The 71838-nt window shown below is 42.9% G+C and overlaps 4 protein-coding genes across 9 annotated transcripts in view; all 4 read right to left on the bottom strand.

The window, feature by feature from the left end:
• stk40 (serine/threonine kinase 40) overlaps window positions 1-12008 on the bottom strand; it is a 23999-nt gene extending 11991 nt beyond the window's left edge. The window contains exons 1-6 of one of the 2 annotated variants that reach the window (XM_042108243.1): window positions 11772-12008; window positions 7349-7473; window positions 6172-6257; window positions 5304-5447; window positions 2788-3015; window positions 1644-1696 (exon numbers count right to left, since the gene is read on the bottom strand). In XM_042108243.1, the coding sequence (XP_041964177.1) occupies window positions 1644-1696; window positions 2788-3015; window positions 5304-5447; window positions 6172-6257; window positions 7349-7466 (629 nt within the window). In that variant the 5' untranslated portion in view covers window positions 7467-7473; window positions 11772-12008. Of the gene's footprint in view, window positions 1-1643; window positions 1697-2787; window positions 3016-5303; window positions 5448-6171; window positions 6258-7348; window positions 7474-7633; window positions 7973-11771 lie in introns of those variants that run through there. The other variant, XM_042108244.1, reaches the window with a different exon arrangement.
• Window positions 12009-15011: 3003 nt separating this feature from the next.
• On the bottom strand, window positions 15012-21063 carry oscp1b (organic solute carrier partner 1b). 3 transcript variants are annotated; one of them, XM_042107144.1, is made up of 11 exons: window positions 20722-21063; window positions 19915-19950; window positions 19257-19411; window positions 18593-18760; window positions 18310-18390; window positions 17979-18082; window positions 17156-17284; window positions 16926-16995; window positions 16682-16821; window positions 16490-16553; window positions 15012-16148 (listed from the first exon to the last, which is right to left on the bottom strand). In XM_042107144.1, exons 1-11 carry the CDS (start codon window positions 20831-20833, stop codon window positions 16029-16031), a joined length of 1179 nt encoding a protein of 392 aa, XP_041963078.1. In that variant the 5' UTR covers window positions 20834-21063; the 3' UTR covers window positions 15012-16028. The 3 variants fall into 3 exon arrangements, with proteins under 3 accessions (XP_041963078.1, XP_041963079.1, XP_041963080.1); XM_042107145.1 differs by having other exon boundaries at window positions 19915-19947; XM_042107146.1 differs by lacking the exon at window positions 19915-19950 and having other exon boundaries at window positions 20722-21057.
• Window positions 21064-24271: 3208 nt separating this feature from the next.
• On the bottom strand, window positions 24272-27741 carry mrps15 (mitochondrial ribosomal protein S15). Its single transcript, XM_042107147.1, has 8 exons — window positions 27446-27741; window positions 26442-26504; window positions 26264-26339; window positions 26013-26061; window positions 25685-25769; window positions 25420-25478; window positions 24868-25059; window positions 24272-24672 (listed from the first exon to the last, which is right to left on the bottom strand). Exons 1-8 carry the CDS (start codon window positions 27615-27617, stop codon window positions 24541-24543), a joined length of 828 nt encoding a protein of 275 aa, XP_041963081.1. The 5' UTR covers window positions 27618-27741; the 3' UTR covers window positions 24272-24540.
• Window positions 27742-32653: 4912 nt separating this feature from the next.
• On the bottom strand, window positions 32654-47787 carry csf3r (colony stimulating factor 3 receptor (granulocyte)). 3 transcript variants are annotated; one of them, XM_042107884.1, is made up of 17 exons: window positions 47594-47787; window positions 43662-43824; window positions 43315-43404; window positions 42426-42722; window positions 42045-42180; window positions 41648-41808; window positions 41173-41339; window positions 40567-40717; window positions 36852-36928; window positions 36181-36379; window positions 35366-35554; window positions 35153-35254; window positions 34705-34848; window positions 34403-34540; window positions 34176-34272; window positions 33854-33935; window positions 32654-33587 (listed from the first exon to the last, which is right to left on the bottom strand). In XM_042107884.1, the coding sequence occupies exons 3-17, from the start codon at window positions 43382-43384 to the stop codon at window positions 33096-33098; spliced, it is 2502 nt and encodes an 833-aa protein (XP_041963818.1). In that variant the 5' UTR covers window positions 43385-43404; window positions 43662-43824; window positions 47594-47787; the 3' UTR covers window positions 32654-33095. The 3 variants fall into 3 exon arrangements, with proteins under 3 accessions (XP_041963818.1, XP_041963819.1, XP_041963821.1); XM_042107885.1 differs by having other exon boundaries at window positions 43788-43824; XM_042107887.1 differs by lacking the exon at window positions 43662-43824.
• Window positions 47788-71838: the final 24051 nt, after the last annotated feature.

The raw sequence follows: 71838 nt of genomic DNA, 5'->3' as shown, positions 1-71838 counted from the left end.
TGTGTGTGTGTGAGTCAGCACTGAGTTATGAGCTGGCTTGGCAGCCGCTGCCCTGTCTTCAGCTGGGACAGACTGTTCCCCTCTTCTGCTCGGAGCACAGAGTCTGTGTCTACTTGAGCAACACAAACAGGACGTGTGTGAGTAGCGAGTAGAGAGAGTGTGTGCTGTGTTTGTGCATCATGTCCAATCAACTCACTGAAAAGGTGTCCAGCAGTTTCACATGTCAATAATGCGGATGAGACCGGGGGAGGTGAAAATAAGATGAGAAAGAATGAACACACACACACACACACACACACACAGTAGAGGTGTGTGTGTGTGTGTGAGTTACTGCTCACGGATGAAGTAGAATTATGTGCAAATGGGTGCAAGCTCATACATGTGTGTGTGTGGTCATTTAAAACTAGAGTATTTACCACAACTCATGAATGTGCCATTCCATTCCTTAGGATACAGCTGCAGCAATGAAACACACCTGTGTGTGTGTGTGTGTGTGTGTGTGTGTGTGTGTGTGTGTGTGTGTGTGTGTGTGTCCGCTCATCACATCACTGTCACAAAGAGAGGGTGACAAGTGCTGATACGCTCTAGATGCAAGATACCCGGGCAATGCTTTGCAAACAATCGATTGTGGTTGACTTCGGCTACCTCAAGACAGGCACCAAAACTTACATTGCTGATAAGCAAGCATATGCAACCCCACACATGCATGGGACAGAACAAGAAAGACCTCTTAAGTTAAAACAGGATCGCACTTCTGCATGCTGTCTATCATTGCAATGTTTTTTTTGACACAAGTTTGCACTACAAGCCAATGCGTCCACTGGATGTCTGTGGGGTCACTGTGCTGAGAGAAGCTCATTGCACAGAAATCCTATGGAAGCACACACATGCATTTGTGCATATCGAGATGTGATATGAGATCGAGATATGACTGACGGCACCACACTGCGCTCGCAGGCGAACTGCTGCTCCTACTGACAACCAGATACAAGCCAAACAGAAAATCCCAAAGGCAAGAGCATGCGTCTCATCCAGCACAAAAACAACAAAGTCGCTTCAGACCTCAAGCTTCACTCTAGGGCTTAGCAACTGTAAACACTTCTGTATTTGGCACCTCTTGCATTAGTTATGTGAGGCTATGAAAGAGAAGCCAAGTGTAGAATTAAAACTCTGTCAGGCACAGTGGAAGCAGAGGGGTGTGTGTGTGTGTGAGAGACATATGGTGCTCAGGGAGAGGAGGGCTTTACGGATGAGGAGTGTGCTCTCCTCGCCTTGCCTGGCTGATGAGGAGCACGCGCTGACCTGAAGTTCACCACATCACACCACAGCCCCGCTTACTACAGTCCACACCCCCTCCCAAAACAAAAAAAGAACAAAGTAGACACGTTGCTGTTTGGCTGCCTTCCCAACTCCTAGCAGTGTAGTGCTCCCACCACAGCGTATGAGTCACACAGGGCTGGAGAGGGGGGTGGTCTGCAGAGTGCAGACGCCCTCAACCAACCAACCAGCCTGCCTGCCTGCCTGCCTGCCAGTCAGTCAGTCTGTCTGTGGGGCTCCAGCAAAGGGAAACAAGACTTCAGTCTCTAGCTGACAGGGCCCCAAGAGGATGATGGGAAAGGAGGGCGGAGACACTGGGTTCTTACCTCTTGTTCAGCACCATGTTGCCCAGCTTCAGGTCACGATGCACGATGTTCTTCTGCACAGAGACAAGAGAATGAGACATTTTACTGGGCAGTTCTAAAACATGACCTCACTTATTCTATTGCTGTAGCCTTGTAGCTTAAATGTTAAAATGCTTTAATGTTAATAGCTTAAATTCTATTGCTTTAAGTCGTTTTGGATAAACACATCTGCCAAATGAATAAATGAAAATGCAGGGTTCCCATAAATGTAAAATTCCATTACTTGTCCCTGACAACAAAACCTGAATTTCCATATAATGAATGGTACGATATACCAGCAAATGATTTTAGAGCAGCCGCGTAGCGTTTAAGTATCTTTTACTTTTTTAGAGCGGGAGATGAATAAATGGGCATTGAATAAACAAAGTTGGTCTACTCAAGCAATCAGTAAAGCTAATAACCAGATATAAACCAATTTTGAGTGGAAATATATTTGTATTAATATTGGCAAGTAAGTTTTAAACTGCTGCTCAAAATTCCCTGATATATAGGACTTTGCACCACAAATGATAAAATTCTGACTTTGATATTCCAGAAATTCCATGACCCGTGGGAACCCTGTAAATTACTTCAGTTTAGGGCAGAGCAAAAAAAAAAAAAAAATCCGCTGACCAAAAGGGTTACTATGAACTGGACAGCAGGAACTTTCAGTTCACAAAGCAAGCTTTCACAAAGACGTTTTCCAACAATGGAATAAGAAAAAGGGGAAGACGGCCTTGTGATGGAAAAAATCGTACATCTGAGCAGAAACGAAAGAGAATCTCAAACTTCAGTGGAAGCTGAAGTTCCATAGTAACACACTCATAGACTCATCAAAGCAGACTCAGCAGTACTGTGGTGTCTGTACCTTGTGCAGGGCCTCCACCATGCCCACATGCATATACACGCGCGCACACACACACACACACACACACACACCACACACACACAGCTGTGGTGTCCGTACCTTGTGTCCACCATGCCCACGTGCATACACACGTGCATATACACGCGCACACACACACACAAAGCTGTGGTGTCCGCACCTTGTGCAGGGCGTCCACCATGCCCACGTGCGTACGCACACACACACAAACACGCACAGATCTGTGCTGCACACACACACCTTGTGCAGGGCCTCAACCACGCGCACCACATCGTAGAAGATGACGATGGCCTCGCGCTCGCTCAGCCGCTTCTCCTTGATGACGTAGTGCTGTAGGTTGATGAGCTCGGCCGTCTTGTCGCTGAAGTCGTGCGCGCACAGGCAGTCTAGCACCAGGCAGATGCGCTTCTTCATGCGCCGCACGCGGCTGGCCTCGCCTCCATCCTCCACCATCTCGTACGCCCGGTCCTGCACAGGGCATTAGAGAGAGACGAGGCCGCTCATCACATCACAGTTACAAAGAAGAAAGGGGGACAGTGCCCTGCTGGTGGCAACAGCTCATATGCTCTGTACATACATGTGATGCAATGCAAACAAAGAAAGGTGGTTAGAACAGGATCGCACTTGTGGACATCATGTGGACAGAAAGATGAGGAGAGGGAGACAAAAAGAGAGATGGATAGAGAGAGAGACAAAAAGAGAGGTGGAGAGAGAGAGAAAGAGAAGTGAAGGAAGCAATTAAACAAAAAGGTGAGAAAAGGAAGCAGAGAGATTGTGAAGAGTGTGAAACAAAGAGAAAATAAAGAAATAATGGAGGCAGATTAATAACGCTAATTATAAGTCAGGGAAGCTAAAATAAAAGCATGAGTGACACGGGTGGGGGGGGGGGGGGGGGCTGGGGGCTTCTGTGAAAAACAATTTAAACAGCACAAAATGAGAAGTGAGCACAGATTAGTTTCACACCAACTCTAGTGATAAGATCATTGGCTTTGTTTGAAAACTACAGCCTGGCCAAATTGCAGCCCCAAGGACAAAAATGCGTACCGTTGATAATTCCCCTACCTCTGTATTCAGACTTTCCAGGCTGCTATCTCACTATCTGCATCACAAAGCCACTGTAATTGGCCTATTCTGTAGAGTCGGTGAAACAGAGAAGGGGGGGGGGGGGGGGCTATTATCATTTCTATCAACGAGGGAGAATATGGAGGCTGGACCTGAATAAAAGCTACTCTCCTGCAGTCATCCGAGAACAAGGGGACATAACAGCCAAGCATTGATCTCTCTAAGCTAAGAATGAATTGTGTGTGTGTGTGTGTGTGTGTGTGTGGTTATCGGGGAAGACTGAGCCAGAGTATCCTGGGAGAGCTGGGCTATAATTAAACCAGCTCGGCCTCCCAGCCTCCCTGACTAAGAGAGCCCACAATAAACCCGATCGATAGGGCGTCTGGGAGGGAGTGGACCTCAGCACCACTGCACGGCCGTGCAGAGCCAGAAGAGAGAGAGGGGCAGAGAGAAATGATCACAACAAGAGAGAAAAAGGCTACACACATGATCACAAAGGATGCAGAGAGAAAATGCAGGCCCAAAAAAATGAAGGTCCATAGCAGTGAGTCACTGTGTCCACGAGCAACAACAAAACAAAAGTCAATTTGAGTGAATGAGAGTGAGTGAGTGAGCTGCTTGCCCTCTGTTTTTCCATCAGACAATTACTGGACGAGAACAAAAAAGCACACAGACAGGGATTACTTACGGGCAGATGTGAGCGGTTTAGCGATAGGTGGCGTGTGTGTGTGTGTGTGTGTTTGCTTGGCAAACTGCAGATGGACTGCATCCAGTTTGTCCTCAGGTGTTCATAACACAGCAGCACAATGATGTATGTGTGTACCTGAAGACACTGCACTTTTGTAATCCGCCCATTTTTTTTGGATGTAGTTTCAAGAGGAGCCTGTCATGCTGGTGCCGCACATACTTTATTGGGATGTAATGGCTACCGGTTTAAGGGTAAATCCAATGACTTTCCTGATGCTACCGATTCAAGTTTGGGGTAAAGTAAATAAACTCTGAAAGGATGCATCAGTAGATAAATCAAATTTGTAGTATACAATAGTGTTTTGTTTTGGTGAAAGTTGCAGACACACACGTTACACATTATGGGTGCTCCAGAACACCCCCCCCCCCCCCCTCACCTCAACTGCGAGATACAGAGTTGCAGCAGTATGTAATGTTTGAGTGTCGAGAAAAACGCTATATAAATGTAATGTGTTGTTGTTGTTGTAATGAGCAGCAGTTAAACCTATGCACAAGTCACGGTGCTTCAGTCCCCAGCTCCCCTCTTGCCACTAGACACTATACTACATGAATGGTATTCTGTTGAGTTCTAATTTTGTTGCTACTGTACCATGGAGGACAGGCCAATTAGGAGTTCTGTCTATCATTGGTGGCAGGCTAGGAACATTTTCCCAATACCGCAATGCTAGCGATCTCTGTGGGGATTTTGGTCAGTATAATCGTGATGTTCATTTTCATACTGTAAAAGTATACTTAATTATAACATATTTGACAAAGGGCCTGGGTGGCATATAGAGCAAATCTAGGGTTTAAAAGCAGTAGTGTCATTTATGTCACCCTGTTTATACCAGGTTACCACTGTTTTACACTGCTTGTAGTGTGTTTATACACCCTGTTTATACAGGTTACCACTGTTTTACACTGCTTGTAGTGTGTGTGTGTGTGTGTTCTGTGTGTAAAAACCATACCTGAAATAGGCCGTGATGGTGCACCACTCCATCCTGGTTGTGCAGCAGGGACAGCAGCGAGTATTCAGTGTGCAGCAGCATCTTGCCCTGCCGCTCCTCCTGTGTCTCTCCTGCCCCATCCACACGCTCCTCCAGCGTCAGGATCTGCACAGCAGGTCAAAGGTCACGCTCACAACACGGATTCACATATTGGAAAGGGTGACTTTAAATGCACACCCTTACTTTTTACATTCATTAACACAGCACTACGCAGTCCTGTTCAAAATGTGCTTTAACCCACTATCAATACATCACCAGCACATAACCTCCAGAGAAACTCTGCCAAAACAGACCCATAAAGAGCGAGTCGTTTCCCCTCTGGCCCCTCTGTGTACACACACTGCCAGGAAGACTGTGTGGACAGTGTGGTGTGGGGCTGTCTGTCCACACAGGAGTGCAAGGGCCTTGTCTGTCTGCGCCGTGGGGCACGGGGAGGTCAAGAGTTCGGCGTGTGGCACTGACGACAGGCCTGCGATGAAGCCATTATTTAATAGCCCCCGTAAACCAGACTGTGTGCCGCATTTGGTGCATGTGTGTAGTGGTGTGCACACACACACACAGCTCCGGCCTGGCCCTGGTACAGGAGCCGTAAAAAAGGTCAGAATCAAAGACATTTGCACAGGAGGGGAGGTCAAAGGTTCAGTCCGGAGGCAGAGACAGTAGTGGCTTTTGTTTGTTAGATGATGTCCTGTTCCATCTGCCCACACACACACACACACACACACACACACACACACACACACGAATGACTAGGGGAGCCAAGAACAGGGGGAGAGTAGCAAGGAAATGCGCACGGACACACAAAAACACACACACACTAATCACTCACTTTGAGTTGATAGAAGTCATCTGTTCCGTCCTTCCTGGCCAAACACTGGACTATGCTGGGCACAGGCGAGTTCCCCAGTCGCGGTCCTGAAGAAGAGAGAGAGAGTCAGACACATTTTCAATTACACAAAGCTGTGCTTTATGCAAAAGTGGATCACATGTACATTTGAACTGGATGCATATCTATTCCTAAAACACAACAACAATGGAAAATAGGAAACACAGGACGCCTATAAGCTACTTTAAGCCATAATTGCATTTCTTGACTATTTGCATTAGCATTTGAAGCGTGTTGTTCCTCACTTATTGCATTGAAAAGTAAATGCAATGTAACACACTTCAGGTAGACAGTCTCACTTTAATAGTGTTGAGCACAAGCAAAATAACTGCCAAACAGAAGTAGCGGTTCCTTTTGAAATCCCCAATACAATTAGATACTGACATTTCAAAAATGGCTTAGAGCCTGTGAGAGCCTCTTAGCTTAGATAGACTCTTACAGCAGCTATAAGTGCAACCTGAGAGACAACGGGAGGATTAGACAAGCATTATTTAAACTGAAGTAAATGGGGTGACGCCGAGAACAGAGTAGAGTGCAATTAATGCAAACAGATGTGCCGGCGTTCCCCGGGTCTGAAGAAAAGGACAGCTGCCCAAGCAAAAGGTGGTTAAATGGGGCATAATCCTCTGCAATGCCTCCCCACCCACCCATCAGTGGCCCTTATCACAACAATAGCCGTCGACACAGCAAGCTGACGAAAGTCGCGCCTTTACTTGCTGCGGGAGGGTGCAACTAAGTACTTTAGCCTAACCGTTTGCACAACTGTCTTGAGGGGGAATTTAAGGAGAGCGGGTCCTCCCAAAAAAAAAAAAAAAAAAAAAAAAAAAAAAAAAAAGACATACCACTATCCTTTTCCCAGTTTTGCAGCGCACTTACAACCAAAGTCACGGAGATCAGGAAGAAATTCTTTACATTCTTTTCTCAGGCACACAGAAGCCCCCCTTCTTTCATCTTTTCTTCCCCCTTTCCTGTACGCACTGACCGAGACATTAGGAGAGCGCTTTCTTGCGCAAGACTCCCCTACCGCCCCTTCACTTACTCACACTTTCTTACACACACACACACACACACACACTATAAGGAGCGTATAAGCAAAAGGAAAAATGCCTGCTTTTCTTACCCAGGACAAACGGGCCGGCTCTCTTGGCGTTACTGCCTGATATGCCCGTGCACAGTAACTTGCTGGCCCGCCCGGACGATTCCCCTGCTCCCCTCTCTGAAGCACGGCGCTTGGACATCGTGGAACTGCGGCAGGCAGAAAAACAATAAGGCTGTTAGACACAGGAGCAAAGAGCATTAGGTAAAGTACTGCTAGCACAGTATAAACCAACACAGACAATAATCTGCATGCAGGCGCACACACAAACAAACACACACTCACACAACAAGCACACACAATAAGCACCGTGGTGGTGTAAATCCTGTCCAGCAAACTGCACTCAAACAGAAACAAGCCCTTGTGAATGGAACTCTGGACTGTCCACAGCGGATGGAGAGCACAGAAGTCTGCGGAGAACAGCAACCTTCTTGCTGTGTGTGTGTGGCTGGTAGCAGAGCGTGAGCGTGAGCAGGAGCAGGCTGAGTAACCCCGTCCACTTCACACAGCCCCACCAGCACCACCGGCACCACTGGCAACGGCAGGCTGACTCATAGGCAAGATGATACAGATAGGGGGAGGGAGAAAAGAATGGAGTGAGTTGAGTGTGTGTGTGTGTGTGTGTGAAAAGGGGAGGGGTGGTACTCATGACCTGGCCCCTCCTTCCCCTCCTTAAGCAAAACACACACACACACACACAAACACCCACCACCTCAATTTGCTAACGGCAGACCGTTAAAGGGGTCAATCGTCGGCAGCTCATGAAGATGAGGCCATGTCAGCTGAGGGTCCTGCTGATGACACTAGGGCTGAGAAATTCGGCACACACACACACACACACACACACACACAATGGCATCGACTGTAGCCAGCAGCTAGGGCACCCATGAAAAACATCAAAAGTCAGAGAAAAGCAGGCTGGAATTACCCCCAGATGGCACAGGGGCATGGATGTAAAGCATGGTCACATCCACCAAAATAGACAGCTTACTTCTTGGTTTGGCTCTCGGCTCCTATACATTTATTTTCCCCCCTCTTCTCTCCTCTGCAATCCTTGTGCTTTTAATCTGCTGAGCCGTATCTACTGAGAAATCAGCATTTAATCTGGCTGAAGCATGACTGTCACTTCCTCTCCCTTTCTCATAAGCGGATATTTGTGGTTCCTATTTTCTCCCTCATTTTTTTGGATGGGGGGGGGGGGGGGGTCTGCACACAACATCAACTTTCATTTCGTGTAAGTGTAAGCACGTGGCTTTGGTGCAGCAGGACTGGGGAAAGCAGAAGAAAAGATCCCCTGCACCAGCGCTGGTCGGGGCTTGAGAGGGATGTGTTTTGAGTAGCTGGTGGCTTCCTCTAATGTGATGAAACTCTCTCAGCTTCCCGTGACGGGATGCCGAGTCCCGCTGGCGGCGGTGAATCACGCTCAGCCCAGAGGTTCTCTCCAGTTACGACGTGTCATGAATATCAGATACCAGAGGATGACACCAAATGTGCACATGCGTGCGCGCGCGCGCACACGCACACAAACGATCATGCAAAACACCTCTTGAAATGCCCATATTTGAAAGAGACAAAAAAGCAGTTTGAGAGACCCAAGCACTGCTAGGCAACTACCCTCCTCAGTGAGCACAAAATGGTTCAATGTATCCTACAACCAAACAAACAAGAGCACGATAGAGAGAGGCTCTCTGTTGCTGCAGAGGTTTACATTCTCTCAAAAAGTCACGTAGATGTTATATATTTTAGGTGAAAGCTTTCACAACATGTCTGGACATTTTGTTATCAGTTTGCCATCGTCGCCACCTACAGATTCAAATTGTGACAGGTTGAGTTTACACCGTCAGTTGACACTTGCCACACAAGCGCCCGTAGCATGTGTATCTTCCCGGGCATTCACACATTACATACACACACACACGGGTACTAAGGACAGTCATTGGCAATCCCTCTGCCTGAGACACAGAGTGAGAGTGAGCGCGAGCAGAACATTCTGCCAGGTCAGGCAACAGTTGGCAACCATTAAGCATGAATCATCCTCTTTGAAAATGACTGTTCAGTGTCCAGACAGACGACAGCGTGACAGACTGTGACTGAGTATCGTGATTGTCACAGAGCCGAGCGCTGTGTGCCCGGTGCAGCCTCCACAATTGTGCCACCACTGATCTGCCTTCACTGGCTACTTGAGAATCAAGGCCACTCGCCTGGACAGGCCGTCCTCAGGCTGCCATGTGAGAATGGCAGTGACTAGGGAATAGACAGCCTTCTGTACAACAAAGCTGGTGTTCATTCATAAATACAACACTGGCCAGGACTGCCAGGACTTGGGATTGAGTGTGTACGTGTGTGTGGGGGGTGTCTTGGATCCCATTTCAAGGTCATGTGCTTGGCAGCACGCTTTGTTATCTTTTAACCTCTGACTGCAACTGTGCTTCAAAGTCATTGTTGAGAAATTGCTGAACAAATCTTTTTTAGTTGCTTATGGGGGCTCTTCAGGTGACTAGCCTAAACAGTAATGTCTGAAGAAAAAAAAACGGGGAAAAAATAGGCCTATCCCTCACATCAAACGGTATCATGCATAACATCACTGCAAAGACTAACATCAAGGGGAAGGACTGAGGGGGAGACAGAGAAAGCAGAGGCACACCTAGTCTGATGCATATTATCTAAGACAAGAGTGGAGGCACGCTCCTCTCCCTCGCCAGCACGCAGTTCTGAAAATAGCCCAGTACACTGAGCCGGGAGACACCATAGGCGGCATGAGATCCACCCACTATCTGGTTTAACAGCCATCGCCAGCACTCGCTCTACCTCGGCGAGGTATCCAAACCACGCGTCTGCTAGCTCACTGGGTTCAATTACCCGTACTGGAAGACAATGTTCCTGAAGGAAGAACCAAGAGAAAAAAGACCACAGACTACGGTGATCAATCAACACCACTGTGTAAACACGAGCACGTGGACTAGCCGATGGTAGAACAAAGTTCCCCAAAAATATATTGTGGCACTTATGCTGTTGCAAAAAGAAACATTACCATTAACGATACTAGGGAGAGAATGGTTGATATTAACCACAAACACTGAATGGCAAGTCAGGAGGAGTACTTAGCTGGTTAACATTATGATATCTAGCGACTGAACGGCAGAGTGCTGCATGGAGACAAAAGACAATGCCACAAAGTAACGTTAGCGTAGGGTGTGGAAACTCGGATGTTTCCCAAGGGCTGGTAACCAATATTCTACGAAAAGACAACTAGATTTTCAACCGGATGCATAGTAATGTTATTTAACACGACAGATTAACACTAAGGTCTACATTTACTCAAATTGGCTCACGTTTGCCTAATTGCAAACTCAGGCAACTCCAGTGGCATCTTTCTCCTTGCCATCATAGTTGCCTCGAATGACTGACTTGCAACTGAATAAGCTTCAAAATGCTGCGTGCATCACCAATTAGCTGCTAAAATGAGGATGCCTGTAACGTTGTTCGGACGGATAGGTCGATCAAACCGTCCAAATAATATGTGCAAAGTCAACCTTATAACTTTTAGCTTGTGGCTACACTGCAGATATAATATTCGTTTCAGAGAAGAAAACACAGAAGCATTCAAGTCGGACACCAACCGATGAGATAATGTCAGATGAAGGTCCACAGATGCCTGATTCCTTGGCATTTTCCGATAACGTTAACTGACCGTTAGCACAACTAATTTCACCGACGGTAACGTTAACGTTATGCATTCAGTTATGACTCACGGCAAAAGCAGCTACGGCGGTTAATGCATCGTAATGTATAGGGACAATTCAGACACATTTAAAGCAGCGCATATCACGCAAACCTCGAGTTATATTAAGTTAACGTTACAAACCAGAAACAATTGGTTCAAGACGTTCGTAGACATGTCCTTCTCAACAAGACTAGGCAAAATTAGCTGGCTAGTTAGCTATCGCTAGCTACTAACATTAGAGCCAGGGCTTCTAACAACGCTAACTCGCACTAGCCAGACACCAAACGAAGGCTGCACACACAACCACAAGACCACAATACACAACACAAGCACATAGAACGGTGACATCCGAGTTGCGACAGAAACAGTTTGCTTTATGCAAAATGCTAACATATGCCTACTAAATTCTAAGGTGGTTGATAACTTCGACATATGTAGTTATCCTTACCAGCGACAACTGGCTAGCCTCTGCTAACGTTAGCAGGACTGGTAGACAACTCAGACGCTGAGTTGAACAATATCGCCTATTTACATAGCACGAGAAGTAACAAGGGCAGCGCTGAGGTTGAAAAATATACCTTTCGCATAGTATTATCACACGTGTATATCAACTCATCTGGGTCTTTAAACAAAGTAATATAGCTGACTGGCTAGTGATGTCGCCACCAAACTCGGTTCAAATCTCAGATGAGTCGACTGAAGGGCTCTTTAACAACAACTTACCTCGAGGTAAAACCGCCGAGAAAATCGTACGTGCTCTACAACCGGAGCATTTTTACACTCACAAACTCTTCAGATTCAATATAAACGAATGTTTTCAAAACAAAAGCCTGGGTACTCCGCAAATTTGAAGTTGTTTTACTACGGAATAGTGCAGCCAGGAAAAGCCTTCTATCGACGGCTCTGATCACATCTTTCCATAGCAGCACCACCTGACAACGGAAATGACGCACATTGAATGAATGACAGGATTGCTCAGCCAATAAAACAACCACCACAGTCAATTACCATTCAGCAATCTATCATATCTACCCTGCTCTGAAACAAGACTATCCCGAGCCCACTGATGAAGTAAAGTTACATTAATATTTAATGTATCGTGCTGAATGGGGGCGGGGTATTTGCTTACAACAGGATCATTGACAACTGCATCCAAAATGATGACTCAGTGAGTTGGCCTACAATGGCCAATATATCCCTATTCATAATTTTCTTCAATGAGGTTGGTGCATTCATAAAAGACGCTCAACGTTCAGAGACAAGTGCAGAACTGGATGATTCTAACCAACTAGAAATAAAGGAAGTTAAATCGAGTAAATGTTATAGACATTATAGGGTTATAGGCCTACAGTGACGTCAAATTTGGCTAAATTTGACCGATGAGAATATTATGGAGAAAATCCAACATGTCATGGATCACACAGTCCCTACTGTGCCGCTCTGTTTTACAGTTAGGCCTATTAATCACACTGCATTCTTGGCTGACATTGTCTGAGGCAGTTCACACAGTTCACTATCCGTTTTCAGTGTGATCCATATTTAGCCCACCTTTGCATAATCAACAGTCCCACCCACCCCTCTAAGTCTGAGACCAGTGGGAAGGTGCGGGGCCAACTAATCAAACAGAGAGGACCATTTAAAGGGCAGCACCTGAGGTTGGACTCTGTAGCTTTCCTGCTCTGACTCAGCTCAGCTCTTGCCCTCAGCCACATGAAACATTTATGACAGCCTGTGGCTTATCGGCCAGCCCACTCCTTTAGAGGTGTGGAAACTCTGATTCATTCTGTGTATGCCCACGGGCAATGGAGAAAATATTTTAAAAGAACGGCAGGAGAGCGAGAGAGAGAGTGAGAAGTGCACCAACAGACAACAGTTAATCTGTACATGGGTGTGTTTCCTTTTGTCTGTTTAATGATTGACTTTAAATGCAACATGCCGAGATGTTCCAGTGATTTAAGCTTACTTAATTTAGCTGCAATGATTTATTTAGTGGATGTCTGATTCTAATGTTGAACAGAAACTAAAAACACACAGTTTGTGCCAGTTTGCTTGATATACCAGAAGTCTTAAATGTGTTTCAGGCTAAGAACCCCGGGACCTCCAAAATACATATTGTGTAAAACAACATTGCTCATTAATATAAGCCATTTTTTGTCATTGTTTGAAGATCTCTGCTTTAAAAAAATGCTCCAACTGCCCATTTAAATTAATTCCATTGAGATTAATTGCTTTATTATTCCTTTATGGCTAAACTCCCAAGTCGTTGTTTTATTTTTAATGTCATGCAGCCTACTTGTGGTAGAATCGTGTGGCTGTGTAAATGAGGATGTTTGTTTTTGTGGTGAAATAATTTCATTGTTGAAGTATTCAACCTACACATATACTCACAAACCATATAACTGCCATCTGACATAGCTGCATGGGCTAATTGTATGTGTTTGTCGTGCATGTCTGGGTTTCATGCCTTCTGGGAGATAGTGACTGCTTATTCCCCATGTTAGTCCTAGCCAGGATGAGTGTCGAGAATGTTTCTTCATTTTGAGATATCCCACCCCCACACTCACTCAGAGCGGTGTCTCAGCATGTTTTGATTGTTGTATTTTAGTTATTCTAAGTGTGTGTGTGTGTGTGTGTGTGTGTGTGTGTGTGTGTGTGTGAAGGTATGAGTGTGCGTGATTGTGGGTGGAGTGTAAGGGTGTATAGAGACAAGCCCAGACTCTGATATTTTCTTTTTGACTTGCCTTTCCATTTGTTGTATCCATGCAAAACAGGTGCTGTTGCTATGGGGATCCTCTGAGAAATGCCATGATGTCAGCCGAATGAGTGGCTGAGGAAAAGGTAAAACAGTAAATGACACAAAAGGAACCAGACTAAATGTTGTACGGGTCAACAAATTATAATGGTTAGTCTAGACAAATCATGTGGTTTGACGAACTTGGCTATCCCAACAATCACTGACAGTACAATGAATTGTGAATTTGCATCTGCAGCACCTACATGCCAACTTTGGTGTATGGCTGACCATGCGTCTTGAAAAGGGGGTTGAGAGATTTGATAAGTGATATTTATTTTCTCATGGGGTGCACTGGGGCAGAGGTGTACTGAGTTGAAACATTTCCATGCATATAAATACTCTTCCAAGTCGGTCCATGCAACAAGTATATTCTAATATTGTTTTTAATGTACCGTATATGTACATAATATAATATTGTTTTTAATGTAGACTTCAATGCTGACTCACTGAGTGTCAGTGGCATGAAACTAAGAGCTGACCTTTTCACCTGGTTGAATTACTATTTACAAACAAACAAAAAAGAACATAAGGCTATGTGATAAGTACAATCTTGTATCATTTTTCAACAGCCATGCCTGTCTTAAAATAGTTAAAATGAGGTAGATGTTTTTTTTCCCCCAGCATGAATGTTTGGAGTGATGTCGCTAGCATGAGATCAAGCAGCTCACTAAGGTACAGATGTAGGCGTTATCTCCCCCAGATTCACAAATGAATACATGTCTTTCAATATTGCTTGCTTGAAACACAGTCATTCAACTGCCAAACATGTCTTGGCTGTGTGGGATGCAGCTCTGGCTCTGAGTGGGTGGTGGGACATTGTGACAAAGACTTAGTAGTCCTGGTTTATCGGTCACTGACTGTACCGTACAGTAGGTTATGGGAAATTCACTACGAGCATTTTCATGTCAAATCAACAAGGTCAAAATGTTCCATTTAGAATTTGTGAAAGGTTAAATTTAAAATTCAGAGGTAGGTTGAGATAATCTTGCACTAAACACAAACATGTGACTTCATAACAGCCAAGTTCAGAGAATTTTTATTCACACTACTTTTGGGGAAAAACTAATGAAAAAAAGAAAGACAGAATATTGTTTTCATAAACATATGGTCTATTTCACAGAAAGAATAAAAACACAGATGCAATGAAATGCGTCAATAAATAACCACAATAAGTTCAAAAATGTATTCACAAAATTGTATGTAATTGGGGCCTTATTGGCGTCTACATTATTATCAAATTCATTACAGTGGTGAGTCAGTAAAATGTTTTAAACCATGGACTAGGCAACATTTCTTAAAATTTGACCATTTAAAGTTTTGTGACCAACTGACAATAACATTCAGTTCATACATATATTTTTGGATATACAACTTTGAAACACAATGACAAGTGCACTTAGGTTTTCTGTCTTCACTCTCTTGACACATTAACAATTGCCTGGGCTTTTACGGCAGGTGCTGGATCAACGAGCTGAAAACCTCTCAAACAACTAACATGCACAGCATGTGCAACTCTTATGTTAACAACTGAAACCATGAGTAATTGAAATGAGGATTCTGAAAGTGTTTAACCAAACTGAACATGATAACCTTACAGCAATGACAGAAACTAAGCCTGGGGACTAGTATTTGGTTAACACATTGGTTATAGAACACCAGCATTTCAATTACACATGATTTACCATTGCAAAATGACTGTAGATGAAGTATGCCCCCTGGTGGTATGGAAAAGCAATGCAACCTTAAGCTGTTGTAAAGCACTTCCTGGTGCTGATGAAACACAGTGTGGCACCAACTGTTCGGGAAAGCTTTGGGGCCCATGAAGGAGCAACACCAAGAAATGCTGTAAGGTGATTCTAGTCGCGGCCATACACACACACACACACACACACACAATACACTGAAGCAAACAATTTGCCCTCTGCCCGAAAGGTAAACTATTGCAGCAGATTTTTGATGACCCAAAATACCTTGATGAGCCAAAACCTGAGTCGTCCTCCCATCACACCTCCACTCTATAAACACACACAATGGAGGTTGTGCCTTGTGTGGGGCACATACGGGTCCACACTAGCTGTGAGGCAAAGGTACTCAGTCTACTCAATGCCTTGTCCACAGCATGACACCATGACTGTGCCTAACCTGCTTAGCCTTAGCCTTGAGGACCGCTACAGACCCACCCTGCATCACAGGCCGTCCATCATGGCCAGCAGGTCATCTCCTTTGCTGCTGGAGGTAGGGGCGGGATCTCCAGATTCACCAAACTCCCCCATGATTTTGGCCAGCTCGGCATTGGCCTGTTTGTCCTGAAACACATGGCATGTGGCCAATGAGAAACAGAGCTTCTAGTGTTCATCTTGTGATCATTACACTTGTGGTCATGCTGTTAGCTTAACCTATCCCAGATTCACCAGTCCAGCTCTTCCAGTCAATAAAACAAATTATCCTGTTTAGAAGAAACATCTATAAGTGGCTCCACTCTAAACACAGATTATTCTACTACCTATGGTCTGTCTGCTATTCCATTTCAAATTAGACAGTAGCCTCACTGTGTACCTCTAATTCCTGCCTAATTCCAGAAATTAAATTGTGTCTGTCCAGGAGAATAATGTTTATATTAGTGTAATATCATATTACTTTATCTTACCTTGGTTGCTTGGATATTTATAACTTCATATGACAGCTCATCCGGTCTTGATATTAAAGCTTCTCTGTGATCAAGAAGAAAGACAAGAGATACAGGCAAATGATGGCAGTCACACAATTGGTTTTAGAGATATGTTCTCATGGAGCACCACTTTGAAAGCAGATTAGATGGCCAGATAGAAAAAAAACTCACTCCTCTTCTTCATCTGTGGCAAATAGGTTCACACGGAACCCTGAGTCTGTGCTGGTAGGCGTCTGCATCTCCAAGCCCCCCATCAGCTTTGCAAGCAGATTTAGTTCTTCTTTTGCAAGAGGGTTGGGTGCAGTATTCACCTAAAATGTATTGAAAAAAATAGTTTGAAAGCATTAGAATAAACCCATTCCTATATAAAAACAATGTCACAAATGACACCCATTTACATGCAAACTCATTTCACCTTGGTGTGCTGTGCAGAGTTCTTTGATGTCCCTGACATGTGGGTCTCCACAGGACGACTCACGCTATACCTAAAGGGCAACATAAACACTTAAACTCAAATCATGTCTAAATAATAACATACATTTGTCAGTGCATTAACTGTTCTCATTTCAGTTCATATCATTAGCTGTTGGTATTCATGATACTGCCATTTGTAATGAACTTTATGGACCGGTGAGTGAGGCTTACATGTTTGTGCCCAACTTGATTACCCTCTCGCCAAACATTTCAAACGAGCCCTCACGGAGAGCACTGGTATAGTTCCCACCATTGGAGAACTGAAGTCTCTTAAGCTCCTCGCCAGAGCAACTGAACTGCCTGAAACATCAGAGAGACAGGCAAACAGAGAAACACAAACATATACTTTTTACAACATTTTCAGGCTCAATTCACAATATACAGATATACTGCTGGGTTATCCAAAGCCTATTTTAACACAGAATGCACTTCAGACTCGTTAAGTCCAATATGCTGTAAGACCCATTTTTAGGTAAAATCGGTAACATCTGACGATCTACATGACAACCAAAGCACTATTTTTGTTTTCATTTTCAGACTACAAACTCTATTGTTCATGAACCATTGCTCCGTGACATATTAATGTTTCAAGCCATTTCAGCATGACCACACACAATCCTATCACAATTAGAGCTATGCTAAAAGTAGACCCAGCTAAAATTAGATGGCTGTAACATCCAACAGTCTCTTCGCTAATGCAATTAACTCTCAAAAGGGTTTGTCTACAGTAAGTGAACTAGACAGAAACGGACAGAGATAAGAAAGAGCAAGGAGTGAGGCCAAAAATGGAGGAAGCCAAGGCTTAGAGAGGTTGACTCTGGAATATAATTTACAACAGGTTGAAGTCAGATAAGACAGCTCCAACTAACAACTGTGCATGACTCAATACTTCAAGCTTCACAACAACATCAAAATGGCGATTCAGAAAGTTACATTTCATTAAGAGAACCCCAGCTAGATCAGATAATGTTTAACTAGTGGTGTGTTGTCGCACCTCATCTGTCCAGGAACCTGTGTTCCACATGGCACTGGACCAGACGTCGGGAGCACAAAACGCCCATTGGAATTCTGTACTTTGTCTTTCAGGAATATGGACACCTAGAACAGGTAAAAACAACAAAATCAATCAATCAATCAATCAATCATTTAAAGAGAAATACAAAAATAACACACCCCCTGGTTGCTACAGCTGTTGCTCAATGATGGTTAGTTACCCAACTAAGTGGTTTCCCAATCTCGTTGCATGAACTTCCCATTTCCATTTATTTCACATAACCTTCACCCCTAGCCCATCCAGCTGAGACAGCAAGCATAACATGACTCACTCGTATGTGCATGTCTTGGAAGAATATGAGGAGGGTCTGCCTGATCAGTTGCAACTCCCCAGCTGACAGTGGGGTATATATCTGTGAATGTAACCAAGAATACGGTTAATACATTATTCCTGTGACTTCATTCCATGTGATTTCTGGTTTAGACTCTGCTGTAACATACCAAAAACTCCAAAAAACATGAGAATTAAATGAACCTGTCCACTCTGTAAGAAGCTTTCGGGTGGATGCTGTGACCACATGCTGTGCTGTGGCCTGTGCAGTGGATGTGACCCACCTCTATGAGCTGGCGAAACGTCTCGTCCACCTGGCTGAGGATGCTGGGTGTGTCTCTCACAAAGTCTTTGATGGCGTCCATATGGTTGAAGGAGACCAGCAAGATGTCCTTTGGTCGTGGACAGAGCAGGACCTGATACTTGAAAGCCATGGTCATCAAGTCATAGAGCTGGCAGGACAGAGGCACATAGGACAATAAAGACATAAAAACAAAAGTTACATTTTACTTTTTCGATGTATGATGTAATAAATCCTGACATTTTGTAAGTATGCTTAAAACTATAGTGTAGGATTCAAGAAAGGTTCAAGGCCATCTATTAGCATGAATAATACAACATTCAGAATGATGTTTAGTATTCAGTATGATGTTTACAACGAGTGTATAGCCTAATCACCTGAGAAATGCTGACACAATACGTCAGTCAACATAACCACACACCAGAGGGTGCCATTTGGCTAAATGTTGGCCAAATAACCACCTCAAAGGAATCATATTGTATAGTAGGCCTACTAACATCAATAAATTACAGGCATTCAGAATAACAGTTGCCATTTATTTTACGTTTTGGTGAAAATGTCCAGATATAATTCAATCCAAATTTCTTATCACCTTGTGTTTCCTTGTTCAATTACCCACCATATAGCACATATAGACATTGATGTACCTTGTCCATGCTGGCTTGGTTGAGCCTCATGATTGAGGCATGGGCCAGTCGGTCAAAAACAGTTCTCAAGGCCTTCTTGGAGTATAGCTCCTGTGGCTTGAACAGCTCCTCCAGGAACTTCTTATTGAACATGGTAGTGATGATGTCATTCATTACTGCCACATCACAGGACACAGAGGATACAGAACAAGCACATCACAATGTGGGATGGAGGTTCACTGGGAGGTTTGGGTGTTTGGTCATAAGCGAAGTGAATATAGAGGCAGTAAGACGACTGACCATTAGTGACCAATCTTCTACACTGAAATATAGCACTCCCTCAGGCAGACAAGTGAAGCCCTAAACAGTCTTCAAGCATATGCCCCAGGCAACAATGACAACAATAACCAGCTCGACGCGAGTCTTCCAATGGTGCACATTCTGAGTAGTACAGGCTCTGACACGTATTGTGAGCAAAAACCTGAGCCAGACTAGGCCTACATTGGCAGCCAGCATGTGGATTTGCAGCGTAGCCTACTTAGATTGATAGAACTAGTTTGGCATATGAAGGGGGAGCACACCAGCGAGACTAAAAACCCCTCATTTTCTGTTGATGTAACACCCAGCGAGAAACTGCAGCCTATGCAGCCTACCATCGGTGAAGCAAGGACATGTTTACCTTGTCTTCTGTCCTCCTCTAGCCATGCATCAGCTACTAGGTAAATATAAATAATAAAGATCAGATGTAACAACAGTTGATATTAACTTCAGAGTAAGGTTAATGACTGGTCTTCCGAGAGAAATCACACTGCAATAAGCATGTCTCTTGCTAAAGCAAACTACGATAAGTTGTTAATAAGATGGTTATACATATTAACATTAACGGTACTCCTTGGTCTGTGGCAGGCAATAATGACGTTGCATGGATAAATTAGCCCATGCACTTCTTATTTAAAAGTACTAAGGTCAAGCTATTGGCCATCTAAATATTTTCAGTTTCCTTACTAAAAAATATGCTCACTTGAATAGTTAGCAGACAGTTATCTGAGGTTAACGCAAGACAAAGATTAAACGTCTGTCTGGGAGACATTACTGGCTAGTAGTGATTTAGCATGACTGTTACCGTTACCGTTACCGTTAGTTTGACAGACTGCATCTGTCAAAGATCAAACAACAAGATCTGCTGTAAATAACTTGCTTGTCGTTATGACATTAACATAACTTATCTAGCCAGAGCTATTCTGTGACCATGAGACGTAGCATAAAGCTTTCATTTGGCCCTGGCTGACACAACAGCTTTATACCGCCAGCGCAATGCAATATAAGGTATAAAATCGTTTGTGGTAACCTGTTGCTATGGCTTATGCTTCGTGGATCAGTGTACAACTGTCGTATCTGAATGGCTGGTTTTCTCGTCCTAACGTTACTGTTACCATAGTCTACAAGCTACTAGCTAATTGCATTGCTAGGACCTAGCTAATGTTACCTTTCTTGGCTTTGTCGGCTGGGATATTCTGAGCTCGTAGGCGTTGATCCAGGATGTAAAGCATTTCTCCACCGAGATTAATGAAGAGAAGAGGTAGTGTTCTCGAAGACATGTTGGATGTTCACGCTGAAGCAACCCTTCAGTTTTATAATTTACTCTAATAACTTGATTGTGGCAACACAACAGACAGAGCCTGGATTCTTTTTGCTGTTTGGGATAAAGCGTCTGAAAGCTTTCACTTGGTTGCCAGGTCACGACGAGCAAGAACCAATCATCGAGGGCCTTACTAAAAGATCTGCTCAAATGTTTACACGGTTTGACCATAGACGACTGTATATATAGTCTATGGGTTTGACTTTGACCACCAGCTCTACTTAATGCCCATCAGTTCAGTTGTGAGGGATCAGAATGAGGTGGACTGGGAAAAGGTTAAGACATACAATATGTTTTTCTTTCATGATTTATTGAAAATTGACAAATATAAACACATAGGTCTTTAAGAACTAACAAAGGATGCAAGACATACATGTGCGTATTAGAGGTGTGTACGTGTGGGAGGGAAACTGAGATATAACATTGTTGCGAAATGTAACAGACCAGTGTTGCTGCAATATAGGCTACGAGTCTGTGTGTGTGTCAGGAAATGTCTCCATTTCTGAAGCGAATCTCTCTGGCCATCCTGCACGTCTCACACCATCCACAAAAGGTCGTCATCAAAGCGTCATTGCACAGTGTACCCTGAAAGAACATAAGAGATGTGTGTCAGTAAGGCCTACATATTGGCCTTAAACGCAAGTGGTACATATTCTCAACTGCATACATCCTGTTATTTAAATTGTCTAGGTAAATCACTGTCTGTCCTTGGCAGAATCTGTTGTTGTTTCCTCAAAGAGAGGTGAGTCATCACATCGTTGATGACAATTTTCTAATGTTGCACAATAATTTGAAACTCTGAATTCTGTCAGTTTAGTATCCCCTTCACAAACACACACAGACTGTTCTGTTTTACTCAGATAAGAGAGGGTTTTAAACTTCTGCCAACCAGTTGTCAGATCACAAATGTTAATATAAAATGATGTAGCCTACTTGGATGCCATATGTAAGCCTCATGTGGGTCCTCATCGATGCCATTCCTCCAGGAACACATGCTAAACATGGATTCTCTCCATATTTGTTTACAGCATAACATCCCAATGCAAGGGGGCAGATACAACCCAAGGCACCTAAAGTGGATACCAGTGCAAACATCAAAATTCAGTGTCAGATTACCATCAATTGCTTCAATCAAATACAATCAAACAGTTGCAACTGTTCAGTCAGTGAAGTCAAACCTTTTAAAGCACCCAGTTACAGGGTATCTACATTTTATTAGAAAGATTTGAGAAACAACCACAGAAGTTGCAGTAGTTTCTGCAGTTGGGGTTTGCAAGATTTAAGATCATGTAATGAAAATGTATAAAAATGCTTTAAATGAAACCAAGATGCTTAGGCCTACTAACACTGACAACGCTCACAAACAACAAACACGGAAATGCTTTGATAGTAATCAAGCAACTGAGGGTGCGTGGGGCATAATCTTCTCACATCTAAATATTTGAGGTTAGCTATCAGCTGCTGCACAGCAAAGTGTTGCTTGTTTCATGCAAAGTGTTGCTGGTAGCAAAAGGTGTGAAAATACACAGTGGGTGTCAGAGGGCTACTTACAGACCAGCAGATCACTGCAGCAGGAGCACAGTCCAGAGCTCCAGTCTCCAGTCTGAACATTAGTACCGTAGGACCCTGCTCCCGGTTGGTTGGTGACCACAGGGTTTGACATGACAAATAATGTGTCGATTTACAGGGGAACAAGCCTGGCAATAATACATTGTTTGTTTTAATTGTTGTGATCTTGAGCAGATCCAGACCTTCTCCCCTCCACCCCATGTCAACACAATCAGCTGAGAACATAATCAGTTTACATTGGTAACTAGATAGTAAAAAATTATACACGTTGAGTTGGGTAAGCTACATTCACATTCCAAACTTGTTATATTTGACATTTAATTATAGCTCACTTTAAAAGGTCTATACACATGAGGCTTTTGCTTGTTGACATTCATAGTGCAAAATAATACTTGTAAACTTGGTAAAGGGTGTATTCCATTTGGTTTGCAGAAGGCACATGTGTCTGACAGTTTATCCTACCTACTGTTGCAATGTAGGCTATTCTTAACATGTTGAAATCTATAAACAATAATAACGATAACTTTGATATTACTTACTAGCTAATCTAAACAATAAATGTCCTATATTAACGTTTGAAAAAGCCTAAAACGAGGGACAAGAGAAAAGGAAACGTTGTCTGCCTTACCTCTCGTGGTGTTCTGATGGTGGTGAACTGTACCTCAAAGTAGAAAAGGAAGTGACACGACTACGCAGTGCTCTGCAACATTTCCGATGAGCATTCTACACTTAGTCACCGGAGGTAGTTCGCATCAAAGCTGAGCACACTCCCAGAGCTGCTTAACACGATATTATAGAGATATGTGTACAACTCTTCACCAGAGTAGGCCACCCTGACCTAGGTTCCTCGCCTAGTGATGTCAATTACGGCTTATCTTTTTAAGGCTTCAGCTTATTTTAATTCAAGTGAATCAGGTTGCAATAGTAAGAAATTAGATTGTATCTTTAGGACTAGGTTATTGGTGCAGTTTAAATAGTTTGTCTTGGTATGTCAGTATTGATATGAATTGATGGGATAGTGCAGTATTGCATCAATTCAACCAATTGTTTAAAAATGTCCCCACTTCAGACTCTCTAGTATTATTTATTTATTATTTTTTTATCTGGTGGAAGATGAATCCATATAATGGTGAAATCCCAAAGAGGATCAAGTCAACCATTTCAAAGTATTTAGATAACTGATGAATTACCAGCTGGGAACCAGCCACAGTGGTCATTTTTGCAGTTAGGATTTGTACATTTGTGTAGTCAGAATATATTAAAAAATATTTAAATGTAAGATGAGACCCTTTATCCTGACCCTATACTTTTCTAAAGTGATCATGAAAGGGTGTGGTTTGTGTGAAATGCTCTTCATGCAAAGTATTGCTAATAGCAAAATGTCACACAGTGATGTGTCACTCTTCATTAACCCAGCAGAAGAAGCGCAGCCCACAAGTGCATTCTCCATTGCTGAGCACAACTTCAAATCTTTTAACATTTCCAACATTCCCACAATCCATCGAGACCAAATTCATTCCGGAACAAACTCAGATCTAAACATACTGTAGACTGACCAAACTCTCACTGTGGAATATTTCGCTTGAAATAACATTACATAGGTCAGCCTACACACGAGGCAATTCACCAAACCTCATTGGAAACTATAGTCCCATAGTTCTAACCAATTAGCTGACACTGGACAAACTAATAGTCAGTGTGCACTGACATTCGCTTTTGATTTTGAGATAGCAGAAATGGCAACATCAGTAAAGTGGGTCTAAACTGGAAATGAAAGGTTTTCTTTTATGGTGTCGTGAGAAGAGACAAGCAATTTACAAAGAGAAGATGTATTATGTGATCTTTTATTTCATGTAATCATGACATAAATGACTGATTTTGTTCACACATCAGACATATAACCATGAATTTGATTTCTATTGTCTAAAGTTTAGACAAAGCTTCTCTGTGTGTATATATGTAAGACTGAGAGGAACTGAGGTTGACCATAGCATTTCAATTTCAGTTAGCCCCATATGAAAAGTCCATCTGAGATCTGAAACTGGCGAGTGTACAACATGAAAACGGAGCCAGAGGATCAGGCCGTGTTCCTTTACCCTAACTGCTGTGCGCTGCTGCCCCATGGGTTTCTGTGGAGGTGGCCTCAGCTGTCTCAGAGCTGAGTGGCATCACTGCTAGCTTGGCTTTGGCTTTCTGTGCTGCTTTCTGTTTCTGCACCTCTTTGAAGACCTAAGAGGAAGAGACACACAGACATCGGTGGGGCAACCGTGATGCATCAAATCCAAGGCGACTGCATTACCGTGACCGCAGATACATCAAAGCAACAGTCATTTGAAAACCATACAGCCATTCAAGGTTTTGTTACTGATAAAGCCTGTGTGTTTCCCAGAAATACAGATAAGGGTGAACCACTGTGTCTGCTACCTTAATGCAGAGGGCTTTCTTGGCCTGCCAGCGTCGCGTAGCACGCCGGTGGTACTCAGGAGGGAAGGTGTAGGTGATGCCCAGCTGCTTGCAGACATGCTCAAACGTGTCGTAGTGCGTCCTCCTCAGGAACTTCAGCTTTTTCTTCCGCCGGTCAATGCTCATCAACATCCTTCTCTTGTTGGCTTTGTCCTGACAGAACAAGAGTCAGTGTCACTGAACTGTGTTGCAGTGATTCCAAATACACTAAGTGCCAGAGCATCACAAACGTTTTGCATGATGTACACTTTCTAAAACAAAAAATCAGCCCCTTGCTTGTTTTATTTGTTTACTGGCCCATGAAAATATAAATGATTTATTTTTATTGATTGATTTATTTAGGAAAACCCTGTTAGTTTTTAAATGATGATCACCTTCATATAATTTCACTTATTACTAACTTGTCTTACATATATTTCCGTCAGGAACACTGTATATTGTATAAGAACCAGTAATGAGGCAATAGGTATACATCTCAGATCGGAAGGATGCACATCACTATGTATGTCATACCTTTGGGTGCTTAAGCAAGTGGTCTTGAAAGTTGCGGATGCGAGCTGTCAATATAGCCACTGCAACACATAAAAGGAATGAAGACCATTAGCCAACACTGGACACTAACATCAATGCATAATTTTATTTAATAAAATAAGTCAACTTGGGTGTGTTATTTATTTCAAAGATATAACATTTTGCATATACTAAAATGTATGTGCCCTACAGAAGATCTGCCACAAACAACATTTTGGCAATGGATCAGAAGAGTGGAGAGACCTACCCTTGACTTCAGTGGATGTGCGGTCATTTTTATCTCTCTGAACCTTAGCTATAAGCTCTTCCTGCTTAACTCGCAGCTTTTCACTCTGATAAGAGGCAACAGATAGACCTAGTTAGTAATGCATTGACGCAAAGTAACAAAAAAAAAAACTGTCAGAGAACTAGGTAAAGAAAAGGGCATTTAAGGGTATTCAAAAAGGTTATAACAACTGCACTCCTAAGCATAGCACATCTAGTGCAAGGACAACACAAGGTCATTCTACATGCACACAGAATACTGTCTCTCAACTGTGAAACTCAGTTATTAGGTGTATGTGTGTCACACATACATGACTTGCCAGCTCCAAGGAAAGAAGTCTCTTAACAATACCGTCAGTCCTAAAGAGAGAGGTCAACATGGAGTTTAAATACTACATTATTACACACCGCCAACAAAAAGGGAAAATACTGCAAAAAATACTACCCCCACCCCCCACACACACAAACACAGGAAGTGATTTCGACATTTGCAGCACACTGACACTCATCTGACTTAATCAGGAAACTAAAGTAAAGCTACTGTGTGTCAGAAACCACCTACGTTTGAGCAAGAGGAACCGATGTGTACTCTAGCTTGAGCATAGATGGAGGCAGGTCACTCAACTGGCTTGGGATTTCTATTGTGGGTTAGAGTTGGGATGTTAACATAGACGTCAAGTTCAATAGACATGTCAAACAGAGAATTTGAGCGAGTTCAGCACAATAGACGCTCACTGTACCTTGTTTTTTTCTTGCGGCTCTGGCATACTGTCTTACTGGCTGGCTGTTGAGGTTCTCATTACCTGGTGCACATGAAAACACAAAGTTACTACTAATATGTGAGGGGAAAAAAACAAAGTACACCTTTAAGTACTTTGAGTAAATGTTTAAACTATTATGCCTACATAAAGACTTTTAGTCACCTTATGGTGTCCATTTAATCTGGCCCTTGGCCCCCTACAAGAGGCCCTGGCGTAAAAAAAACAGCATGCGAGGGAGGAGGAAATGTGTGCCCACATCCTTTCCACACGTCCACTCAGTACACAACCTTTCACCATACGTCACCCACCTCCTGTCAGGACCGCAGGTTACGCATGTCCCATTTTAACTACGATCCACATACTTAATGTGACAGCAATACAGTCATTGTGTGACAGTGACACAATGTCCATATCCATGTTTAGAATGTACAATTATTATTGTTAAAATAGGAAAAAGTATATTTCTGGACCACCAGCATTTTTACATCCACTGCAATTGCGAGTGCTTTTAGTGAGTGATCTGTTTCCTGGTGTAACATGGTGGAAAGCACTTTTTCCCCGCTAACTTTAGTTTTTAAATTAATACATATATAGGGCATAGGGTCAAATGATGATGAAATCATGAAATACACTTTAGGTATTATCAGAGCCAGCTCTGGGTATAAAACCAGAGGGCCCCCTGCTGGTCAGTATAGGAAATGCATTATCGTCCATGCTATGTCCGCCTCTGTTATGTCAGAACACATTTCTTCAAAAACTATTCGGCTATTATTAACGTGCCACATCTATTACAGTGTCAGGTAATAACGGCAACGCGATGTTAGCCTTTTAAACTACTACCTGGCTGCTGCCCAGTGACATTTAGCCTAGGTCTAATGTTATGTTCGCGAATGTACCTTAACAATACAACACGTAGTTGAAACAATCCTTATCGTCTGATCATCACAGTACAGCCAAATAAGTGAACGTAACTAATATCTTACTTTTCGTATTGCATATGTTAGACGCACTCCAGTGACTTAATAATCGGGGAGCCACCGTGGCGCAAGGAACGTGTTGTGGTCCTACTGATGTGATGATCCGCTTCAAATTTATAACCGCATTCCACTTTTTCAAAGCATGGGATGTTGATGAGAACACATTCCTAAGAGACATCTTTTTAACAGTACTATATTGAGTACTCCTGTTAAAAATCCCTTTAACTGTGCGTTGAACGACACGATTTCTTGATGACAAGCATTTGTCCCCTGCCTACATGGTCGACGCCATTTTGTTTAGTCCAAACCAATCTGACAAGTTAACGCACACAATCAAGGCAAGAATAATCAAGTATCGATGCGCAACAGAAAAAAAAGGGGGGTCATATTGGAGGGGTCGCGAAATGATTTGCAGTCTGGATTAAAGACATTTTTCTAAAGGTTTTTAGATATGTGATATTATGTAAGGGATAATGTATAGAACGCCGGTCATTATGGGGAAAATAAGTCCCGACAGAGCGAACCGGATCGACCCCGACGCGCCAGCGTCATTATTGGGGAAACTAGATTATATGAAAATATGAAAATATGACAGCCGCCCAGTCCGGCACATTTTTTCCACAAAAATAAGTCACACTTGGAAAATTGTGTTCATTTCCTCCTTTGTTCCTGCTTAGCTTCAGTAATTCAGCAAAGTCAGGGTATCTGCTAGTGGGCTGCTGGCTAAAAACAAAAGGTGAAAGGCATATATGATTCTAACTGTCTCACTGAATTGCATTATGCACAATCAATTCTCACTGGTATCTGCTAGACAACAAGTACCAAAACATGATTAGTTCATAGATTTCACATGTAAAATACATTTTATATAACCCCACCCCCATCTTGCCTGTTCATAATTTTGAGAAATTGTTGAATTGTGTGCATTTGTGCGTGTACGTGTTTATGTGTGTATGCGTGCGTGCATGTGCTTGTGGATGTACCTGTGTGTGTACATGTGCATGCATGCGTACATCTACTATGTGTGTATGTGGCATACGTATGATTACTGTAAATGTATGTGTGTGAATATCTGTTTATGCACATGTGTGCATATGGAATTGGTTAACATGACCCCTGGAGGCAAACATATGCAAAAAATTGGTCATCCTAGGCCCTACGGTTCTCAAGATATTCACAGAAAACTCTGTTGGTGTACGGTCACTAAATCTACACATAAATTATTTTATTGTATGGCCCCCCATGAACGGAATTCCACAAAATTGGCGTGCATTCAGAGGGTGTCATAATGATCCTACACTTCCAATTTCATGCAGTTTTGACCATGTTAGGTCACAGATACCTGCGATTACAACACCTCATTTTTACTTTTTTGTTTTTAACTAGGTGGCGCTATACATGAAATGAGTGGTTATGGAATGGGTTGACATGGCCCCTTAAGATCAACATACAAAAAAAGGTGGTCCTCCTAAACCCTACGGTTCTCGAGATATTCACAGAAAACCCTGTCTGCCCTGTGTCTGCCCTACCCTCCTACACACACACACACACACACACACACACACACAAACATAAACATGTACACGCACACATGCACACAAGAATTTCTCAGAATTATGAACAGGCAAGATGGGGGTGGGGTTGTATAAAATTAATTTTACATGTGAAATCTATGAACTAATCATGTTTTGGTACTTGTTGTCTAGCAGATACCAGTGAGAATTGAGTGTGGATAATGCAATTTAGTGAGACAGTTAGAATCATATAGGCCTTTCAGCGTGATTTATTTTTGTGGAAAAAATGTGCTGGACTGGGCGGCGGTCATATTTTGTACCGCTCTGCGGTACATCTAGTTATATGTTTGCAGCGGTAATTACAGGAATTTATTTTACCGTAGAACGTTGGGAAATCCCATTCAAGTCAATGGAGCGTTCTACTAGCATTGTGAAGAGCCGTATAATAAATGTTGATATAGCCTATGAGAGAAGACATTTTATGCCTCTGCTTCCAATGCCCATGTCACAACATTTCGAAAACAAATTCCGCCGGTAGACTCATAGGCCTACTCGTGTACAAGATATAAGATACTGAATGAATGAATGAATGGGTAGCTGTATCTAGGAAAGGGCAAAGATTCTACCACTGCTATTCCACCAATCAAAATACCAGAAATATGGGCATCCTATAGATTCTAGAACATCTCTGAGCTCTTGAGCGCTTGCTCTAACTGGCTTGAGCCTGTGCGTCTTGGGTGCGCTACATTTGGTCAGTGCTTTCTTTCTTTTTTGTATTCCAATTTCGGGTCTGTCAATCAGTGAAAACCGGGGACATTTCTGGGGACAGCTCCAGTGGCGTCTGGTCACCCTAATATAGTGTGCTCAGTTTGTAAGGTGGAAATGCATATTGACTCAAATACTTGTCTAAAAGACCCTTCCGATCTCAAAGGGTCATTGTTTGATCTCCACACAGGCCAAATATTAACTAATTACCACACAAGCCATTGACATCTCAGGCTATTTCTTTCAGCAATGCCTGGAAACTTCGCCATTTCCAAAATATCGATTACAGATGTAACATATCATGTTTTGCCTTGAATAGATCCTTGTAATGTGGGCAGTTGTGTGATGGTTGCATTACAAAGTGTCTGTGTAGTTGTAGACCAAGAACTACACTGCATTTCTCTGTATTTCAATCTCACATAGATCTGTCTTTTCACACCAGCTGACCCATGACGGGCCAGCTGGGAGAAGGACATTGTTATTGGTCTGGGGCATGGTCTCCACTGGGCATATATATGTAAAAAAAGAAATCTGGAGAGTTGGAGGGATGGACTCTTCTTTTCTTTTTCTCTGGCCTTTTTGTTTGGGGGGGGGGGGGTTGATTTATTTACTGGTGGTGTACTTGCCTAGTTTTACCTTGCATTCAGATTCATTTTACCTTGCATTTAGATTAATTGATATGGTCTGGTTTTACCTTGCATTCAGATTAATTAATATGGTCTGGTTTTACCTTGCATACAGATTAATTGATAAGTTTATGGTTCACTAATACATATCCGTCCTTGTGTGCCATGCCACTAGCTGACTACTAGCAGAACTACTTGGTAATATTGGATGTCAACTTATATTTATCACTGAAGCACTGTCTGTATTATAATGTTAATGTTAAAGACATCCTTAACCTTCACAGCCAATGCAGTTCTCTTCCAGAGATGTGTCTAGTGCTGTCTCATAATTTTGGTAAATAATGCACTCATTTTAGTGTGCTCATTTTACTAAATCGTCTGCTTGTTTTCCTGAATAAAACAAGAACACACTTTAGTCAAATGAGTGCACAATTCAATAAAACGAACTAACAATTTAGTTAAATGAGCACACAATTTTGTAAATCGAGTGTACGTTTTCTCAATATTCAACAAAAACAAATATCTCAGTGAGACCTCACGAGTTCTGTATTTTACAGCTGATGATACCAAAGCATTTTTGAAGCAATGTTCTGAAGCTTTGCATTTCAGTCTAGTCATCAGCTAAATATAATTTTATTGATCAGCTATGTTGTTTCACTGTAAATAAGGTTAAAGGAAAGGAGTGTCAGCATGATAAGCCTACCTCGCACAGAACAACTTATCCATGCCATACTTTGAAATGAGGCACTATGGACATAATGTAGAACTACATTAACCTCACATAATTTCAAATAGACTTAGGCCTATCATCATCCTTTGCTTTTCACACTAAAACATCTTAGTAAAAATACATGTGCACACTCAGTACTGTATTGAAAGATCCCAAATGTCTTTAGTTTGTTTGTGAGAATAAACACACATTCTTTATAGTGACAATAGTGACATAACAATACCCAACATAAACCATCGCAATATAAGCTATGATTTTTAAAATGTTAAACAGTAATTAATCATCACTATTGAAAGTAACTGTCATCATCATCAAAAAGCTGTTTTGGAAGAAAATATTGACCTACTACATGGATATATGAACATTCAGGAAATCTTAAAAATACCATGGTATCTGCCAAATGAACATGTGTAGAAAAAAGTGAAAAATCAAGCAATGAAGAACATTGATTTATAGAATAAAGGAAATGTTTACAGAAATCATCAACAATCTGTTTTACAAATATACAAGTCTATTCGCTGTGACTGGATACTGCACTGTACTCAGAACGATAAGCCTACCCTTCATGACAAGCATAATGCAGCACTCAACAGAACTCCATTTACTGGCATTGCCAAAGACAAAAGTGCATGTTAAGTGTCTTACTGGCAGTATGGAGGTAAAAAAAACAAGAAATCACAAGAATCCATCTGTAAAGAAAATTGACAGCTACAAATGGGTTCAATTAAAATGTTAATCAAGCACAGGCAGTTGTTAGTAGATTTCTTCCAGAATATCTTTCCGTGCAATTGAAACTCCCAAACGCGCATCTCGTCGGTGATTTGCTGGAACAGTTTGTTATGTTTCCTATGGTCAAGGTTTGCCCAGGTTGTTTTGTGGCCGTTTTGGGAGCCTATAGGCTCTCCACGGAGACTGCGTTTTTTTTTTTTTTTACAGTTTATTCGCGGCACAGGCAGCTGGCGGATGGTGAGGTGATGTTAGCTTTATGTGACAAAAATGTTTTAGCTTATGTCCCGTTCGATTTGTCTTTTAGCGAACTCGTAGCTCATCAGTGTCAAGTCATACGAGCTGTTTGCGTTCTGTTTGTCAACCAGCTGTGTGTGTTAGCATTTGGCTATTGTTAGCAGTTGTTACTAGCCAGTTTGTAACAAAGCATTACACTGTGTTTTACCCAAACAAACGTCATAACATCAGCGACAGATAGAGGTTGGACACTGTTATTTCTACAACTGATTTAATGTGACACAAATCCAACAGAACTGCTAATAAACAGTAGCCTAGAAATCTAGACGCACCCTAGCGGGGCTAGTCTAGCAACTCTCCATTGGCATGTGAGCTTGAAAAATTAAACTTCTATCAGGCCAATCAAATCGTGTATAGAGACGTTAGGCGGGCTTAACATAATGATTGATTGCAGAGTTGCAACGGTTTGGCTTGAATTCCCTGCTACTTGAAAACAAAGAAGATGGATGTTGCTGTTGGTGAACAGTGTGACACGAGTTAAGCTTTTTTTTAAGTTGGCAAAAGTTTGAACTAGCCAACTAGCTCCGCTGGTGGGAAAATGCATACTCATAGCGCTGTCCTATTGCGTACAGAGGGAATTTGAAAGACAACCGATTATCCCGCCCCTCGGACTGAGCGCTGCGAACGGTGAGTGCCCAGACCCTACATTCTAATGTGGGTCTGGCTCGTCAGGCTAAATAAACAGAGCATATAAGGCTCAAAATCAAACTCGTAGTAATCTGGGCTAGACCGAGTTGACGAGTCGTGTTTGGACTTCAGAGGGCGTTTCCTTTGCAAGTTTGAACCGAAAACAGCTCGGAAAAACACTTGAAAAGACAAATAGAACGAGCCATAAGAAACCATGTTACATCGCTTATGGCACCTTTAACATCAATCAGTCTCTTTTTCTTCAGATCTTAACTCTTGACAATTTCTCGAGAATGATGTAATATATTACTCATAGTTTTATCAGTTTTACTTCACTCTGAAGGCTGTGGCTCACATCACAACGCTCTCCATCACTGCACATCCTTTACTGCTAAAGAGTTAAGAAGTGGGAAGTCCTCCCACCGCTGGTGTCGAGTTCCGTCCACCCCAGCAGTCTCGTCACACTCACTGAAGATGTGCTCCTCGTCTTTCCCCTGGGTGGCTACATTCTCGTAAGGCCTCACACAGCCAAAGGGAGTGGGGCTCGGGGGCTCCTCCTCCTCCAGCAGGGGCTGAGTGGACTCCGAGCGAAGATAGGCTGGGGGAGGGGGCTGGCTTTGGTAAGGCCCTGAGAAAACCAGCGTGGCGTACGGGACAGGCTCACTGGTGCTGTCCGAGCCGAAGGGACTGGGGGGTTGGCTGGAGCCACAGGAGTACAGGTCGGAGTCCCTCTCGTGGCGCAGCCAGTGGTCCTTGTTTGTCTGGACGAGTTTGTCCACCTCTTTATCAGTCAAGTCGACAACGCTAAAATGGGAGAGAAATACCAACACAGGTTCCATAGAGTCCCTCTGGGGTGGACAATCCTGTAAGATAATTTTTTTTGTCATTATACAAACTATGATAATAGGCATGTGTCAGCCAGAGTTTGTGTGATTAGTTGAGGCAAGTTCACACAATCATTTTGCTGTATAATAACTTTTGTTGTCTCAGGAAGTAGCTGAACAGATATGGTACCGATGCTGATTGATCTGTTCTGGTCAGGCATCAGGCACACTAATTGCTGTGTCATAAATAGAGTCAATATAAGTTATGAAATTAAGGGTCAAATTTGTTTGCCATATACTCTCACCTGTAGTAATTCAGTTGTGCTCCATTTCCTGATGCTGCTGTTGGCTGGGTCTGGAATTTTAGGCCACAAGAACCTCTTCAGCCTTTAACAAAGGACCAACAGTTTTGAGCAGATAGATTAGTTTTATGAAGAAAAGAAGAAAATGACACTTTTTAAACACAATTTAAACATAGGGATTCCATATCAAAATAATTATGCATAACTAATGTTAATGGTGGTCCCAAATTAAATCCCAAATCCAGTACCAAAGACAGCACTGATTGTTGATACCAAGTCTGTGAATACTACTATGTAGTTATAACAACATTAGTTGGAGTCTAACCATTCATGCTTTGTTAAAGTGGTCAGCAAGATGATGATGAAGACCAGAGTTATCCCAACACATGTAGGGATGCCAATCAGAACGATTCCCAATGCATCTGTAAAATGATCAAGACACAACATATACTTTCATACTTTAACAAAACACCCTTCATTAGTTAATCAAGTGAGGTACCCAAAGGAGTTTCTACTTCAAGCATAACTTGGAACTAGAATAAGTAAACTCACCCACTGAACCTGTCTGAAGGGTCTCAACGGATCCGTTCAAACTGCCACCAGAAGTGCTGACCATGAGGAGGGCTTTGTACCTTGTATGGGGCTTGAGGTCTCTCAGGACTACACGTCTTTCTGTGGCTTCTCTCATCTCTGTTAAAGATATAGGCAGTTAACAGCAGCGATCTTAACAGCACTTCAAAGTAAACAAATGAACGTGAAAGTCATTGTCATGTTATAGTTATAAATTACTCCATCTGGTATCACTGTACTCTATGAACACAGGTAAAAGCCAAAGTGAGTGTTGCGGTTCATACCCATATTGCCATCCTCGTCCTCATAATAAACACGGTAGCCTTGAATGATGCCATTTCTTTTGCTCACTGGAATGTCATCCCAGGAAAGCTCAGTATGGGAATCCGAGATGACAAGGAACTTTATTGTGGGAGCTATGGAAGGGGCTGATTGCACACACACACACACACACACACACACACACACACACACACACACACACACACACACACACACACACACACACACACACACACACACACACACACACACGAGTAAGAAGGAATGAAGATACAAAAAAACATCCATTCTTTCAATGTGGTGTGTTCCCAAAAACATACTTCTCTCCACCAGAGGGTGCTATTGCTCTAGAAACCAACTGTATTATCTTCTTATAGCAATGTTTTGCCCTTTTGTCCTTGGAGTAGTACAAGTCTGGAGTTTAGGGTCAATTAAATGTCTTACACCAACCTTTCTGCTTGGAATAGGCCACTTCAGTGCAGGGAGGACCCACACCCTCCTCATACTTTGGGTACACAGAGATATTATAAGGTATGTACGGCTCAATGCCATCTGATCGGAAAACAAAAAGGGATGCTTATTGGATTAGCACCTCGAGCATGGTTGTGTTTAAGCCAATGCTATAGATTAGCACTTTGTAGTATGCTGTGTTTTATCATGTACCTGCCAATAAGGCGCTGGATTGATTTCTGTCCAACAGATGAAAGGAGATGAAAAAGGAGTTTGAGTCGTGCTGCTGCCTGCACTCTAAGACATAGCCAATAGGAGAGGAGTCGGGTGGGCTGCCCCAATGCACAAGTAGGGCTGAATCACCATCTGGTCGGACACTCAAGGAACAGGCCTGCTTAAGGGCTGGATGGATGAAAGAAAAAAACACTTTCATTTGTGGGTTATGTACTTGTACACTCAAAAGCACTTACACTTTATGCCCAAGCATGGGTTACAGCTCGTACTCCTTGTGCTTTGAAAAGGGGTAATTTATATAGTTGCACAAAATGGTGCTGTGCATGGGCAAACAGTGTTAATTCTGGTTTACTCAGGAGTGCTTGAGAAAACACAAGTATGGGCCACCGCCATTAAAATGACAAGGGTGTTGTTAAAGGAGAATTCCGGTGTGATATTGACCTAAAGTGTATTGAAACATGATACCGAGTGTGAACGTCCATACGTTCACACTCGGTATCATGTTTCAATACACTTTAGGTCAATATCACACCGGAATTCTCCTTTAAGTTTCCATTCAAAATCTTTGTCCTTGTCCAGGAACCATGCGTTCTCAGTGAGCTTGGTTGTAATACAAAAACACATTCTGGCCTTTTCATGCAATAAACAGCAGTCGTGCTATTGGCCAGCTCTTCCTGCTGAAAATACAGGTCCGACCTGCCCTGAAAAGTGCCAGCGTGTCTCTGTTTCATGCTGAAGTGTTGGTCCTAAAGGAAATCCTCAACGGATGGTTGGCCTTGATGACTCTCAAATACCTATTTTGGAATACACAGGGACTTCAGTGGGTCTGGATTTCCCGACAGCATTCACCGCTTTTAGGTACACTTTTTGGGCTGCCTTGGATATCTTGAAGGTGCAGTGGTTTCCCTGTGTGAAACACCTCCTTGCTGACGTCTTTTTCAGGGAGACAACGTAGGACACATTCTTGCCATTGGCTCGGAACTGCTTGGAGGGCTAGGACAAAAAAAAAAGATGATAATTCTGATGATAAGAAATGTCTAAAAGAAATGGTCTGCTGATCCTTTACTTGGGAAATGCACTAGTTTCATAATAATGCAATTCCTGTCAGATTAGGGGAATGGGAAATAAGGAATAAGGGTTGAAACAAGAATAAAAACTGAGCAAAGCAGGGTATTCAAATTCCATTATATGTCTAGATAAAAAATTATTGGCTATCTCACTGAGGCATCCATCTGCAGTCTTTAACTTGGGGAACACACACACACACACATACACCCCCCCACACAAACACACACACACCTACCCCCCCTCCCCCCCCCCTCCACACACACACACACACACACACAAACACACACACACACACACATACTCCCCTCACACACACACAGACACACAAGCAAACATACATAAACTATCTTGCCATGGTTTTGTTCTAGTCTAGTTATAGTGCCTCCTGGGTCCTCACCTTCCAGACCAGTTCTGCTGTGTTGTAGTGTTGACCCGGTGTCACCTTCAGCCAGGTGTCCAGATATCCTGTAGGAGCTGCCATAAACAGTAGGATTTACACACACACACACACACACACACACGTTCTCTGCCCTAAACTCATTACGTTAACCACACATGAAACAAAGACTGATGTGTGTTGCATTAAAGCACATCTCCCTACATGTAAGCACCTGTCACTTACTGACTGTTGTTATTAAATGATAAGCTAGAATCCCTTGAGGAGAATTTGAAAAAGTCAGTCATGAGTAGATTTGTCAGAGCTCATGTCAAGTTAATGATAACCACATCAAGCTTACTCATGATAGAAACCACTTCAGCCTTTGTTGAGCAAATTGCTGCAAATTGAAATAGTAATTCAGAGGAGTCGTCAACAGCTGGCACTGAAGCCCTTACGTTCCAAGATCGCAAGCAACTGCACAGGAATCGGAAACGGTTCAGAAAACGAAAACTGGAAACGAACACACTTTTTCAATGAACGTAACTAAAAACAGGAACAAAACCAATTTCACTTGTTCCGGGCTGAGAACGCTATTTTCAATTTTGGATAACCGGTTAATAACGGCATTAATCGTTCCGATTAACCTTTTTTTTAATATATTATTTAAAAGTCTGTGGAAAGTCACTTGCCCACACAGTGTTCCCCAGATCCCTTAAATGATGAATATAGTCAGATTTTATGAATCAGTGTCTCCGCTGTATAGTAGGCTAGACCTACTAGTTGATCAAAAGGATTTTCATATCCAGCACTATCTAACTGCCTTCTCAACACCACACATGGGTTAAGCTATTAGAGGGCTTAAAGCAAGGACATTTTCTGTTAGGCTATCAGACATTTTTGAAGTTTGAATATAATATAGACTTATTGCCTACTTTCAAATCTCACCCTACACCTGAATTGAGGCACAGCGTTTTTAACAGTTATAGCCTTGATATCTAAGTGTGCTTTGATATAAGCTTTAAGGCTGCTGGGCAAAAAAAGCCTATACATGGATTTCTATGCAACGTCACGAAAACATGCGTGCGCAACTAAGAGGCAGAAAGCAGCATAGGACAGCATAGAGCAATGTTTTTCATGAAAAGAATAAAATGAGTTTTTGTGCTGAAAACTGCACCAATTCGAAATCACGATGGTTAGAGAATGTTAAATATGTTCAACGGAATGCATGTCTTCGTCAAAAATGACAAAATACAATGTTATATTAATAATGCAAATGAACAGCAAACTTTGAAATATAGTCTGAAATTACCGTAGATGTTATTATCATTGAAACAACAGGGGTATACAAAAAAATCTGATTGTAGCTTACAGCAGCCGACTATTTAGGTTAAGTTTATAAAGTTGTGGACGGCCACTAAGCGTCTTCTGCCCCACGGCTGTGCGCGCATCTAGTTTTGTTGGTAAACGGGAAACCTGTGTATTGTGCCATAAATCAATTTGTAAAGGCAATGTCAACAAATATTATTAAAGGACCAGTATGTAGGAAATAATGAAAACCATTTCAAAAATGATCACCATATGTTGTCAGAGAGTAAGGAAACACGATGAATTGAAGTAATGGCTTATTTGACAACATTACTCTAACCCATAAAACCCCGTAAAACCCATGAAAAAAAAAGAGTTACGGGGCGGATTCTCTTGGAATTTTCGTTTATGTTTTGAACGATTAATTCTAGAATAGCGTATTAATAATGGGCTAGCGCGTCCTCCTATTTGGGTTGCCAAATTAGCAAAGGCCAACTGTCAACAGCTGTCAGTTGTAGGCCTAGTCATGAACGCCTACGAGAGGCAGGCAAATTTCCAAAATTAAAACAAGAAACAAACAGACCTCTCCGGAATAAGTCCCACCAGAGGCGTATCAAGCTTTTTAAAAGTGTGGGGGTTGTGGGATAGGAAAATTAAACAATCTGGCCAAATTATAAATAACTCCCTACAGGGACGTTGTAAGTATTTTCTAAGAGGGGTGGGGACTATATTGGTGTCCAGGAGTTTCTCCCCCGAATTTTTTTTACTATTCTAATTGCTAAACACACCATTTTCATGCAGTTTGGGAAGAGTTTCTATGCTTTTTTCTTTGATAGTTATAGGAAGCCGCGTTGTTGTTTAAACTATTGTTGCTTCTAGCCCACGTTATCTCCATTTTTACTTGCTGCAGGGACGCACACATTGCACGAGCGCTCATAAGCGTTCTATTTGAGTTCTACATGCTGGAAATCTTTGTTCTCAGATGTTGAACTCAAATGTGTCTTGACGCCGCCGTTTGTAAGATCAAAATAAGATGTTCTAAATGGAACGCGATCGTATTTAAGACATTAAGATCTCCAGTAGATGTAGCACTACGACACACATTGACAGTGAAATGCCGGCGACGTTTGTAAGATCAGGTCAAATAAGGTGTTCTAAATGGAACGTTATGTAATTAAGCTGCGTTGTAATTAAGCTGTTCAGATCTTTTCCAACCGCCTTGGAGACGTATGTGTACTGACTGGGCTCTATGTCTATATAGTTGATGACACTAAATTAATAAGTATTTCTGATTGGGGAAACGTTTAGCCTTTTTTTTCAGTCCGCGGTTCCATACCATTCCCCCACATACACCCACATCCCCCACGCTTGCTACGCGCCTGAGTCCCACCTCCGAAACATCCGGATCCACCTCCCAACTTCCGGGCGTCGAATGTCTATGGGAAATAACATGGCGTTTCGAAATATCATACCTGTCAAACATCTGTAGGTGGTACTGTCTGTATAAATCGTCTTGTAAATAAACTACCAGTGGTTTTTCAAAGTTCTCAATGTCTCATTTTAAATGTCAGGGCCCTCGGAAGTCTACCAATGAAGTGTGGAGCTACTTTGAGCCTCGTAAATGGTGTAAAACAGTGATTTATTTGCATGGCTAGGCCGATGCCCGAGGCACCTCCTTTGAAAACCTGTTGGTAGCATTGGCTAACTAGCGCCAGATTTCGGAGTGCAGGGGACAAGCCGAGATGAGTTATGAGACATACGTTCACACTCGGTATCATGTTTCAACACACTTTAGGTCAATATCACACCGGAATTCTCCTTTAAGTTTCATTACTATGGGCCAGTTTCACAGACATGCATTATGCCTAATTGTTATGGCCCCGAAGTTCCTTATGATTTAACGTTATGATTTTTGGCACACCCTACTGGCTGTGAGTGGTAGGGGTGCTGTTACCTGCCATTTTCTATGTTTGCTCCCTAATCAGGTGATCCAATTAGCCAGAATGCGGTGCACCTGGCCAGTCTCTTCAAAAGGCACATTCTGGACCTGGTCTGCAGAGCATTTTCTGGGTTTTTCCCTGATGGTTGCTACCACCTCGTTGTCTCCAGTTTTTCAACGCCGGTTTTCGAGCCTGCTTTTTGCCCTTTTTAGGGAACGTAAATAAATACCCCTTTTGAGCCTTAACCCAGTTCTCCAATTTTATGTTGTGGTTTTCCTGTGGGGAACCATAACACTAGTCCTACACTAAAAGCTTTACTTTTAGTGAATATTTTCATTGAAGCCCCTTTTTAGTCATGGACTAGGCTTATTCTTTGTCTAGGAAAATAACCCTTAGTCACTTAGTTCTTCAGTCACTAACTTGCACCAATGGCCTCCCTTGGAAAACCACAGGACAGATATCATGGTGGTGATGGAGTGTGTGGGCACCTTTCTCCAGTGTGGTCCCTCTAGCCTGGTTGCTCCATTCGCTCCAGGGGCTGCTCTGTTGGTATCGGACCCTCATCTGGGCCTGGTACTCTGTCCCATGCAGCAGATCACACTGCACCACATTTCGTTTGTTCCTTTTCCGGACCAGAGCCTAGAGTAGCAGAACCACACAAGGCCTCAGCACACCCTCAGATACAATACACCCTCTGGGTTTTTACCTGGATTCACTCATCTTGAGATCAAAGTAGTTTTCAGTCTGAATAAATTTCACAGGCGAGTTCTACATTACTACTATAGTTCTTTTGTCATCTTTACATTAATCCCTTTTGTTAGATGAATTATCCAAACTTGTCGACATACATAAAAAAAACTGACTTGGTCCTCCACATTACACATCACTAACCTTAGCATTAAACCTAATTAATCCCAAGTACATTTTTGTACAAGAATATACTTTAATTTATTAATTAAATGAGACAACACAGCTGCCCGTGTTTAACAATGTAGAAAAGGAGGCAGAGAGCATGATGGGAAACTGACATTTTGATCAAGGCAATGAAGTTTACAATCTCTGTTAACTGTCATCATGCTAGATGAAACTCAGACCTTTTCTTCATCTGTTACTGTGTTGTCCACTGGTTTCAAATGTAGCTCGATATCCAGTTTTGACATCACCCAGGCCTGATCGTCACTGAGACTCCAGCTGTGTATTAAGCAGCCATATTTGCCTGGTTCGGGCTTCACTCTCTTAATCCTTGGCATGTCTAGCTTTGCTAAACAGTAAAGAAGCATTTGAGTTAAATGCCTGTTGTGAGTCATTGATTGCAATTATAAAGTAATGAAGTAATTTGAAATACAAAAAGTATGAGGCATTTTTATCCAAAGTGACATATCAATGGATAAGGATTGAAGCCCTGAACAACTGTATTTGAAGCAGCAATGATAACCACAGCACCATCATTCCCAGAGTAATCACAATAATGTAAAGAAACTAATAGGGCATTGTAATGTCATTGTAATTATAGCATTCTGATCTTTAGGACAGAGCAAATTTGAGATCACCTTTCTAGTCTGGCCTTACCTTTCTCCATAGGTATGAATGTTAGGGGCTGTGAGGTAGCCTGGCCCAAAGAATTCTGCACCTTCACAAACACCTGCATCTCACTATATAACAGGAACTCCGTCCGTGGAATGCTTATGTGGTTCACTCCAGGTGGGATGGAATAGTTCGTCATCTGCAGACTTTGGGCAAATAAAGTTCACTTAAAATGAGGTGGAAGAATGACAGATGTTCACTAATTTCTTTCCAGTTCACAGGTTAACCTTAAGGAGTACAGTCACTCACAAAGCAGGCCAGTATTACAATATACATAAATTACCATGTCAAGGCAAATGACTGAACCTTTCACACAGCTCTGTCATGAAAAGTATGAAAAGGAAAAACTGTACACTCCAAGAGGATAATTTGTTAACATTACCTTCTCATGTTAACAAGGTGAAAGGAATAGTTGGTGGGAATGAGTGTGTCAGATCCGGGAGTCCAGCTGCAGTGCAGTGTTTCTGGTTTGGTGAGATTCGTTTGGCAGCTCAGGTTCTGGGGACATGATGGCGGGACTACACAGATAAATAAAAGTCAGTATAAGCAGTTTTTGGGTAGTATGTTTTTTAGTATCACCCTTGGCTGGTACCTGCTGACTTTACAACAGATTTGAGCCCATGAAAAAAAACTGACATGAATGAAGGTAGCATTTTCTTATTAATACTAGTGAAGGTCATATGACCAACTCTGAAATGCATCAGGTAAATGGGCACTTTTTGTGGCGTTTTAATGTAAACGGTTTGATTAAAAAAAATCTTACACCCTGCTCTGATCACTAGTCCTGCCACCACCTGGCAGCCCCCTTGGCATATGTAGCAGGTGAGAAGTCTGCTGGGCTCGGAGAAGTTGCTGATGAATATCTGAGAGGCCCGCCTGCTAGCGTTTGTAGTGATTGTGCCCTGGACCAACTCGTTGTTGTGATGCCATCTCACATCAAACTCGGTGTCTTTAGCCAGGGGACAGTCCTCAGTGATGAGGCAAGAGGCAGACACCGCGGAGCCAAACTGCACGAGTGGTGTTGCAGTGTGAATCTCAGCACAGGACGGCCCTTCTCCATCTACAGAGAGAGAGAGAGAGAGAGAGAGAGAGAGAGAGAGGGAGAGAATGTTTTGATTCCTAAAGGACATGTAGGACACTGTAACACTGTAAAGTGGTATGTCACTAGGTGAAATATGCATTAATATGGCAAATACTTAAATGGACAACTCTACAACTCAGAGCCAATTTACGCCTGATAGGGTACACTACGGTACTTCATGAAACTCAGGATTGCATTGCTTTTGCTCGTAAAATTGACCTCCTCTTACGACATCTTTGGAGACTATGGCAACATCTGGGGGTTGTGAAACATTGACCAACAGTACTTAGGTGATCACTATCTGTAGTTTTATGCTACTTTTACAGATTTATGTTTTCATTGTTCCACTTTTATTCATATAGTTTTCTGTTTTATTTATCTATTTCTGTTTATTTATCTTCAAATTATCTGTGTTTATAAGCCTCATGACATTTATCTTATCCTTATGTTAAGCCAGTGAAGCAGTGTAGTAGCAGGGAGCCTGCACAGCATTGCCATTTGAACTGCCAGCCCTATACAATATTATTTATTCCATTTAGCTTCTAATGAACAATAAAACTCTTCCCCTTACCCACACCGTGTCCCTTCAGTTGAGCGAGGACCAGCAAAGCAAAAGCTGATGACCAGGGGTAAGCCGTCATGTCTTAGTCTTCTGACAACTCTGAATAGAGGAAAAAGCTTAATTAAGCTTTGGATTTGTTGATTTAACAATTAAACCGTTAAAGGACATTTTAATCAGTAGTTACCAGAACAATGTTTTCAATGCACATCATTAGAATTCAATTTACATGTTGTTAAAGAAATATTTGTTTAAAGAAAGAAAACAGAAAACAAAGACCATTTTGCACAAAAGGACATTTTTCTTCAGATGGTTGGTCAGAGATAAGCAGCCGCCTTCTACAATCACTGGGTACTTACACTGAGGCAAACAAAAGGAGAAACATGAAGGTTTCACACCAAATCATCAAGCAGACAATCCCTTTCTCTTCCCAAATCCTGAATTAGCTAGTTCCAGAACACTGACAGCTAATGCTGCTCACTCACTGTCAAAGCCTGGCCATCCCAGCATGATGGAGTCCATCTGCAGGGAGTGAGACATGGGGCTGGTGTTAAAGTTCGGTTCAAATCTCCCTGTCATATGAGACCCGTCTGCTTCAAGTGTGGTGCACTTGTGGTTTTGGGTGCACCGTTGCTTCCCATCCTGGAAAGTACATGCAAACTGACACAGGAACAACCCAGTGATTGCAAAATCCTGCAGAACCCCCCCCCAACACACACACACACGCACACGCATGTGTACACACACACACACACACACCTCAGCCACCTGCCCCCATCAGAACAGAACCAGGAGACGAACTGACTGAGAGCGCAGTTACAAACTGACTCTGCAACCGATGTTGACAGGATCAGAATGGAACCCAGTCAAGTCTTTATGCTTTAAATTGAGTTCTGTCAAAGTTTAGTGTCAAGTTTATTACACGTAAACACAAATTGAAATATTAGTCATCTCAACTCAAGTCAAAGCATGAAAAAAAAACTGGGTTATGTTGAGTTGTGCTAATCCTGTTTTATAGAGCAGATTCTCTCCCCGTGTGGTTGATATGTGGGCTATGGGGAGAAACATGCCTGGAGTCACGACCACAAATTCAGACGGGATTATTCACACATCTTGCTTAAGTTTCTAACACTCTTGTGTTTAGTCACAGGGACTGAATCATGAAGAAATATGCTGTGAGACAAAAAAGCTGTTTTGATGTCAGATTTCAAAACATGGCAAATGCTTGTTCAGTGTGATTGGTTCCCCATATCTGACCAAAATAATAATACACAGCACTGTGATTCTGTAGCCTACCTCAGCCAGGTGGACTGATCCTCTGGAAACAGAAGGAATGTAGAATTTGTCTCTTTTAATTGAAAAACAAGCTTTATATGGTGTCTTGTCTTCAGATACTTCAGATTTTACAACTTGATAGATAGATAAATAGATAGATAGATACTTTATTAATCCCCAAGGGGAAATTCACCATTGTATTTATCGTATTTAACACTATAAATTGATAGGGGAAACAATTCAATATGTGATTTTCTTTACTGGATGAAAGCCATATTAAATGCTTCCATGCTGGTGACTACATCGTGCCCTGAAAACTCCTGTGAGGAGGAATGTAAATCAGAATATTTATATGAGTGAAACATCAACAGCAAACTTATTTTTAATATCCTGCCTCTCGCTACCTGTTACAGCACATAATAGGGTAAATTCTAAATCATCAACCTTTTACTTTCCACACATTCATTTTGACAGTAGGCAAGTGAGTGAGCAAAAAAAATGCTCAAGATGGATGGTATTGAAGCAACTCCATTCTGGCCTTATCAGGGACTGGCATAAAGGCCTCGGCATACGCTGCTACTGCCTTTCAGCAATTCTTCCTCACGCTGGGGCTAATTGCCTGCAGCTTCTAAGTGTGCCTCGCTGCCTGTCGCAGGGAGAGCAGTTATTATATTTGCAGAGATTTCTTTGTGACCGGCAGGCATGTTGCTCCAGCATCGTGATTGAACATGCTTGTGAGCACAAACGAGTGTGCAGATTTGTCATTTTCCATTAAGGGACATCGATGTAATCCCCCCTTCTCTGCCCCCTTCCTATCCATCCTTTCCATTCTGTTCCTGAGTAGTTACAGACCAAAAATAAAAAAAATATATATTAATGGCAGGATATTTTTAAAGGCCTAAAGTGCTACTCATTTTGGAGGAGAACTCCGAACCACATTTGCCTCCTTAGAGTGCTAAACTGACCAATAGGCTCAGGAAGCCTGCTATAGAAGAAGCATCACATGCAATATGCTTCCGTAAGGCCTCAGCCGAGAATCTTTTTCGACTGACCCTGAATGTGTTGGACAGAAAGATTAAGGGTTTTCTTGATCGAAAACGCCATTCACAGGTCATGAAGGAGATAATCCTATATATCCATAAATATGCTGAGTATATATGGAATTGGAAACAGAGTGCTGACAATTGTGCCCACTGAGGATGTGTATCTGATGCCTTGGCTTGTAGCTGCATTTTATAATGTATGACAGACAGTATGGGAGTATAGTAGCTTATAGCCTACTTAGTAGAGTTATCATCAGTATTTTTATTTTCCATTAGACCAGTACGATTAGGTTGAATGAAATGCTGTTAAAGTGATACCTAGGTTTAATAAGCAAACATCCAATGTTTGTGACTAGACATTAGCAGCCTAGTTATAACTACTTATGACTACATTTGGAATTGCCAACATGGGCAAGGCTACTAGTAACAGTTACCTTGTAACTGCCAATACTGCTGGTGCCACCTGATAGATCTGCCGGTAGTCGACAGTCGTCAGTTCACACCAACAACTTTCAGATAGCTGTTTAGGGTTGACAGTCATGAAACATTGCTTGTTTTCATGTACAACTTGGTATGACTTGTTATGGTGATTTCTTATGTCTTATTTTAGTGACCTCACCCTTTCCCCTCCCTAGATGCCATGGTGTTGCAATGCTCCGTTTTTTTCTTGTCTGTTCTCCTCCTTGATTTGCTAATCCATGGTTTCAGGAAACACCGTGAGGCCACTTCCTCCTCTCTCTTACTTTCATGTCTCAACTTCCAAAAAGCTTTTTTGATGCTGTCCTTTTTTGTGTCTTTTTGTTGATTGGAATAACCTGGCCATACATTTGAATATGGCGTGTGTCTTAAATTATGTGACATACCTGTCAAACTTGTACTGTACAGTAGGCCTGTGTAAAGGAATAGTTGTTGTGAAAGGTAACTATAACATCCTAGAGGCACTTAATATCAAGTATCGAATCTTTGTATGATATTATCTAACTGTTTCTTGAACTTGAAAAAAATGATCAGGCTTTCTCGCAAAGAGCAAACCATTCTCATTAGCCTTTCACATACAGTTGAGCTCAAGTTATTAACCCATGCTAAAGTTGACTAAAAAGAGAAATAAAAAATCATTTTTTGAAAATTGATCTTAACTAATGTATCGTAAATAAATAAATGTTCTTTGTAAATAAATGAATGTTCTTTGTAAATAAATAAATGTTCTACAGGGGGCATAAGTATTCACACCCCTATGTTAAATTCCCATAGAGGCAGGCAGATTTTTATTTTTAAAGGCCAGTTATCACCCTTCACCATATCTCACGATTGACATGGGGTACTTTCCATAAGATCATCTCTCAATGCAAATCAAACCAGCTATTAGGCTAAATGAAATAAAACCATGCCAATATCTAGGTATGGTGAAGGGTATGTGATGATGTGAGGTTATTTTAATTCCAAAGGCCAAGGGAACTTTATCAGGATGTATAGTACCCTGGATCCATAAAATAATTGGCCTTTAAAAATAAAAATCTGGCATATTGCAAAAAAATTTGTTGTTAATAAAAAAAGTTAATTATGACTGAAAAAAAAAAACACTTAGAGGCATTAATGTTCTATACTGAAATTAATTAATCCACACTGACAACAGCCTAGTAATGAGCACAGAACACAATCATTATGTACAAACACAAATTCTATCAAATAAGTAAAAATAGCAAATCAAAACAAATGTCATTACACAGATCTCCAAAAATCAGGCACTAACACGTAAAATGATAGAAAGTAGAAAGAAAGAAACATGCCTGTGGCCCCAGCACTGATATACAGCCAATGCTGCCATTTCTCTCTTTCTCTCTCTCTCTCTCTCTCTCTCTCTCTCTCTCTCTCTCTCAGTCAGAGAGTCCAGGCAGATACAATCACAGTATGAAAGGCTTTGTAAGCGGGCTTGATGGGGAGATAAAGGAAAGCAATCACAGAACGAGACTCACCACAAACAGTGCCAGGGCTCGACTGCACGCTCATCGTCTCTGAGGGGAGATGAGCTTGGGGAGAAAGAGAGAGAGGCCGAGTGGATGAATGAAGCTCAGACGCGGAGGCCGTTTGTGTTCCAGCGAGTGCTCGGCTTCTTTGTTTGCGTTTAGACGGCTGAAGCTTCTCAGCTTCTGTGCGTCAACTAAAGGAGATCACATGGCATAATATGGGAAGACAAAAGCTGAGGGTTGTTTTGTACCAACCTCTGCTCCTGCTTTTGCAACTACCCAAGCCAATTCCTCTTTTTCTCTGATTCTGTTTGAGGCTTTACATAACAACATACCCTAACACTGAGGTTTCTTTAGCCTCAAAGACCGGAATATTTATGTCTAAAATCATTGAGTTTTGAAATGATGTCCACTCAAGGTAAAAACTGCATCCAGGGATGGCCTTAGGGACATTACACACAGTATATGTGAACACACACACACACAGGCACCGCACACACACACACACACACACACACACACACACACACACACACACACACACAGCAAATTTACTGAATTTCACACTAGCAAGGCTTCTATGGTGTCTGCTGGTGTGTGAACCAACGGGTTGCGCAAAACTAAAGGAAATGGTACCCACAACGCGACACACCCTGATTCCAAGCATGATCCTTTGAGGGGAATCTGGAAGAGTATGAAGTATGAAGGAGTATGAAGGCAGTTCCCCTTTTCCCACGGTAGTGGGAAACCTCACATTGCTTTAGATATTGAAACTGTCCCAGCCCTGGAATGGCATTAAAATTTTGATCAGATATTTACTGAATTTGCTTCATTAGCTCATCAAATAACTATAATTTTGCATGCAAGGTTTATTTCAAAGTGAGTGAGAGCGAGTGCACACGCACATGCCCACGCACACGCACACTCCCACGCACACTCCCACACACACGCACACACACACACACATACATACATGCATGCACCATTACTCAGTATCCCTATGATGAAATTGACAGACAGAAAGAGAGAGAGAGAGAGAGAGACTCACTTTTTTTTTTTCAAAAAACCCCAAAAGACAGAAACAGATGTGGGCTTTTGTCTGCAATGCAGGTGTTGTCTGGTTATCAAGTAGGTGCCACGTTTTCTCCCCATATAAGGCTGATGGGGAAGGGCCTAAATTGGGTATGCCCAATGCATTGCTAATTTCTGCATGAAGTTCTCCTGAGAAAATGAAATGTACTAGAAGGAGGCCTGGGGTTGAGCCATGCATTTACATTTACATGTATTCATTTAGCAGACACTTTTATCCAAAGCGACTTCCGTCAATTACTGCTTCATCTGATGTTGCTTCAAGAACACGGATGGAAGAGATATGGTGGCCATTGAGCACAATCAACAGCCTTTCAGCAGGAATGAGAACTTCATGCTTTTAGCACCTAATGCACATCGCAAGCTGGCAACATGGCAAAAGACCGGCCAACAACCGTTGGTTTCGAACAGCTACTGTACTTTCTTTTCAGTGGGATTTAAATGGAACAAGCCAATGAGGTTTTCTGGGACCTTGAAGTCACCCAGTCGGAACTCACACAGAGTTGCATGTCATGATACAGTTATTGGAGGCTGGATTCTCAGTGCCCTGCCACAGTCTATTGCCTGTGTTGTGAGCTTTCTAGGAAACAAAATGCTTTCATGCTCTTGATAGTGAGGAGGAGTGGAGGGTGAGAATAGAGAGGAAAGAGAAGAGAGAGAGAGAGGGAGAGAGAGAGAACAGATAGGAGACAGGAGCGGGAGGGGTCATGGCGGCTCAGCCTCGCGCTTCTGCTCCTTACAAGCATCCAATCCACTTCTATCTAGTAGCTGTCAGACGCAGCCTGCAAAATGGAATTGACTATTGATTTCCCCTTTACTACAGGCCAGTGGCACGGGCAGCGGCGAGGGCTGGAGGACCAGGGTGAACGAGGGAGGACAGGGAAGGAGAAAAAAGAAGGGGTGAGGAAGAGAGAGTGAGAGAGGAGGGAAAATACACTCTTATTAACCGCAGCAGGCCTCAAGGGATTGTGTGTAAGAAGTAGAAGAAAAGGCGGAGAAGAAGTGTAACTGTAGCCCAGCACAGACAGCAGTGGGGTGTTTAATGGCCACCAGTGCAGGACAAAATGGAGAAAACAATGAACTCATCTGTAAATATGGAGCGAATGACAAATCATAATATAGAGAGTGGATTGGACAGGGGATGTACTGTACTTAGAATGCAAAGTGTGGCATCACTAGGACCATGATTAAAATATTTAATTGTATTTATTTATTTTATCTTTTCAGAAGAAGTGCATTCTTCTTGAATTTTAGTGGTTTGATGAGGTGATGATGAGGTGAAGATGTTATTGCAAGAAGCTAATATTCATTAAGTTTCTTAGTGGTTTGGGATTAATATAATTAGTCTGAAATGTTACCCACTCAAACAATAATGCATCCAGCTATTCACAAGCATCTTACATGTAATGCTCTCCTAACACAACTTCAGCTGTAATTATTAACCAAACAACTCCAAGCGTGACAATTGTTTAACAGCATCTGCCACCTGAATTATTGTAACCAAGCCTTTGGACTGGATAAAAACAAGTGTGAAAGGATTTCCAGACACATATCACATTAGAGAAGGTGCTCACTATCATTGACACAGAGGCAGCCTGCAGATCTGGGTGAGGTTTCTCGACAGTAATGTGTCAGGGAGTAGTGGTGCCGAGAAGCAGGCCGAGCTCAGAGGAGCAGGCAGGCTGGCAGTGGCTGGCAGGCGAGGCAGGCAGGCGTTGGGCACAGTGAATGGTCCCTTTCTCCTCTGCTGCCATCAGCAAATAATCTCCCGTCAAAGTCAGGGGGAAATTAGCCAGCACCAAATCTCGCTTGGAAGGCCAGACGCTTCTACCCTCACACACCACTTCACTGGTAACAACCCCACACACACACACACACCCTGTCTCTCTTTCTGGCTGTCTTTTCCCTCTCTGTCTTTTATTTTTTGCCCCTCTTACATAACCATCATCCTTTTAACTCATGATGTATGGCCATGGCTTCTTGTCTGTTCTTTTTTTTTGGTAACAGTGGTAAAAGACAGAAAAACATGGTTAATTGCTTCTCTTTGTTCTGTCACTTACTTTCCATTTGCACCTGCAGAGAAAACTTACAGCAGACCCTCTTCCTCGTTCTCGGTGGCCACGGCGAGATTGATTTATGGAGCGGCCAGGCTAACCTTATTCATTTCTCTCTTTGCTCAGACGCCTTTCAGAAGATGAAAGCCAGCTGTGACGTGAGGTCCATACCAAAGAGCCGAGGGGAAGTCTTGCTTTTAATTACGTAGGTGCAAAGCAAACGCTATTGTGTTTATCATAATGAATGCCCATGAGGACCGATATGACAGAATGTCCATCTATTGTGCTTCACTTGTGAGCCATTCATGGCCTGCAGAGGATGTAATCGACGGTATTATGGCATTTGAGAAATGGTATGACATAGGAAAATTGACTGCGTAATTGCTGTGGTGTTTGGCAAGGGACCAACAAACAAATAATGATCCACTCAGTCAAGCCGTGCAATCTGAGGGATTAATGCCTTTAAGTCAGCGATGCTGCCAGAGTAATGAGTGGATTTGAGAACCGTCCTTCAGATGCAGTACACCTGACAGATCGGAATCTCCAGGAAGACGTGCTGATGGAGAACACCACCCATAGATGGCAGTGTCTAACCACTTGGCCTTTAGGTGGACTGAAGTACTGAGAGACATACTGTTTAGAATGACCTGAGATCAACTATATCGGCTTGGTCATCCTATTGACACAAGCTGTACAATCAAATGGTTTCTTAATCTTATGTGTTGTGCCGCTGTGGCCACTGTTAAATGCTAGTAGGACCCATGTAACATAAAAAACAGTGTGTCGTAACAGACTACACTGAACAGAGATTTTGGGCCTGATAAGTTCTGAGTGAAATGTAGATGTGGTGCCTACAATCCAACCAGCCTTGCACATTCCATCGTACTTTTTGAAAAGTCAGTTGAAACCTACAACAAGCACCTGCTCTGGTATTCAAAAGGCTCATTCAATTCATCTCTGAATCACATTAAAGCCCACTCATTGCTGTCTTTCTGGAACTAAACTTTGTCAATGTCTGTGAGATGATACCATTCCATCATGGATGTGTCTGAAGAGTATAGGCCTGGGGAGCTCTATTTAAACTGGACCATAATAAAACCTTTCAACCCATGAAACAGGGGGTACGTGGAACTGCCTAGGAGTCTGCCTACTGTGAAACTCCCTCTGTGATGAGCCTACAGTATGCATGCTGGATTTCAAAGGCAAGTTGATAGCAATGGAGGTCATCAGCATGTCTATGAACTTGCATGCCAGGCAGGTGCATACAAAAGGACAAAAGGGAAACCCAGAGGTGACGTACAGTTGCAGTACAGGTGCTGAAATGTAGATATGATTTAACCCTTCAAGGTGTGGTGCATTTGAACATTCTAACATAACATTCTGTTCCGCAAACAGTTCAAGGTTCTACAATTCTATGTTAAATTCAATGAACCCAAATATTCTTTAGAACATTCATTTTCCAACATTCCTGTCACACCGGTGTGAAGGTACACCTTTACAGGCACATAACCTTATAACATGACGAACGGCACTCAGAGTGGCCCTCTGTAGGCAATTACCGACCCCCCCCCCCCCCCCCCCCCCGAAATCAAGACGGAAAAAAACTGCTATGCTACAGGAATTCGGAGATCTTTTTCTACAGACTGCTGTCAGTGCATTCCCTCTATAATACAGTATATCGGAGTTATGTTCATACTTTGCAACAAAAGATGCATATTTACTTGGTTTATTATTGCGCTTAACTGTAGGGGGACCCTGAGTGCAAATATTGTTTAGTGCTGCTTTAAACTTGCATTCAGTAACTTCTAAAACCATGTCACCTTGATTGGAGAGTCCCAACAGCTACAAGGTGAACACATATATGCACCTCATAAAGCATACCTGTAGTTTTTATGACTCAATCTGTGCCAGTGTCATATGCTGTGGGCTACGCTAACAGGCTTCCACGGGGTGAGATTCACATTGGTCCCTATACAGTGCTCCTATAGATCAAGGTAACACCTTCACCAAAGGTATGAGTTTGAAACTCAGGTATTATATGAGAAGAATTTGCTCATGCTATGTACTCTGTAATCACAAATGATCATCAGTGCATAATAAACATATTGTCAGTAGTATTGGGGTCATTTAGAAAACAAAAAACACAACTAAACAAACAAACAAACAAACAAACAAAAACAATCTAACCCAATTACAGTAATGTGTTACTTTGTAATATCTTATAGTTAACACTGGTTGTTCTATTTTTACTCTTTGTCTACTGTTCCTATGGCTTAGGTGAATAATGCCCATTCACCTACTCTGGTCAGGTTGGTGCCATGGTTACCTGTGAAAGAATGCTGGAATTGTAAATTGCAACTGATAGCAAATTGCACCTTGTTGAAGTAATGTGAGAGTAATCTTTATGTAATTGTTTGATTCTTTATGTGAGGACTCCAGGAGTAGATGTTGACATTAAATACAGCACAATAGTGTGCCAAGCTCTTTCCTGCACCCTCTTTCTGCCCACACAGACGCAGGAACAGTACTTTTCACGTCACTTTTACTAGTCTCAGGGTGACCATTTTGTCACATTGTTTAGATGGTGACATTAACTGTAACTCCCACAGGAGTCACAACAATGGAGAACACAATAGATCTCCAAAATGAAAGACTTAAGAAAAAGATACAGCCAAATTAGTTTCTTTATTATTTTGACAAATGTGATACTATGAAGCTGATGATATACAAGGCAATAATGTTGGTGTTCCCATATTGAGTATTGGGCAACACTGTTTTTCTGGATTATCAGTAGGCAAAGTATAAGTAAGTATATATACTCTTTTGATCCCGTGAGGGAAATTTGGTCTCATTTATCCCAATCTGTGAATTAGTGAAACACATACAGCACACAGTGTGGTGAAGCACACACTAATCCCGGCGCAGTGAGCTGCCTGCATCAACAGCGGCGCTCGGGGAGCAGTGAGGGGTTAGGTGCCTTGCTCAAGGGCACTTCAGCCGTGCCTTCTGGCCGGGGTTCGAACCGGCAACCCTCCGGTTACAGGTCCAAAGTGCTAACCAGTAGGCCACGGCTGCCCACAAATTGTCATGATCATCCAGTCAGAATACATGGAACTGGTTCTCTGGTTGCTCAGCAACATTACTCAAAACATTAATCATGTTTCATCACCTTAAGAGTGCACGAGGAGAGCTGTGAGGAGACCTCCCAGCCATCAGATTGCTTAACTAATTCAATGGCTTGATTAAATTAAAAACATTTGTTCTGCTTAGTTAAAACAAAGGAAGGGCACACAAACAGACACACACACACACACACACACACACACACACACACACACACATAAACACGTACACGCACACATGCACACAATTCAAGAATTTCTCAGAATTATGAACAGGCAAGATGGGGGTGGGGTTGTATAAAATGTATTTTACATGTGAAATCTATGAACTAATCATGTTTTGGTACTTGTTGTCTAGCAGATACCAGTGAGAATTGAGTGTGCATAATGCAATTCAGTGAGACAGTTAGAATCGTATATGCCTTTCATCTTTTGTTTTTAGCCAGCAGCCAGACCAGCAGATACCCTGACTTTGCTGAATCACTGAAGCTATGCAGGAAGAAAGTGGTAAATGAACACAATTTGACAAGCGTGACTTATTTTTGTGGAAAAAATGTGCTGGATGTGCTGGACTGGGCGGCAGTCACATTTTGTACCGCTCTGCGGTACATCTAGTATTAATTATGGTGTGCACAAATATTTCAGCGTTTCCATGACAACCCTGCAGCACATGCTTATAAATGATAATAAGAATAGACAACAATGAAGACACAATTACAATCATGTGTTTATGGTGGCAAGTTATTTGCCTATATTTCTCTGTTAGGATGTCTGAGTGGCCATTATCCTTTTTATTATCAAAAAATCAACTAATTATTTGGCTTATTATTACAACTGATATTACAGCAAATAGAGTGTTTGATAAATACCACAATGGCAGCAAATGCATGAATTCACACTCTAGTTCTGCATCACCAAACTGGGAATGTCAAACTGAGAATCCACTTTTACAAAGTGTGAATGCCTCTCTTTTCAGGTGTTTCTGAAGGTAATGTCACCCCATCTGATGACAGTAAAAGTCCCACCTGAGTGGTGGAGGCCTAATTAATGATTTTATTTCATCGGGAATTGAGGCAGCTAGGCCCTGACTTACACAGTGAGGGGACACCTCACAATATTGCGGTGGAAAGAACCAGGGAGGCTTTTAATAATTCACCCAAATTATTTCTGTCAGCAGTGACAAGCTAAACGGTGGCTTGATTTAATTCTGTAATTGCACGTTCACCTTTGCCCCGCACCCATACATTTGTAATTAATAGGGCCTTCCATTATTTGAAAAGTGGCACTGCACGTAATGGAATTCAAATTGAAGGTGATGTGGACCTGAAAATGTATGGGCTCGCCAGGCCAATATGCTCACCTTATTGTAGGTTGAGTCTGGGGTGGGGCAGGGGGGGGGGGGGTGGGGATGTGAGTGGAATGTTACCAAATACAAAAGCCCTACTTTCAAAGACAGTGGGAGCAACCACCAGTGGAGGGGAAAGAGACTACAGGCCACACATCATCCTTTTATGTTCAAATAAATGGGCTGCCATGGAAATTTAAGAGGCCAGCTTAAGAGAAGGCTTAAGAGACCTGTATCATGAGCTAAAATTAAAATAATAATAAAAAAAAAAAACTTCAAAGATGTTGTATAAAAACAAAAGGGTTACAAAGATTTGTAACCCTTTCACCTTGAGACACCCGCCACCACCAGCACTCAAGTTTGACGCTGGCACAGCTTGGTGAAGCATCCTGGGAGGCAGGAGGTGTGCATTTGTCACTGGTGGCTCTAACAGGTTTCAGCAGACATCCAAGGTCAAGCACAGTGAATCAGCGCCACAAAGTAGCATGGCAGAAGGTGAACTCAGCCCTTGGTAACCTGCCATAAAGGTGCAGCCTAATTTGAAGCTTCTTTGGGGGTCATCGTGTGTGTGTGTGTGTGTGTGTGTGTGTGTGTGTGTGTGTGTGTGTGTGTATGTATGTGTGTGTGTGTTTTGTGACCTCTTGTGACTTTTGCCCAGCTATGATAGCTCAACAGCGATTTGAATTTAGGGAGGAAATGTCCTACTGCGACCTGCTCTGGAAAAAAGCATGACCCCAACCCTTTCCAGCAGCAAATTAAATCACCACCAAAGGGGTTTGTTTTCTCTTGCTTTTTGTTAACCACTGCAAATATGTATCAAAATTGCAATGTGATGTCCTCAGAGAATAGAGGACTCCAAAGCATATACGCGCATACAATCCAATTATAAGTGCTTATTGTGTAGATTGTAGTGCCCATCCCCTGGCCATCCTAACACCACCCCCCACACACACTAGCCCCTCCACTCCATATTAATTCAGCAAACAGACTCAGCTGGTGGAAAGGTGGAGGATTTACGGTGGCTCTCTCCTCTGCACCTTCCGAGGTGGCGTGGATTAGTCAGCCAGTGAGGTATTAAAACCATCCTGTTGTTCTCTCCTTTCTCTCTGCCCACAATAGTGGCCGCTGGGGCTCTGGCCGGCGGAGAGGTCCGTCGCTATGCCAAGGTGCCTGGCAAACGACTCGTCGCTGCTTTTCTGTAGGTGGCAGCGCGGCCTGAATTCGAAACCCTCCCCCATCCCATGCCCTCCCCATCCCATGCTAACCCCACCACTTCTCTGCCATCATTAGCAGGCTAACTGCCTCAGCTTAGTGATCACCCAGGCCCTTACCCTTACAGTTGGAATTTCAAGCAGGGGAGCTGGTGCAAATTCAGTCGTACCTTTCACAAGAGCTCAGCTCGCAGCTACGATGCCTCATGCATAAAAATACACGCTTCTGAGATTCAGGAAACAATCAATATTCAACAATAGCTTAAGCAAGGGCACAATGAAAATCAATGATTTATTATGGAAACATTGCACAGGAAACAAAACAAGATCAAAAAGACACAGGGGGAATTATATTATTGTATTATGCACACTCACCCCATTGCCTCACTTGCCTCCTAGATACCATTTTTTTCCATATATATTATTTGTCAATAATCCCTTCATGCCAACTACCTCCTGAAGTATTTCTGTTTTAAACAATCATGCATCACAGGTGCAATGAAGGTAAGTTTATTTCTGCCATGAAACTTTACCTCTTCTGGCAGATATAGCTTGACAGGGTAGTGGTTTTGTAGCCTTGAGTTGAAATAGCAGTAACACTATGAATGGGCCTTTAAAATATGAATAGTTACTGTTATGCCGACTCAGCAGTGTTTTTAAAAAAATAAAAAAAATCCCATATACAGTAACTCTGCCAGTGGAGGACCTTGTCTGAAGATGAGTGGACCTTTGCTATACAAACTTTTCCATAGAAAGTCATTCAACTAATTTCTGACTACCATCTGAGTCCCCTCCATACAATATGATGATAGAACATATTCTGTCAAAAGCAAGCCTTGAACTGATCATTTTTACAACCACAACCTGGGCATGGTGCATTGTGATGTTTAACCAATGTGAAAAAAATAAAACACATATTATTGTTACTTGGAAGATGGAGAGGTCATAACCTGAATGTGCTCTTGGTCAGATGTGGTGAAAAAGGTCTCCTTTCCCTAGGGTAAGTTTAGTTCTGAAAGAAAGTGTGTGCCTATTCCTTGGAAATGAAAAGGCCGCCATGGTTCATCAAGTATGGGAGACCTGTTATGGACTTTCGCTCCGCAGTAAAGGAAGGGCATGGAGCAGAGGACTTTATAACATCTGAAGGGGGAAAATAAAAAAGTTATTAAAAGTCCAGTCCATTTTGATCTCCGCAGCGCTGTGGCCTCTGTTCTCTCCTCAGTGTGTGCCAAAACTAATAAAAAACTTTGAAGATACTTTATTACTGGCCCTGGACAGGAAATTACAAACACAACTAATTGGCTCCGCTCTCCCAAGGAGCCCATGTGCTGCAGATCGCTGCACCTTCAGTCTGCCCTGTGTGGAGGACGAGGCGGAATGTTCAAACAGAGCAACAAGAGACATAACGGCGTTATAATTAACAATGACAATGTGACAGCCCTTTTATATTTCACTATAATTATGAGGGGGAAAAAAAGCCTTTACTTGAGTACTACGGATGACAACCCCCCAAACCAACAGCATGCAATGCGTGCGTGGCAGTTTGAGAGGTTGCTGTTGGGACGCTGTCTTTCACGAACGCTCATTTAAATGCTGGGAGTTCCACATCTGTGTGGTGTGGCGTTGCCCCCCCCCCCACACACACACACACACACAACCCCCCCCCCCCCCTTCCCCCCAAGCGTCACATCATGTCTGGGGACCAATTAATCAGAACACTTCAATAGAGCTCTGGAATAAAAAGCAAGTAGTAAACTGCAAGGGGGCTCAAAGGACTGTCTTGAGATAAGTGTCTATTTCCAACAGCAGAGGATACAAAAAAAATAACTCAGATTTTTTTTTCATGTCTACATTAAAATAATAGATTTTCATATTTAAATTGGACTTTGGAACTTGGCCGTTTTTTGTTTTGATATGAATGCTGTGTATGAGTAGAAACTCTTAGCAGGCAGTAAGTGATATGTCAAGCATTTTCTTTCCATATCACTTTTACATGAATGCTGTCCTGCGTAACCTGACTTCAAATGCCACTAACATGTCAGAAGACCTCTCTTCCCTTTTTGAAAAGTGGCATTGTAGAAACCCCATCCCTCTCGCATCCAAGCTGACTGGCAAATCTGCACGTCTCCTCAGCCGTTTAAACACTGCACTCAGCTGAATGGGCAGGATCTGTGGCAGATGGCATCTCAGAATGTCATTAACATCAGAGGCATCTTTGATTAATTGTAGGAAATGACAGCACTGACTGCCATCAATCTTAAGCAGGTACTCTGCACCTGTCAGCAACATAGAACCCAGTGAAGGAGCACCTATTAGTAAGATGTGAGGGTTACATGGCTGTGCCTACGTATAGCCACTGGACTGGACTGGCATTGGTGAGAAAGGCTTTTTAGTCCAAATTATTAGTGTAATTTGTAGTAAGGGAAGCTTACTTGTTGTGTTATAGTGTATATGCAAAGCTTAATATAGTCTAGTTTTAACTTTTTGCACTCACTTTAATAGTTTTTGAATATGAAAATAGGCCAATAGAGTCAGAAATAATCTGATGCCAGTACAGTTTAATTAAATTTGAACTTTAATTAAACTGTGTCCCGTTTTCTTTTTTTTTTTGAAAGACCCACTTTGTCAGGGAGACTAGTCCAAAAACCTCAGTCAGGTACCATCTGGATGGCTCAGTATGAACTGGAGAATACGCCTGACAGCGTTAGTGTGGTGGTTGCTAAACATGAAAACTGGCTCTTTTGTTGGAGTATGGACCCTCATCATGCCCACTGCTGAGAGGAAGTCCTGTGGTCCTCAAAAGTGTCTAGCTGCCCTATTCAGTGGTACCCTAAGGGCTCTTGTGGAGGTGTGGGTGTTGAGCACTCCACTTCCTGGAACTCCTTAACCAAAACTGAGTGTTGGATTGTGGATCAGATTTTGTGTCTCTTGAGCACATCAAAGCAGCCAAATGATAAACAGTCCTCTCATGACCGTGCCAAGGCCACTTTCATAGGCCCAGTGGGCACTGGAGCAAGGAGGAGAGGCTCAGAGATGGCATGCAGGTACTGTATGACGGGCGACTGCTCTCCTTCTCATCCATCACAGCGGCAGGCCGTGTGAGTGTGTTTAATGGGCCTGTGGTCAGTGCGTTTATAGTGCGTGTTAATGAGGGAGGGACAGCTGGCGTGCGATACCCCACACTGAGTTTATTGATGGCGGTGACCAAAGACATACACATCACGCCGCAAGCATACTTCGAGGCAGAAGCTCCCCCCCCCCCCCCCTTGCTGTGCTGCTGTGTCTCCCATAAAACCGTTGTTGGCTCATTCAGCACAAGGTTGTCTGTGTTATGAGAGTGACCAAGACGTTACGAGGACACATAAATCTGCAATGAGCCTCTTAAAAGGGACACTTGGCAGTGGTCTTTAAAACGATGTTGTCTTCTCACTACGCTTTTGATCATCTGGAGAAACGCCACAGATGGGATGCACTGAGTGTGGGAAATGAGGGTGCGAGGTAGGTGCTGTGTTTGTATGTGTGTGTGTGTGTGTGTGTGTGTGTGTGTGTGTGTGTTTGTGTGTGTGTGTGTCTGTGTGAGCTACTGAGTGGGTGTAGGTAGGGTGTAAGGGGTGTAGGTAATGCCTCATTGGGAGGGAGGTGGGGGGGTGCACTTCGCAGCATGGGTCTCAGGATACTGCCATAACACAGCACACCCTCCCTCCCCCAAAAAACCAGATGTCTGGTCGCAGAGGATGATGAGCGGAGATGGCTATGGAGGGTAGCGCTGCGCAGGCCCATATGTTCGCTGGGTTTGGGGGCCGGGGGAACATTTTTGGCAGTGCTTCCACTGCTGTGTCACTTCCACCGACCATCCTTGACATCACCCACCTGTTTTTCCGACCATGTAGTTGGAGACTCATGCCAATAGGTGGGAGGGTGAGATTTATTCATTTCCCCTGAAATATAGAAGGCAATCAGGGAAGAAATGTCTGCAATGTTTTGCAAAAATGCTTGGTTTTCTAGTTTTAATTATCAGTCACTGCCAGTTTTGCCTAATTAAGTTGACTGATTCCAGAGGGGAAAAAAAGGCTCCAGGTCAAGATGTAACCTGTCCAGAATTGGACATGTTTGGGAAAACATAAAGCAGTCGGTAACAGCAGGATATGACACAGTGTGTTTTCAATTAGACTGATTTTTTGCTGATCCGCAAACAAAAAGAGAACAAAAAAAAAGAATGTGTTTTAATTGGCTGTTGTAGACAAAAAATACGGCCTACTCAACAGAACGTGCTCCAAGACCAGCGTGCCTGTCAGTGAGTTGCACAGTATGTGTTAACAAGCATGTCAACAGCCATTTAGGGTGATAGCAGGATGCTCACAGATGCATTTGTGTCCTCAAAGCATCAGAAAATACACTGAAGCTCTGCAATGCCATTCACAACAGAGTGACAAATCGTTGAGCCTATGGCTGAAATAGTCTACTTTGCCGCTGCATGCCTCTACAAAGATATAGAGCATGTCCGTTGTGCCCATGTACACATCAAGACAAATACTGATTCAAGATATAATCTAACTTTGCACACATGCACAGGAATGGTCTAATTTTTTTTACAGCGACTGAAATATGCCAATCCAGAAAAAAAATCTGAACCGTTTAAATAAAACCCCACACTCAATTCATTCTGCATGCAGGGACTCATAGCCTATTTGAGACTTGCTCAGTGAGGCACTAAATTAAAGATGCTCTTACATTACCAGTTCAGAGCAGGTGTGCATGTGACAAGAGTAGCAATCCGCTGGGCGACAAAAGAGAAGGCTGTACACGCATGCCTATAATTAAACTGCACCTGAGACGCCCACACACAGCACCAGAGTGACGTCTTGCAATTAATGTAAACATTATCTTATTATATTTATTTATATATTTTAGAAAAGTCATAGGAGACTGCTTTGGCTTTCTTAGAGGAATAGCTGCCGATTATATCTTTCAATACGACACACTGGACATCACTTGCATTTAAACAGTTGGATTGAGCACAATGCACAAATGTGTGTATGTGTGTGTGTGTGGGGTGGGGGTATGGTTAGAAGACATGTTTAAGAGTACCTGACTATAACATATTATCTGGAAACAAAAGGGGAAGTGAGCAGTGGAAGAAGGAGCAGAGGCAAAAATGGCAAAAATGGAAGAACAACAGGACAAGAGGGTCTGATTGCTTGGAAAATACACCTTACAATCAGAGGCAAAATGGGCCTTAATCACAGCAGCGTGCATTCAGCTCTGCCATTATGGACAGCCAGCTATAAGATGTGCCCAATCTCACTTTAGACCTGCATTGTCTTTCCCTCGCATCTCTTCAAAACATGCTGTGCCTGTTCATGTCCTGCATATACATAGACATAAACATAGGACATATACAGAGGGAAAAAAACCGCAATGTGCAGTTGAACAACAGAGAGCCGTGGAAAGAAAACAAGCCATAACTTTTGAAAGAGTCGAAGAACGTGAAACCGGTTCATTAATGCATGCCATACCATCCGGACCGCTGTTCCGCGAGCAGACCGAGATATCCACGCTAGTTAGGATGATCGGGCAACCCACACAGTCTTATGCAGCGCATGGGTTAAACTGAGGTCATCTTCGCCTGAGTCTCCTGGGCTGATTTCAACCTGTCCGCTCTTTGACCCATCAAATGAATTCCTCTGCTTGGCCAGCAGAGATCTGCTCTCAGTAGAATCTTTACATTTCACTGCCTGTATTTCCCATTGTTCCTGACGGCAGGCGATATTCCCTCAACTCATTCATCATTCTGAGTGATTCCCCGTCGAGGGAGGCTTCCGATGTGCTTATTTTAGTCTTTACACTGCAGGAAGGGCAGAAAACCCAAAAGCTCAGCCTGACGTCGCAGCTTGGAAAGTCTCTCTGTAAAAACGTACCCTTTATTATGGACTTTGCACATCCATGGGAAAGATTCAAACATCATCATGTTTGGAAGGAGACTCATCAGAAACACTATCCTATTTGTGAGTAAATCACCAACAGGGTAATACATAAGAAAAAGGCTCACCAGGAAGTTTAATGAGACGGGGGAGGGCTATGCTACAGCTTCAAGTACAGTTAATATTTCAGCTCTTGTTTGCCTCAGAAGATGTGAATATCCATCAGGGACCTGATGTATTTTGATTACAAATGGCTGAACCTGGAGATTCTCAGTGTGCTGAACAGAAAAAGGGTTTTAAAGCTCAGTTCTAGGAAAAAGCTGAGGAAAAAATAACACCAGGGAGTTCATAATGAGTATACCAAGCTCACCAAGTGCACGGTGAAGCCTGTCCAACATCAGTATGGATGGCTCACAGAGACTCATATAGTTGACCCTGGCCGATCAATTTATAGCTCGAGCATCAGCTCACACAAATTCTTTGAAAAGTAATGGAACAAAACACAGATCCTTGTTTATGGAATGGTGAACTTAGCATGTTGTAACAGTGTTCCTTACTTTCAGTTCTCTTTTTCTCTGAGAAAACGCTGATATAAACTAATTAGTTCCTTTTTCTACCTTCTACTCAATTTCATCTCCCTGCTACTACTACTATAGTATCACCCCCCACCCCACACACACACACACACACACACACCACCATCAGACGCTTATATTGCAGTTTTTTACCATGGGTTTTCATTCCTGACCCTCGTTGATCTTAACCATAGCAGAAAAGACAATTATCTCAGTAGAGTGGTAATGAGAAGAGAGACAGATAGTGAGAGACTGATAGAGAGTGAATTCCGCAGCTGAGAAGCTTCAATGCCGCTGGCGTCACAAACAATTCTGACGAACACTCTGGCGGTAATGGAACGGCAGGGCATGAGTTTAACGCTCCGGTTAGAGATTTATATTATCTCCGACAACAATTTCTCAGATTTCTTCCTCTCCTCTCTGTGATACTCTTTGCCCATGTACGGCCTGACCCCTGGCGTATGACACGGTTAATCTTAATCACGTTCAGCAGTCTCTCCTCTCGGCCGGCTGTCCTGGGGGAGCAGACCGACTTGGGCATCTTGGCTGCTGTCCCGTTCCCCGACAAGCCAACCACAGTGGGGTTTGTCTCCTTAGATTCTACGATTCGCTGCCAAGTTGAGCTCAAACAGGAAATAGGGAAGAGTTTTTTCTGTATGGTCATGAGAGATAATAAAAAATAAAGAATTTGAAAAGATTCACTGAATCAACTCAGTAGTATGCACTTTAAACCCCAAATAAACATTGGAAAGCCAACAGTAATTGAATAGCTCAGGCCTTGAAGATGGATTGTGATGCGAGCATAAAGGACCTTTTATTCAAATAACATGCAGCAGTTAATTAAAGATACCGCAATAGTTTCTCCACAATCATCGCTGACCGACTTAAAGGGCAACATCGGGTGGTGGGAGGCCGCAGTAGTCTGAAAGTAATCTGCTGTGGAGTCGCCCTTCCTGTTACAATATCATTCATCATCCTCCAACGTCTGGTCCATTCTCCAGAGCATGCATCTATTTCTCTCCCAGTGTGCACAGTAGGCTGGGTGAACTTGACCTTGGATCTGGCAGAAAGAGGCGATTTGGTCCATATGCTGTTGTGCACAGTTAGCTGTTATGGTTTAGTGTTTGCTCTGTCGACTGTATGTGTGTATACCAGTAAGTCTGTTTATGTGAGTGCATTTATTGTTAGAATAGCTTGCACACATATCAACTTCAAGTCAAATGATGCCAAATGAACAGGTGATGATTAGCTGGTTCATTTATGCATAAAAATGTCCATCTAAAGTGTTTCTCCAAACAGCGTTCTAAGCAGAACTGACAGGATTTAAGCTCAACAGTGGTTCTGCGTGTGTCTGGTGGTGCTAATGCCCCTGGTTCTGAGAGGCACCCAGCTTGCCGTGGAGCGGCGGGTTCCCAGCGGCTCTCTCAGCTGGGACGGGCTCCATCACCGCTGGGTGCACACCTATGTGGTGCGCGGGCCATCTGTCGTGTCTGATGTTCCCCATGCCTCAGACAGGATGTGCCGGGCTGGCACGCTGCGCTGCACCACGTGGGCACCGTTTGGGTATGGCAAGGTCCACTGTAATTAAATTAAAACACAAGCCACAGATGCCCAGTCATAGCCAGACCTAGGGTCAGAAAAATGCAAAATGACCAAAATTATTTTTCGGAAACAATGTAAACAAAAACAAACAAGTCAGTTTTAAAAGCTTTTAATGTCAAATGTCTGTGTGAAAACAGTGTCACGAACCAGAAAGGAGTGTTTACATATTTTACATCGGAGTACAAAACAAAGTATTCAGCAATTGGTAAAAAAAAAAATCCATAGCCTGATTATTAAATATGAAAATGATCATATGCTCCCAGAAACCTAAAACACAAAGAAGCACACTATTTCTCTTTTCCCACTGCTTTTAGATGTCCTGGAACAACCTCTGCACCAGAGCAAGGTCAAAGCAATTTCCAGGCAAAAAATCATTACTGATATTAGCGCTAACCTCAGGGGCACCCGAAAACAGCTAACCAGGCTAATTTGGCCCTGGGGAGCCTGGCTTTCCTTTGTGAGCCTCCTGTGCATGCTCATCACTTATTTCCCTTCATTTGAGGTCCTTCGCATCTGGTCGGGACACAAACAGGTCTGGGATTGATGGGAACACCTGGGCTTTGTCACAGGAAGCCACTCAGGGACTCTTCAGCTTCAAGCGCACACTTGCGTGCCAGCGCTGTCAAATGGTGCTGGATTAGTGACTTGAGTGAAATTTAGACTGAGGCTACGTCTGCCTGAATTCATTTGGGTTTGTCCCAATGAAACTAACCTGTTTGAGTTAAATGCCAGCACATACAGGGAATTAAATTGTACATTTACATGTATCAAGACTTGTTTATGCAGTTTGTCAACTTAGCAGATTCAAGTCAACATGGAAAATGTGCTGCTAATGTATGGTATTCTTGATTTATTCTGTACAGTTTTAGACTGGGGAGCAAGCTCTGTGATTCGTTACCATAGTCAGACTTGAAACAGCATACTCAACTGAGCACACAGTAGGGCGTATTGATCAGAACTGCAGGAAGGAGAGCAGAGTCTGTTGCTGGGGCTGAGAGTGTGTACTGCCTGTGCCTGTTCCAGTGCATCTCATAACGGCTGGCCTCTCCAGGAGGAGGGAGAGTCTAGAGAGATCCTTGTTTGCCCACTAACCCAGAGAGTATAGCCCAGGCTCTCCCACCCACCTGCTGTTTCTCTGAATAATGTCATATTGACGTGAGATGGCCTTCATATGGACCCTCTTTATTCTCCTCACCTGAAACTCCAGCCAGGGCTAGAGCTGATGCTATATTTATGAAAAGGGCTCAAGGTGTCTTTGTGCCTGTGTGTGTGTGTGTGTATGTATGTGTGAGAATGTGTGTGTGTGTGTGTGTGTGTGTGTGTGTGTTTGTGTGTGTGTGCGTGTGTTTATAAAAAATGCAATGAAGTGCACTAGCTCTCTTTGCACATACATTCTCTTGCCTCAAGTTCTCATTTCGCTAGCAGAATGTGTGCCCTGCCTGTCTTTTGATGTGTGTGTTGCATCTGCTAGCAGACCCTTCACTGACAGGTGAACTGCATGCACCTACATGTGTGTGCTTGTGCAAGCCTAGTCTTCATCAGGGCCTCTTCCTTCCACATAGCATTTACTAGGCAGAGACGGAGACGAGCAGGGTCAACAGAGGCCCCTAGCAGTTATGTTGGGAGGCAACACCCGGTCAGCCCAGCCGTCAACCCCCCAGTCCTCATCGCTGAGAAGGACCATGCTGATGGGGGGAGAGGGGGCGGCAGTCTTTGGTGTGCAGTCATTGCCTGCAGCACCCCCCCACACACACACACACACACACACACACGCACACACGCGCAGCAGATCGAGAAGTGTGAAATGACCGTGGGTGATCCGTCTCGGCATTTGTTATTCATCCTGATGCACTCTTTCTCCACTTTGCCAGAGCACACAGACAAAGGCCCTTGATGCGCTTTGTTTCAACTCAAAGCACAAACTGCGCACTGATGTTTCCGTCCACCCCCAACACACACCCCCCACACACACCTCCACACCCCCCCCCCCCACACACAACTCCACACCCCCCCCCCCCCCCCCACACACCTCCACTCCACCACCCTTAGCAACACCACCAAGTGCCAACCCGTAGTGGTGGTGCTGAGGCTGCTGGTTGCTGTTCCTCATCAGAAGCATTGATCTGTGAGCAGTCAATGACGTGATGAATAACAGGCTTTATTTACACTGATAGGTGGCTGACATCACAGCAGTCACAAGATTCAACCCCACATGAGACTTGATAGCACTGATTGATCAAAAACAACAGAGGACCGGCCTACGATATCCACTAGCATATTCCCTTGCGAGGACTAAATGGAGTTTGATGATGGTGGTGTGGGTATACTATTGATCTGGGCACCAACATCCTGGGCTTATACATGTACTCCTAAATTTCCTTGAAATGGTGGTCCGTTTTGACCAACTGATAGCCATGTTTGACAACACTGAGGGACAGGATCACATGCAAACAATCAGTCAAGCACATGCACGAACACTGACAAGAAACACAACCAGGCGTTTAACCACCTTACTCCAAGCAAAGGCAGCAGCATTTCTGAATTGCAAAAGCACTTGACAAGCAATTCCCTTGACATGCGATCAAGCCAGTTCGGTTTCTGACAAACAATGGGGGCCATTCGTCAAGCAAGGTTGCAGTCTTGCACTGAAGGTCAACACTGCAATAAGTCTGTTTTTTGTTGTTGTTGGGTGTGGGGTGGGGTTGGTGTGGGGGGTGGTGGTGGTGGTGGAGGGGGGGGGGGGGGTAGAAACACAGTGATTCCCAAGGGCACCAGGCTGGATCAATGGACTCGAGCTTGAGCTCTGTCGAGTCCGCCAGCCCTCGCCTGTGTGTCAGGGGCTGAATTGAATCTCACAGGTGATCAGTACTGCGCCAGGACCGTCTGATTGAATATTCTACTTTAAGGAGCCCTCTGTGGCTCCTCTGTCTCCCCCTCAGAGTGGAGGCAGGAAACCGGGTCCGGATCGATACGCTAACTTGCGTGGCATGCAGGGCCTCTTCCGCACCGGCAAACAAGGGGAGCCACATCAAAGGGACCCCCTGTCAGGAGTGCAGAGGCACATCTGATGGAGTCAGTCACAAACACTGAACATCTACTTCAGGCATATTAAGTCCATTAAAGAGACAAGTATTACAACCAGACTATTGCTGTTACTATAATTGCCATTGCTTTCACCCTTTATTTGGATGGTTCCTTATAGACGATTGTTACGGTATTCCCTTCTATTTAGGTATTTACAGTTTAACTGTCATATGTATGCAGTAGTGGATTGATTGACTGCTGATTAACATGGTTAGCATTTTCTAATGGTCACACTGGCAGCATACCAAACCCTGCTGAGATGTCAGCAAACCCTTTTAGAATCCTTTTGTGCAAACATTAATCTATGGGTTTCTGGAAAAAGACAACAGTCCTGTCCATCTTGGCGAGAGATTGTTTGGGTGAAATAATTAGCTGACTTTTCTTTTTCTTTTTTTGTCCGTGCAGCTCATGCACAACTAAACTCATTTCATGGCAAAGGAAACAAATTTCTCTCTGAAATGCCACCGGCACAGCGGGGGCCAACCCTTAGCATTTCACCACTCAAAACTGTAATTACAAATAAATCTGGAACAAATGCCAATCCTGACCCACCCCCTTACTGCCACCCACCATCAGCATAAGCCTAACAACACACAAAACACACACACACACACACAAAACACACACACACACATAGTCTCTCCATACTTGACAGATGATGCGATATCACCCCTTGGTTATGGAGCTACTTGTTTAAACTCCTTGAGAGCTCCAACTTGACATGAGAGGTTGGAGGGAGTTTAAAGGGCCAACCGTTTATTACAGAGCTGACACACCACCACCCTGCATAAAATAAAGCCACAGCACTTTGCAAACTCTACTGCAGTTGGGGTCCATTGCGGATTAACGCAAGTATTGATTTTTATGGGCTATGAGTGGGATGTACGGAAATACATATGGTATACGGATGCTTTAATTATCTACCCATTTAGCACACACCACTAAGTGAAGGCTGTGCTAATGTATTCCACAGAACAGTCCCTTAGGCACCAAACAGCAAATGAAATTGCACAGAATCGAGTGGTGAGATGATATTTTTCATGCACAGTAGGATGTTTCTCTTATTTATTACAATAACATTATCAGTTTTGTATAATTCAAAGAGCATTAACATTGTTAGCATTATCATCATTGGTCTCGTTGAGGGAACATCAATGCAGACATAAGCTAACACTCACACATACACATTCATATGCACAGACTAACACCGCCAACACAGACAAACACTCTATACAAATTCTCACACGCACAAACCCTGCACACATGCCTGCACACACACACACACACACACACAAACACACACCCCAAATACCACCCCCCCACGGCCCTTCAAACAAATGCACACAAAACAAATCTCTATACACACACACCCCACACACACGCGCACACACAGGCAAGCCAGGCTAGGCCACATAACCTAGTGAGGAAAATATAGAAGTATGACTCATTGTTTTTCCGGGTGATGTGGTGAAGTGCTCTATGAGTTGATAAGCATGCACCACTGAACTGCTCCTCATCTTCCTCCCAGGGTAGTCCTCACCAGAGGGTCACAAAGAGAGAGAGAGAGAGAGAGAGAGAGAGAGAGAGAGAGAGAGAGAGAGAGAGAGAGAGAGAGGTCACAGAAAAGACCCCTCACTTCTCAAAATTCACATTTCTCTTCCCTTAGTCTGCTTAGGTTTCAACCAATCTGATGTTTTTCTCAGTGAGCACTTGATGGTGTCCCTGGTTTTTAAAAGGCACGAGGAAAATTAGGGTGCTCAAAATCTGCAATTAAAGTGATGCTCGAGACTCCCAACTGATGCCATTCAGAGTTCAGTTCAGGGTTGTTGCCTTGACTTTCCTCAACTCAACAACGCACCTGCACACTTACAGTATCAGCGAGCATTTAGGTGCTGTTTGTGCAATGGCCTCTAGATGGCACTGTACAGCTTCAGCTCACGGGACTGCCAGGGGAAGGACTGTTTGTTCGCCCTGTTGGGATGCAGTGACTCGCCAGGAAAAGACAAAAAAAAGCCTTTTCCATTACTTTCCCCGGCTGCCGTCTTAAACCCACACCATTCAACTGAGTAAATTTCTGCTGTCAACACAGTGCCAAGGCCCATGTCAGGTTTTCATGGGCTTCCTGCAATATGAAGCACTATTTCCAAATGTAACTGCAGCTGGTTTATCTAACAAGACTGTAGGCTATGAGAAGATTAATGTCGTATGAACCTTCACATAAATGATGTATGTTCACCTATCACAGTGTTTGCTATTCAAGTTTAGCCAATAATTATTCATCTTCATGTTATTTGTCATGGGGCCATGGTTTTAAGATGGCATGATTGGTCTATGGATTAACAACATCTACATGTATCTAAATCAGGTGTATAAATGGTCCTAAATCATGGTAACATAGAATGGATTGTATATCACCATGTATTCACCCTCCTCATCTGTATGTATGTGAACTCCAGCAGTTCACTAAAACCACATAACAATTTTAGTACAACAATCTCTCATACTCTGGAGAGAAAAATATATATAATTTCTGTCTCAAAAGCCTCTAAATGTTTTGCTCCATTTGACCTGCACAGAAAACATGCTTTTGCATGACAGTGAAAGATATTTCGAACATGCCCTTTGTGTGCATAATTCACAGTCAATTTATTCCCACATGACAGGAAGGTTAAAATAATTACAGATCAATCCAGAGAGCAGCGCTGCGTCTCAAGTGCCCTCACTGAGAGAACCCTGGTCAACGAGTGGCCAGAGAGTGCGGCACACTGGAGAAGGAAATCACTTCCCACCGACTCAATATGCACTCTGGGGAGGACAGAATCCCCAAAACACAATTAAGGTGCATTCGCTAGATCATGCTAAATCAGATATTTTTTGTTTGTTGTTGTTACATGCACAGTAGGCTAGTTGCTATGGATATGAATTACAGTAATAGAGATTGCTAAAACACGTGACCAAGATTATGGGTACGTTTGGCAGTTTACATTGGTTTACATCGGCATGGATTGCCACGGATCCCCAAAATGCTTTGCGTTCACCAGTGGGAAAACGCCATGATGACGACACATTAGCAATCTTTATACAATGGCATGTCTGTGTATGGCGTGCAATTGCAATCCACCATCACTGATCCAGTAAACATTAATCTAAAAAAAAAGAAAAAAAACATATATCATATTTCAAAAGAAAACATAAAAACATACATTCATGTTAAAAAAAACCAAACAAACAAAAAACACTTGAATTCACATAACATACTGTAAAGGCTGGTCTTCTTTCGTTGTGAGTTAGTCGTGGTCATCACCTCTCCGAGCTTGGCTGACTCGTGCAGTCGGGTCCCAGCTGCACAGGCAGAACCGGCGCTGGAGAGGAGAGCTGCTGATAAGGCGCCAGGCCTTTACACCTTGCCTTATCTCCCTTGCACACTCCTTGCTCAAAGAGATTTGTCCAGCCATGTTGGAAAGCACTGAAAATGATATTGTTCGTTTTTTTTCCCTCCTCCTTCGTCTTTTTCTTCTTTAATTACTGCAATATCTCTTTGATACCGGGACGCCAGGAGGAGCCACGGGGGCAGAGAACTGAGGCTTTGTGACTCCGGGGACGCCGGGGGAAAATGCACCTGTGCCATGTTAACATCCGCCCCTCCTTTCGAACCTTTGCGTCAAAGGACAAAGGCAGGTTGGTTAAAGGACTTGTCATGTGCTTGCATTCCACATGGCTCAAATCCCAACGTGAGACTCACACATTATTTCTGCCTCCATTCAAATGCCTTAAATCCCCACAGTAAACAATGTTGCTTTAGTATTGTTTGTGCAGGAAGAGTAATGATGGCATTGCGCACATTTTATGTGATTGTGTTGTGGACCATTAAGCCCCCAAAATAATTGAGTGCTCCAACCGATAAGATTTACAACATGATGGAGCTGCCATCCTGCAAATATGAGGTGCTGAGTACGACCGAATGAATATGATCTGGAAAAAAGACTGTCATCAGTTTGTTTTCAAGCCAGCAACTCAGCGTTGAGGCGATCAAGCTGTGGGTCATTAACATGAGAGTCCCTTTAGAATTCTTTCTCTTCAGTGATGGAAGTGCGTTCGTTTTTGGTAAAAAAAAAAAAAAACAGAATAGCATTATGTGCAATGGAAAATGGTGCCGAGGGAGATCTTTTCAAGCTCATCAGCAGAGGCTGGTTTGATAGATGCGACATTTCATGCCAGGGAAACAAAAATCGCACTCTCCTGCCTGCCGAA

Source organism: Alosa sapidissima, chromosome 10, assembly GCF_018492685.1.
Source record: "Alosa sapidissima isolate fAloSap1 chromosome 10, fAloSap1.pri, whole genome shotgun sequence".
NCBI lineage: Eukaryota > Metazoa > Chordata > Actinopteri > Clupeiformes > Clupeidae > Alosa > Alosa sapidissima.
Note: the sequence above shows the minus strand (reverse complement) of the source record. Positions and strands in the feature narration are given on the sequence as shown.

Bases quoted from the DNA above. Each gene is read 5' to 3' on its own strand.
- oscp1b (XM_042107144.1), bottom strand. From the start codon at position 20,833: ATGTCTTCGAGAACACTACCTCTTCTCTTCATTAATCTCGGTGGAGAA. The intron at 19,412-19,914 runs GTAAACATGTCC...GTGATGTGGCAG, and splicing joins AGAGGAGGACAGAAGACAAG to TAATGAATGACATCATCACT. The intron at 16,149-16,489 runs GTAAGATAAAGT...CATGTGTTTCAG, and splicing joins TAAATATCCAAGCAACCAAG to GACAAACAGGCCAATGCCGA.
- csf3r (XM_042107884.1), bottom strand. From the start codon at position 43,384: ATGACGGCTTACCCCTGGTCATCAGCTTTTGCTTTGCTGGTCCTCGCT. The intron at 34,541-34,704 runs GTATGAACCGCA...TATCTTTAACAG, and splicing joins GGACGAGGATGGCAATATGG to AGATGAGAGAAGCCACAGAA. The intron at 33,936-34,175 runs GTTAGACTCCAA...CCTTTGTTAAAG, and splicing joins ACTTTAACAAAGCATGAATG to GCTGAAGAGGTTCTTGTGGC.
- mrps15 (XM_042107147.1), bottom strand. From the start codon at position 27,617: ATGTCTCTTAGGAATGTGTTCTCATCAACATCCCATGCTTTGAAAAAG. The intron at 26,340-26,441 runs GTACAGTGAGCG...AACCCACAATAG, and splicing joins AGCCGCAAGAAAAAAACAAG to AAATCCCAAGCCAGTTGAGT. The intron at 25,770-26,012 runs GTATGTGTGACA...GCCTCTTATCAG, and splicing joins CCTTGGAGCTGGCAAGTCAT to AGTGAAAAGCTGCGAGTTAA.